Raw genomic sequence first — 72,089 nt, 5'->3', positions numbered from 1 at the left:
CACCCAGGGAAGAACAGACTGACCCCACTCTGTCAATGTAACAAACCCTGGGAGAACAGACTGACGCCACTCTGTCAATGGAACACACCTAGGGAAGGGCAGACTAACCTCACTCTGTCAATGTAACACACCCAGGGAAGAGCAGACTGACACCACTCTGTCAATGTATCACAGCCAGGGTAGAGCAGACTGACCCCACTCTGTCAATGTAACACATCCAGGGAAGAACAGACTGACCCCACTGTGTCAATGTAACGAACTTGGGGAAGGGCAGACTGACCCCAATCTGTCAATGTAACACACCCAGGGAAGAGAAGACTGACCCCACTCTGTCAATGTAACCCTCCAGGGAAGAGCAGACTTACCCCACTCTGTCAATGTTACACGCACAGAGAAGAGCAGACTGATCCCACTCTGTCAATGTAAAACACCCAGGGAAGAACAGACTGACCCCACTCTGTCAATGTAACACACCCAGGGAGGAGCAATCTGACCCCACTCTGTCAATGTAACCCTCCCAGGGAAGAGCAGACTGAACTCACTCTGTCAATGTGACACAACCAGGGAAGATCAGACTGACCACACTCTGTCAATGTAACACACGCAGGGAAGAGCAGACTGAATTCATTCTGTCAATGTAACCCACCCATAAAAGAGCAGACTGACCCCACTCTGTCAATATGACACGCCCTGAGAAGAGCAGACTGACCACACTCTGTCAATGTAACACACCCTGGGAAGAGCAGACTGACCCCCACTCTGTCAATGTAACACACACAGGGAAGTGCACACTGACCCCACTCTGTCATTGTAACATAGCAAGGGAAGAGCAGACTGACCCCACTCTTGCAATGTAACAAACCCTGGGAGAACAGACTGACCGCACTCTGTCAATTTAACACACCCAGGGAAGAGCAGACTGAACCCACTCTGTCAATGTAACACACCCAGGGAAGAACAGACTGACCCCACTCTGTCAATGTAATACACCCAGGGAAGAGCAGACTGACCCCCACTCTGTCAATGTAACACACACAGGGAAGTGCACACTGACCCCACTCTGTCATTGTAACATAGCAAGGGAAGAGCAGACTGACCCCACTCTTGCAATGTAACAAACCCTTGGAGAACAGACTGACCGCACTCTGTCAATGTAACACACCCAGGGAAGAGCAGACTGACCCCACTCTGTAAATGTAACACACCCAGGGAAGAACAGACTGACTCCACTCTATCAATGTAACCCCCTCAGGGAAGAGCAGACTGACACCACTCTGTCAATGTAACGCACCCAGGGAATAGCAGACTGACCCCACTCTGTCAATGTAACACAGCCATAAAAGAGCAGACTGGCCCCACTCTGTCAATGTGACACGCCCTGGGAAGAGCAGACTGACCACACTCTGTCAATTTAACACAACCAAGGAAGAACAGACTGACCCCACTCTGTCAATGTAACACACTCAGGGAAGAGCAGACTGACCCCAATCGGTCAATGTAACACACCCAGGGAAGAGAAGACTGACCCCACTGTGTCAATGTAACAAACTCAGGGAAGAGCAGACTGACCTCACTCTGTCAATGTAACACACCCAGGGAAGAGCAGACTGACCCCACTCTGTCAATGTAACACACCCAGGGAACAGCAGACTGACACCACTCTGTCAATGTAACACACACAGGGGAGAGCAAACTGACCCCACTCTGTCAATGAAACAAACCCAGGGAAGAGCAGACTGACCCCACTCTGTCAATGTAACACACCCAGGGAAGAGCAGATTGACCCCACTCTGTCAATGTAACACACCCAGGGAAGAGCAGACTGACCCCACTCTGTCAATGTAACACATCCAGGGAAGAGCAGACTGACCCCACTCTGTCAATGTAACATAGCCAGGGAAGAGCAGACTGACCCCACTCTGTCAATGTAACACACCCAGGGAAGAACAGACTGACCCCACTGTGTCAATGTAACAAACTTGGGGAAGAGCAGACTGACCCCAATCTGTCAATGTAACACACCCAGGGAAGAGAAGACCTAACCCACTCTTTCAATGTAACACACCCAGGGAAGAACAGACTGACCCCACTCTGTCAATGTAATACACTCAGGGAAGAACAGACTGACCCCACTCAGTCAATGTAACACACCCAGGGAAGAGCAGACTGACCCCACTCTGTCAATGTAACACACCCAGGGAAGAACAGACTGACTCCACTCTGTCAATGTAACCCCCCCAAGGGAAGAGCAGACTGACCCCACTCTGTCAATGTAACACACCCAGGGAATAGCAGATTTACCCCACTCTGTCAATGTAACCCACCCATAAAAGAGCAGACTGGCCCCACTCTTTCAATGTGACACGCCCTGGGAAGAGCAGACTGACCACACTCTGTCAATGTTACCCACCCAGGGAAGAGCAGATTGACCCCACTCTGTCAATGTGACACGCCCTGGGAAGAGCAGACTGACCTCACTCTGTCAATGTAGCACACCCAGGGAAGAACAGACTGACCCCACTCTGTCAATGTAACAAACACTGGGAGAACATACTGACCCCATTCTGTCAATGGAACACACCGAGGGAAGGGCAGACTGGCCCCACTCTGTCAATGTAACACACCCAGGGAAGAGCAGACTGACACCACTCTGTCAATGTAACGCACCCAGGGAAGAGCAAACTGACCCCACTCTGTCAATGAAACACACCCAGGGAAGAGCAGACTGACCCCACTCTGTCAATGTAACACACTCAGGGAAGAGCAGACTGACCCCACTCTGTCAATGTAACATAGCCAGGGAAGAGCAGACTGACCCCACTCTGTCAATGTAACACACCCAGGGAAGAGCAGACTGAACTCACTCTGTCAATGTAACACAACCAGGGAAGATCAGACTGACCCCACTCTGTCAATGTAACACACCCAGGGAAGAGCAGACTGACCCCACTCTGTCAATGTAACCCACCCATAAAAGAGCAGACTGTCCCCACTCTGTCAATGTGACACGCCCTGGGAAGAGCACACTGACCCAACTCTGTCAATGTAACACACCCAGGGAAGAGCAGACTGACCCCACTGTGTCAATGTAACACACCCAGGGAAGAGCAGACTGACCCCACTCTGTCAATGTAACACACCCAGGGAAGAGCAGACTGAACTCACTCTGTCAATGTAACACAACCAGGGAAGATCAGACTGACCACACTCTGTCAATGTAACACACGCAGGGAAGAGCAGACTGAATTCATTCTGTCAATGTAACCCACCCATAAAAGAGCAGACTGACCCCACTCTGTCAATGTGACACGCCCTGGGAAGAGCAGACTGACCACACTCTGTCAATGTAACACACCCTGGGAAGAGCAGACTGACCCCCACTCTGTCAATGTAACACACACAAGGAAGTGCACACTGACGCCACTCTGTCATTGTAACACAGCAAGGGAAGAGCAGACTGACCCCACTCTGTCAATGTAACAAACCCTGGGAGAACAGACCGACCCCACTCTGTCAATGTAACACACCCAGGGAAGAGCAGACTGAACCCACTCTGTCAATGTAACACACCCAGGGAAGAACAGACTGACCCCACTCTGTCAATGTAATACACCCAGGGAAGAACAGACTGTCCCCACTCAGTCAATGTAACACACCCAGGAAGAGCAGACTGACCCCACTCTGTCAATGTAACACACCCAGGGAAGAACAGACTGACTCCACTCTCTCAATGTAACCCCCCCCGGGAAGAGCAGACTGACCCCACTCTGTCAATGTAACACACCCAGGGAATAGCAGACTTACCCCACTCTGTCAATGTAACCCACCCATAAAAGAGCAGACTGGCCCCACTCTGTCAATGAGACACGCCCTGGGAAGAGCAGACTGACCACACTCTGTCAATGTTACCCATCCAGGGTAGAGCAGATTGACACCACTCTGTCAATGTGACACGCCCTGGGAAGAGCAGACTGACCTCACTCTGTCAATGTAACACACCCAGGGAAGAACAGACTGACCCCATTCTGTCAATGTAACAAACCCTGGGAGAACAGACTGACCCCACTCTGTCAATGGAACACACCTAGGGAAGGGCAGACTGACCCCACTCTGTCAATGTAACACACCCAGGGAACAGCAGACTGACACCACTCTGTCAATGTAACACACACAGGGGAGAGCAAACTGACCCCACTCTGTCAATGAAACAAACCCAGAGAAGAGCAGACTGACCCCACTCTGTCAATGTTACCCACCCAGGGAAGAGCAGATTGACCCCACTCTGTCAATGTAACACACCCAGGGAAGAGCAGACTGACCCCACTCTGTCAATGTAACACATCCAGGGAAGAGCAGACTGACCCCAGTCTGTCAATGTAACAGAGCCAGGGAAGAGCAGACTGACCCCACTCTGTCAATGTAACACACCCAGGGAAGAACAGACTGACCCCACTGTGTCAATGTAACAAACTTGGGGAAGAGCAGACTGACCCCAATCTGTCAATGTAACACACCCAGGGAAGAGAAGACAGACACCACTCTGTCAATGTAACCCTCCCAGGGAAGAGCAGACTGACCACACTCTGTCAATGTAACACACCCAGGGAAGAGCAGACTGAACTCACTCTGTCAATGTAACACAACCAGGGAAGATCAGACTGACCCCACTCTGTCAATGTAACACAACCAGGGAAGGTCAGACTGACCCCACTCTGTCAATGTAACACAACCAGGGAAGATCAGACTGACCCCACTCTGTCAATGTAACACACTCTGGGAGAACAGACTGACTCCACTCTGTCAATGTAACGCACCCAGGGAAGAGCAGACTGAACCCACTCTGTCAATGTAACACACCCAGGGAAGAACAGACTGACCCCACTCTGTCAATGTAATACACCCAGGGAAGAACAGACTGACCCCACTCAGTCAATGTAACACACCCAGGGAAGAGCAGACTGACCCCACTCTGTCAATGTAACACACCCAGGGAAGAACAGACTGACTCCACTCTGTCAATGTAACCCTCCCAAGGGAAGAGCAGACTGACCCCACTCTGTCAATGTAACAAACCCAGCGAATAGCAGATTTACCCCACTCTGTCAATGTAACCCACCCATAAAAGAGCAGACTGGCCCCACTCTGTCAATGTGACACGCCCTGGGAAGAGCAGACTGACCACACTCTGTCAATGTTACCCACCCAGGGAAGAGCAGATTGACCCCACTCTGTCAATGTGACACGCCCTGGGAAGAGCAGACTGACCTCACTCTGTCAATGTAGCACACCGAGGGAAGAGCAGACTGACCCCACTCTGTCAATGTAACAAACCCTGGGAGAACAGACTGACCCCATTCTGTCAATGGAACACACCCAGGGAAGAGCAGACTGACCCCACTCTGTCAATGTAACACACCCAGGGAACAGCAGACTGACACCACTCTGTCAATGTAACACACACAGGGGAGAGCAAACTGACCCCACTCTGTCAATGAAACAAACCCAGGGAAGAGCAGACTGACCCCACTCTGTCAATGTAACACACCCAGGGAAGAGCAGATTGACCCCACTCTGTCAATGTAACACACCCAGGGAAGAGCAGACTGACCCCACTCTGTCAATGTAACACATCCAGGGAAGAGCAGACTGACCCCACTCTGTCAATGTAACATAGCCAGGGAAAAGCAGACTGACCCCACTCTGTCAATGTAACACACCCAGGGAAGAACAGACTGACCCCACTGTGTCAATGTAACAAACTTGGGGAAGAGCAGACTGACCCCAATCTGTCAATGTAACACACCCAGGGAAGAGAAGACCTAACCCACTCTTTCAATGTAACACACCCAGGGAAGAACAGACTGACCCCACTCTGTCAATGTAATACACTCAGGGAAGAACAGACTGACCCCACTCAGTCAATGTAACACACCCAGGGAAGAGCAGACTGACCCCACTCTGTCAATGTAACACACCCAGGGAAGAACAGACTGACTCCACTCTGTCAATGTAACCCCCCCAAGGGAAGAGCAGACTGACCCCACTCTGTCAATGTAACACACCCAGGGAATAGCAGATTTACCCCACTCTGTCAATGTAACCCACCCATAAAAGAGCAGACTGGCCCCACTCTTTCAATGTGACACGCCCTGGGAAGAGCAGACTGACCACACTCTGTCAATGTTACCCACCCAGGGAAGAGCAGATTGACCCCACTCTGTCAATGTGACACGCCCTGGGAAGAGCAGACTGACCTCACTCTGTCAATGTAGCACACCCAGGGAAGAACAGACTGACCCCACTCTGTCAATGTAACAAACACTGGGAGAACATACTGACCCCATTCTGTCAATGGAACACACCGAGGGAAGGGCAGACTGGCCCCACTCTGTCAATGTAACACACCCAGGGAAGAGCAGACTGACACCACTCTGTCAATGTAACGCACCCAGGGAAGAGCAAACTGACCCCACTCTGTCAATGAAACACACCCAGGGAAGAGCAGACTGACCCCACTCTGTCAATGTAACACACTCAGGGAAGAGCAGACTGACCCCACTCTGTCAATGTAACATAGCCAGGGAAGAGCAGACTGACCCCACTCTGTCAATGTAACACACCCAGGGAAGAGCAGACTGAACTCACTCTGTCAATGTAACACAACCAGGGAAGATCAGACTGACCCCACTCTGTCAATGTAACACACCCAGGGAAGAGCAGACTGACCCCACTCTGTCAATGTAACCCACCCATAAAAGAGCAGACTGTCCCCACTCTGTCAATGTGACACGCCCTGGGAAGAGCACACTGACCCAACTCTGTCAATGTAACACACCCAGGGAAGAGCAGACTGACCCCACTGTGTCAATGTAACACACCCAGGGAAGAGCAGACTGACCCCACTCTGTCAATGTAACACACCCAGGGAAGAGCAGACTGAACTCACTCTGTCAATGTAACACAACCAGGGAAGATCAGACTGACCACACTCTGTCAATGTAACACACGCAGGGAAGAGCAGACTGAATTCAATCTGTCAATGTAACCCACCCATAAAAGAGCAGACTGACCCCACTCTGTCAATGTGACACGCCCTGGGAAGAGCAGACTGACCACACTCTGTCAATGTAACACACCCTGGGAAGAGCAGACTGACCCCCACTCTGTCAATGTAACACACACAAGGAAGTGCACACTGACGCCACTCTGTCATTGTAACACAGCAAGGGAAGAGCAGACTGACCCCACTCTGTCAATGTAACAAACCCTGGGAGAACAGACCGACCCCACTCTGTCAATGTAACACACCCAGGGAAGAGCAGACTGAACCCACTCTGTCAATGTAACACACCCAGGGAAGAACAGACTGACCCCACTCTGTCAATGTAATACACCCAGGGAAGAACAGACTGTCCCCACTCAGTCAATGTAACACACCCAGGAAGAGCAGACTGACCCCACTCTGTCAATGTAACACACCCAGGGAAGAACAGACTGACTCCACTCTCTCAATGTAACCCCCCCCGGGAAGAGCAGACTGACCCCACTCTGTCAATGTAACACACCCAGGGAATAGCAGACTTACCCCACTCTGTCAATGTAACCCACCCATAAAAGAGCAGACTGGCCCCACTCTGTCAATGAGACACGCCCTGGGAAGAGCAGACTGACCACACTCTGTCAATGTTACCCATCCAGGGTAGAGCAGATTGACACCACTCTGTCAATGTGACACGCCCTGGGAAGAGCAGACTGACCTCACTCTGTCAATGTAACACACCCAGGGAAGAACAGACTGACCCCATTCTGTCAATGTAACAAACCCTGGGAGAACAGACTGACCCCACTCTGTCAATGGAACACACCTAGGGAAGGGCAGACTGACCCCACTCTGTCAATGTAACACACCCAGGGAACAGCAGACTGACACCACTCTGTCAATGTAACACACACAGGGGAGAGCAAACTGACCCCACTCTGTCAATGAAACAAACCCAGAGAAGAGCAGACTGACCCCACTCTGTCAATGTTACCCACCCAGGGAAGAGCAGATTGACCCCACTCTGTCAATGTAACACACCCAGGGAAGAGCAGACTGACCCCACTCTGTCAATGTAACACATCCAGGGAAGAGCAGACTGACCCCACTCTGTCAATGTAACAGAGCCAGGGAAGAGCAGACTGACCCCACTCTGTCAATGTAACACACCCAGGGAAGAACAGACTGACCCCACTGTGTCAATGTAACAAACTTGGGGAAGAGCAGACTGACCCCAATCTGTCAATGTAACACACCCAGGGAAGAGAAGACAGACACCACTCTGTCAATGTAACCCTCCCAGGGAAGAGCAGACTGACCACACTCTGTCAATGTAACACACCCAGGGAAGAGCAGACTGAACTCACTCTGTCAATGTAACACAACCAGGGAAGATCAGACTGACCCCACTCTGTCAATGTAACACAACCAGGGAAGGTCAGACTGACCCCACTCTGTCAATGTAACACAACCAGGGAAGATCAGACTGACCCCACTCTGTCAATGTAACACACTCTGGGAGAACAGACTGACTCCACTCTGTCAATGTAACGCACCCAGGGAAGAGCAGACTGAACCCACTCTGTCAATGTAACACACCCAGGGAAGAACAGACTGACCCCACTCTGTCAATGTAATACACCCAGGGAAGAACAGACTGACCCCACTCAGTCAATGTAACACACCCAGGGAAGAGCAGACTGACCCCACTCTGTCAATGTAACACACACAAGGAAGTGCACACTGACGCCACTCTGTCATTGTAACACAGCAAGGGAAGAGCAGACTGACCCCACTCTGTCAATGTAACAAACCCTGGGAGAACAGACCGACCCCACTCTGTCAATGTAACACACCCAGGGAAGAGCAGACTGAACCCACTCTGTCAATGTAACACACCCAGGGAAGAACAGACTGACCCCACTCTGTCAATGTAATACACCCAGGGAAGAACAGACTGTCCCCACTCAGTCAATGTAACACACCCAGGAAGAGCAGACTGACCCCACTCTGTCAATGTAACACACCCAGGGAAGAACAGACTGACTCCACTCTCTCAATGTAACCCCCCCCGGGAAGAGCAGACTGACCCCACTCTGTCAATGTAACGCACCCAGGGAAGAGCAGACTGAACCCACTCTGTCAATGTAACACACCCAGGGAAGAACAGACTGACCCCACTCTGTCAATGTAATACACCCAGGGAAGAACAGACTGACCCCACTCAGTCAATGTAACACACCCAGGGAAGAGCAGACTGACCCCACTCTGTCAATGTAACACACCCAGGGAAGAACAGACTGACTCCACTCTGTCAATGTAACCCTCCCAAGGGAAGAGCAGACTGACCCCACTCTGTCAATGTAACAAACCCAGGGAATAGCAGATTTACCCCACTCTGTCAATGTAACCCACCCATAAAAGAGCAGACTGGCCCCACTCTGTCAATGTGACACGCCCTGGGAAGAGCAGACTGACCACACTCTGTCAATGTTACCCACACAGGGAAGAGCAGATTGACCCCACTCTGTCAATGTGACATGCCCTGGGAAGAGCAGACTGACCTCACTCTGTCAATGTAGCACACCGAGGGAAGAGCAGACTGACCCCACTCTGTCAATGTAACAAACCCTGGGAGAACAGACTGACCCCATTCTGTCAATGGCACACACCCAGGGAAGAGCAGACTGACCCCACTCTGTCAATGAAACACACCCAGGGAAGAGCAGACTGACCCCACTCTGTCAATGTAACACACCCAGGGAAGAGCAGACTGAACCCACTCTGACAATGTAACACACCCAGGGAAGAACAGAATGACCCCACTCTGTCAATGTAACACACCCAGGGAAGAGCAGACTGACCCCACTCTGTCAATGTAACACATCCAGGGAAGAGCAGAATGACCCCACTCTGTCAATGTAACACACCCAGGGAAGAGCAGACTGACACCACTCTGTCAATGTAACACACACAGGGGAGAGCAAACTGACCCCACTCTGTCAATGAAACAAACCCGGGGAAGAGCAGACTGACCCCACTCTGTCAATGTTACCCACCCAGGGAAGAGCAGACTGACTCCTCTCTGTCAATGTAACACACCCAGGGAAGAGCAGACTGACCCCACTATGTCAATGTAACACATCCAGGGAAGAGCAGACTGACCCCACTCTGTCAATGTAACATAGCCAGGGAAGAGCAGACTGACCCCACTCTGTCAATGTAACATAGCCAGGGAAGAGCAGACTGACCCCACTCTGTCAATGTAACACACCCAGGGAAGAGCAGACTGACCCCACTATGTCAATGTAACACACCCAGGGAAGAGCAGACTGACCGCACTCTGTCAATGTCACACACCCAGGGAAGAGCAGACGGACCTCACTCTGTCAATGTAACACACCCAGGGAAGAGCAAACTGACCCCACACTGTCAATGAAACACACCCAGGGAAGAGCAGATTGACCCCACTCTGTCAATGTAACACACCCAGGGAAGAGCAGACTGACCCCACTGTGTCAATGTAACAAACTTGGGGAAGAGCAGACTGACCCCAATCTGTCAATGAACTGCAGACTTACCGCACTCTGTCAATGTAACCCACCCAGTGATGTGCACACTGACACCACTCTGTCATTGTAACACACCCAGGGAAGAGCAGACTGACCGCACTCTGTCAATGTAACACACAATGGAAGAACAGACTGACCCCACTCTGTCAATGTAACACACCCAGGGAAGAGCAGACAGATACCACTCTGTCAATGTAACACACCAAGGGAAGAACAGACTGACCCCACTCTGTCAATTTAAAGCACCCAGGGAAGAGCAGACTGACCCCACTCTGTCAATGTAACACACCCAGGGAAGAACAGACTGACCCCACTGTGTCAATGTAACAAACATGGGGAAGACCAGACTGACCCCAATCTGTCAATGTAACACACCCAGGGAAGAGAAGACTGACCCCACTCTGTCAATGTCACCCTCCCAGGGAAGAGCAGACTGACCCCACTCTGTCAATGTAACACACACAGGGAAGAGCAGACTGAACTCACTCTGTAAATGTAACACAACCAGGGAAGATCAGATTGACCCCACTCTGTCAATGTAACACACCCAGGGAAGAACAGACTGACCCCACTCTGTCAATGTAACAAACCCTGGGAGAACAGACTGACGCCACTCTGTCAATGGAACACACCTAGGGAAGGGCAGACTAACCTCACTCTGTCAATGTAACACACCCAGGGAAGAGCAGACTGACACCACTCTGTCAATGTATCACAGCCAGGGTAGAGCAGACTGACCCCACTCTGTCAATGTAACACATCCAGGGAAGAACAGACTGACCCCACTGTGTCAATGTAACAAACTTGGGGAAGGGCAGACTGACCCCAATCTGTAAATGTAACACACCCAGGGAAGAGAAGACTGACCCCACTCTGTCAATGTAACCCTCCAGGGAAGAGCAGACTTACCCCACTCTGTCAATGTTACACGCACAGAGAAGAGCAGACTGATCCCACTCTGTCAATGTAAAACACCCAGGGAAGAACAGACTGACCCCACTCTGTCAATGTAACACACCCAGGGAGGAGCAATCTGACCCCACTCTGTCAATGTAACCCTCCCAGGGAAGAGCAGACTGAACTCACTCTGTCAATGTGACACAACCAGGGAAGATCAGACTGACCACACTCTGTCAATGTAACACACGCAGGGAAGAGCAGACTGAATTCATTCTGTCAATGTAACCCACCCATAAAAGAGCAGACTGACCCCACTCTGTCAATATGACACGCCCTGAGAAGAGCAGACTGACCACACTCTGTCAATGTAACACACCCTGGGAAGAGCAGACTGACCCCCACTCTGTCAATGTAACACACACAGGGAAGTGCACACTGACCCCACTCTGTCATTGTAACATAGCAAGGGAAGAGCAGACTGACCCCACTCTTGCAATGTAACAAACCCTGGGAGAACAGACTGACCGCACTCTGTCAATTTAACACACCCAGGGAAGAGCAGACTGAACCCACTCTGTCAATGTAACACACCCAGGGAAGAACAGACTGACCCCACTCTGTCAATGTAATACACCCAGGGAAGAACAGACTGACCCCACTCAGTCAATGTAACACACCCAGGGAAGAGCAGACTGACCCCACTCTGTAAATGTAACACACCCAGGGAAGAACAGACTGACTCCACTCTGTCAATGTAACCCCCTCAGGGAAGAGCAGACTGACCCCACTCTGTCAATGTAACGCACCCAGGGAATAGCAGACTGACCCCACTCTGTCAATGTAACACAGCCATAAAAGAGCAGACTGGCCCCACTCTGTCAATGTGACACGCCCTGGGAAGAGCAGACTGACCACACTCTGTCAATTTAACACAACCAAGGAAGAACAGACTGACCCCACTCTGTCAATGTAACACACTCAGGGAAGAGCAGACTGACCCCAATCGGTCAATGTAACACACCCAGGGAAGAGAAGACTGACCCCACTGTGTCAATGTAACAAACTCAGGGAAGAGCAGACTGACCTCACTCTGTCAATGTAACACACCCAGGGAAGAGCAGACTGACCGCACTCTGTCAATGTAACACACCCAGGGAACAGCAGACTGACACCACTCTGTCAATGTAACACACACAGGGGAGAGCAAACTGACCCCACTCTGTCAATGAAACAAACCCAGGGAAGAGCAGACTGACCCCACTCTGTCAATGTAACACACCCAGGGAAGAGCAGATTGACCCCACTCTGTCAATGTAACACACCCAGGGAAGAGCAGACTGACCCCACTCTGTCAATGTAACACATCCAGGGAAGAGCAGACTGACCCCACTCTGTCAATGTAACATAGCCAGGGAAGAGCAGACTGACCCCACTCTGTCAATGTAACACACCCAGGGAAGAACAGACTGACCCCACTGTGTCAATGTAACAAACTTGGGGAAGAGCAGACTGACCCCAATCTGTCAATGTAACACACCCAGGGAAGTGAAGACCTAACCCACTCTTTCAATGTAACACACCCAGGGAAGAACAGACTGACCCCACTCTGTCAATGTAATACACTCAGGGAAGAACAGACTGACCCCACCCAGTCAATGTAACACACTCAGGGAAGAGCAGACTGACCCCAATCGGTCAATGTAACACACCCAGGGAAGAGAAGACTGACACCACTCTGTCATTGTAACACACCCAGGGAAGAGGAGACTGACCGCACTCTGTCAATGTAACACACAATGGGAGAACAGACTGACCCCACTCTGTCAATGTAACACACCCAGGGAAGAGCAGACAGATACCACTCTGTCAATGTAACACACCAAGGGAAGAACAGACTGACCCCACTCTGTCAATTTAAAGCACCCAGGGAAGAGCAGACTGACCCCACTCTGTCAATGTAACACACCCAGGGAAGAACAGACTGACCCCACTGTGTCAATGTAACAAACATGGGGAAGACCAGACTGACCCCAATCTGTCAATGTAACACACCCAGGGAAGAGAAGACTGACCCCACTCTGTCAATGTCACCCTCCCAGGGAAGAGCAGACTGACCCCACTCTGTCAATGTAACACACACAGGGAAGAGCAGACTGAACTCACTCTGTAAATGTAACACAACCAGGGAAGATCAGATTGACCCCACTCTGTCAATGTAACACACCCAGGGAAGAACAGACTGACCCCACTCTGTCAATGTAACAAACCCTGGGAGAACAGACTGACGCCACTCTGTCAATGGAACACACCTAGGGAAGGGCAGACTAACCTCACTCTGTCAATGTAACACACCCAGGGAAGAGCAGACTGACACCAATCTGTCAATGTATCACAGCCAGGGTAGAGCAGACTGACCCCACTCTGTCAATGTAACACATCCAGGGAAGAACAGACTGACCCCACTGTGTCAATGTAACCCTCCAGGGAAGAGCAGACTTACCCCACTCTGTCAATGTAACACACACAGGGGAGAGCAAACTGACCCCACTCTGTCAATGAAACAAACCCAGGGAAGAGCAGACTGACCCCACTCTGTCAATGTAACACACCCAGGGAAGAGCAGATTGACCCCACTCTGTCAATGTAACACACCCAGGGAAGAGCAGACTGACCCCACTCTGTCAATGTAACACATCCAGGGAAGAGCAGACTGACCCCACTCTGTCAATGTAACATAGCCAGGGAAGAGCAGACTGACCCCACTCTGTCAATGTAACACACCCAGGGAAGAACAGACTGACCCCACTGTGTCAATGTAACAAACTTGGGGAAGAGCAGACTGACCCCAATCTGTCAATGTAACACACCCAGGGAAGAGAAGACCTAACCCACTCTTTCAATGTAACACACCCAGGGAAGAACAGACTGACCCCACTCTGTCAATGTAATACACTCAGGGAAGAACAGACTGACCCCACTCAGTCAATGTAACACAGCCAGGGAAGAGCAGACTGACCCCACTCTGTCAATGTAACACACCCAGGGAAGAACAGACTGACTCCACTCTGTCAATGTAACCCCCCCAAGGGAAGAGCAGACTGACCCCACTCTGTCAATGTAACACACCCAGGGAGTAGCAGATTTACCCCACTCTGTCAATGTAACCCACCCATAAAAGAGCAGACTGGCCCCACACTTTCAATGTGACACGCCCTGGGAAGAGCAGACTGACCACACTCTGTCAATGTTACCCACCCAGGGAAGAGCAGATTGACCCCACTCTGTCAATGTGACACGCCCTGGGAAGAGCAGACTGACCTCACTCTGTCAATGTAGCACACCCAGGGAAGAACAGACTGACCCCACTCTGTCAATGTAACAAACACTGGGAGAACATACTGACCCCATTCTGTCAATGGAACACACCGAGGGAAGGGCAGACTGGCCCCACTCTGTCAATGTAACACACCGAGGGAAGAGCAGACTGACACCACTCTGTCAATGTAACGCACCCAGGGAAGAGCAAACTGACCCCACTCTGTCAATGAAACACACCCAGGGAAGAGCAGACTGACCCCACTCTGTCAATGTAACACACTCAGGGAAGAGCAGACTGACCCCACTCTGTCAATGTAACATAGCCAGGGAAGAGCAGACTGACCCCACTCTGTCAATGTAACACACCCAGGGAAGAGCAGACTGAACTCACTCTGTCAATGTAACACAACCAGGGAAGATCAGACTGACCCCACTCTGTCAATGTAACACACCCAGGGAAGAGCAGACTGACCCCACTCTGTCAATGTAACCCACCCATAAAAGAGCAGACTGTCCCCACTCTGTCAATGTGACACGCCCTGGGAAGAGCACACTGACCCAACTCTGTCAATGTAACACACCCAGGGAAGAGCAGACTGACCCCACTGTGTCAATGTGACACACCCAGGGAAGAGCAGACTGACCCCACTCTGTCAATGTAACACACCCAGGGAAGAGCAGACTGAACTCACTCTGTCAATGTAACACAACCAGGGAAGATCAGACTGACCACACTCTGTCAATGTAACACACGCAGGGAAGAGCAGACTGAATTCATTCTGTCAATGTAACCCACCCATAAAAGAGCAGACTGACCCCACTCTGTCAATGTGACACGCCCTGGGAAGAGCAGACTGACCACACTCTGTCAATGTAACACACCCTGGGAAGAGCAGACTGACCCCCACTCTGTCAATGTAACACACACAAGGAAGTGCACACTGACGCCACTCTGTCATTGTAACACAGCAAGGGAAGAGCAGACTGACCCCACTCTGTCAATGTAACAAACCCTGGGAGAACAGACCGACCCCACTCTGTAAATGTAACACACCCAGGGAAGAGCAGACTGAACCCACTCTGTCAATGTAACACACCCAGGGAAGAACAGACTGACCCCACTCTGTCAATGTAATACACCCAGGGAAGAACAGACTGTCCCCACTCAGTCAATGTAACACACCCAGGAAGAGCAGACTGACCCCACTCTGTCAATGTAACACACCCAGGGAAGTACAGACTGACTCCACTCTCTCAATGTAACCCCCCCCGGGAAGAGCAGACTGACCCCACTCTGTCAATGTAACACACCCAGGGAATAGCAGACTTACCCCACTCTGTCAATGTAACCAACCCATAAAAGAGCAGACTGGCCCCACTCTGTCAATGAGACACGCCCTGGGAAGAGCAGACTGACCACACTCTGTCAATGTTACCCATCCAGGGTAGAGCAGATTGACACCACTCTGTCAATGTGACACGCCCTGGGAAGAGCAGACTGACCTCACTCTGTCAATGTAACACACCCAGGGAAGAACAGACTGACCCCATTCTGTCAATGTAACAAACCCTGGGAGAACAGACTGACCCCACTCTGTCAATGGAACACACCTAGAGAAGGGCAGACTGACCCCACTCTGTCAATGTAACACACCCAGGGAAGAGCAGACTGACACCACTCTGTCAATGTAACACACACAGGGGAGAGCAAACTGACCACACTCTGTCAATGAAACAAACCCAGAGAAGAGCAGACTGACCCCACTCTGTCAATGTTACCCACCCAGGGAAGAGCAGATTGACCCCACTCTGTCAATGTAACACACCCAGGGAAGAGCAGACTGACCCCACTCTGTCAATGTAACACATCCAGGGAAGAGCAGACTGACCCCACTCTGTCAATGTAACAGAGCCAGGGAAGAGCAGACTGACCCCACTCTGTCAATGTAACACACCCAGGGAAGAACAGACTGACCCCACTGTGTCAATGTAACAAACTTGGGGAAGAGCAGACTGACCCCAATCTGTCAATGTAACACACCCAGGGAAGAGAAGACAGACACCACTCTGTCAATGTAACCCTCCCAGGGAAGAGCAGACTGACCACACTCTGTCAATGTAAAACACCCAGGGAAGAGCAGACTGAACTCACTCTGTCAATGTAACACAACCAGGGAAGATCAGACTGACCCCACTCTGTCAATGTAACACAACCAGGGAAGGTCAGACTGACCCCACTCTGTCAATGTAACACAACCAGGGAAGATCAGACTGACCCCACTCTGTCAATGTAACACACTCTGGGAGAACAGACTGACTCCACTCTGTCAATGTAACGCACCCAGGGAAGAGCAGACTGAACCCACTCTGTCAATGTAACACACCCAGGGAAGAACAGACTGACCCCACTCTGTCAATGTAATACACCCAGGGAAGAACAGACTGACCCCACTCAGTGAATGTAACACACCCAGGGAAGAGCAGACTGACCCCACTCTGTCAATGTAACACACCCAGGGAAGAACAGACTGACTCCACTCTGTCAATGTAACCCTCCCAAGGGAAGAGCAGACTGACCCCACTCTGTCAATGTAACAAACCCAGGGAATAGCAGATTTACCCCACTCTGTCAATGTAACCCACCCATAAAAGAGCAGACTGGCCCCACTCTGTCAATGTGACACGCCCAGGGAAGAGCAGACTGACCACACTCTGTCAATGTTACCCACCCAGGGAAGAGCAGATTGACCCCACTCTGTCAATGTGACACGCCCTTGGAAGAGCAGACTGACCTCACTCTGTCAATGTAGCACACCGAGGGAAGAGCAGACTGACCCCACTCTGTCAATGTAACACACCCAGGGAAGAGCAGACTGACCCCACTCTGTCAATGAAACACACCCAGGGAAGAGCAGACTGACCCCACTCTGTCAATGTAACACACCCAGGGAAGAGCAGACTGAACCCACTCTGACAATGTAACACACCCAGGGAAGAACAGACTGACCCCACTCTGTCAATGTAACACACCCAGGGAAGAGCAGACTGACCCCACTCTGTCAATGTAACACATCCAGGGAAGAGCAGAATGACCCCCCTCTGTCAATGTAACACACCCAGGGAAGAGCAGACTGACACCACTCTGTCAATGTAACACACACAGGGGAGAGCAAACTGACCCCACTCTGTCAATGAAACAAACCCGGGGAAGAGCAGACTGACCCCACTCTGTCAATGTTACCCACCCAGGGAAGAGCAGACTGACCCCTCTCTGTCAATGTAACACACCCAGGGAAGAGCAGACTGACCCCACTATGTCAATTTAACACATCCAGGGAAGAGCAGACTGACCCCACTCTGTCAATGTAACATAGCCAGGGAAGAGCAGACTGACCCCACTCTGTCAATGTAACACACACAGGGAAGAACAGACTGACCCCACTGTGTCAATGTAACAAACTTGGGGAAGAGCAGACTGACCCCAATCTGTCAATGTAACACACCCAGGGAAGAGAAGACAGACCCCACTCTGTCAATGTAACCCTCCCAGGGAAGAGCAGACTGACCACACTCTGTCAATGTAACACACCCAGGGAAGAGCCGACTGAACTCACTCTGTCAATGTAACACAACCAGGGAAGATCAGACTGACCCCACTCTGTCAATGTAACACAACCAGGGAAGGTCAGACTGACCCCACTCTGTCAATGTTACACAACCAGGGAAGATCAGACTGACCCCACTCTGTCAATGTAACACACTCTGAGAGAACAGACTGATCCCACTCTGTCAATGTAACATAGCCAGGGAAGAGCAGACTGACCTCACTCTGTCAATGTAGCACACCCAGGGAAGAACAGACTGACACCACTCTGTCAATGTAACACACTCAGGGAATAGCAGACTGACCCCAATCAGTCAATGTAATACACCCAGGGAAGAGAAGACTGACCCCACTCTGTCAATGTAAAACACCCAGGGAAGAGCAGACTGACCTCACTCTGTCAATGTAACACACCCAGGGAAGAGCAGACTGACCCCACTCTGTCAATGTAACACACCCAGGGAAGAGCAGACTGAACTCACTCTGTCAATGTAACACAACCAGGGAAGATCAGACGGACCCCAATCTGTCAATGCAACGCCCGCAGGGAAGAGCAGACTGAATTCATTCTGTCAATGTAACCCACCCATAAAAGACTAGACTGACCCCACTCTGTCAATGTGACTCGCCCTGGGAAGAGCAGACTGACCACACTCTGTCAATGTAACACACCCTGGGAAGAGCAGACTGACCCCCACTCTGTCAATGTAACACACACAGGAAAGTGTACACTGACCCCACTCTGTCATTTTAACACAGCAAGGGAAGAGCAGACTGACCCCACTCTGTCAATGTAACAAACCCTGGGAGATAAGACTATCCCCACGCTGTCAATGTAACACACCCAGGGAAGAGCAGACTGAACCCACTCTGTCAATGTAACACACCCAGGGAAGAACAGACTGACCCCACTCTGTCAATGTAAAACACCCAGGGAAGAGCAGACTGACCCCACTCAGTCAATGTAACCCACCCATAAAAGAGCAGACTGACCCCACTCTGTCAATGTGACACGCCCTGGGAAGAGCAGACTGACCACACTCTGTCAATGCAACACACCCTGGGAAGAGCAGACTGACCCCCACTCTGTCAATGTAACACACCCAGGGAAGTGCGCACTGACCCCACTCTGTCATTGTAACACACCAAGGGAAGAGCAGACTGACCCCAATCAGTCAACGTAACACACCCAGGGAAGAGAAGACTGACCCCACTCTGTCAATGTAACCCTCCCAGGGAAGAGCAGACTGACCCCACTCTGTCAATGTAACACACCCAGGGAAGAGCAGACTGACCCCACTCTGTCAATGTAAGACACCCAGGGAAGAGTAGACTGACCCCAATCTGTCAATGTATTACACTCAGGGGATAGCAGACTGACCTCACTCTGTCAATGTAACCCTCCCAGGGAAGAGCAGACTGACCCCACTGTGTCAATGTAACACACCCAGGGAAGAGCAGACTGACCACACTCAGTCAATGTAACCCACCCATAAACGAGCAGACTGAGCCCTCTCTGTCAATGTAACACAGCCAGGAAAGAGCAGACTGACCCCAATCTGTCAATGTAACACACCCAGGGAAGAGCAGACTGACCCCACTCTGTCAATGTAAAACACCGAGGGAAGAGCAGACTTACCCCACTCTGTCAATGTCACGCACCCAGGGAAGAGCAGACTGACCACGCTCTGTCAACGAAACACACCCAGTGAAGAGCAGACTGACCCCACTCTGTCAATGTCACGCACCCAGGGAAGAGCACACTGACCGCACTCTGTCAATGTAACACACCCAGGGAAGAGCAGACTGACCCCACTCTGTCAATGTAACACACCCTGGGAAGAGCAGACTGACCCCACTCTGTCAATGTAACACACCCTGGGAAGAGCAGACTGACCCCACTCTGTCACTGTAACACACCCAGGGAAGAGCAGACTGACCCCACTCTGTCAATGTAACAAACCCAGGGAAGAGCAGACTGACCCCACTCTGTCAATGTAATACACCCAGGGAAGAGGAGACTGACCCCACTCTGTCAATGTAAAACACCCAGGGAAGAGCAGACTGACCCCATTCTGTCAACGTTTCACACCCAGGGAAGATCAGACTGACCCAACTCTGTCAATGTAACACATTCTGGGAAGAGCAGACTGACCCAACTCTGTCATTGAAACACACCCAGGGAAGAGCAGACTGACCCCTCTCTGTCATTGTAACGCACCCAGGGAAGAGCAGACTGACCTCACTCTGTCAATGTAACACACCCAGGGAAGAGCAGACTGAGCCCCCTCTGTCAATGTAACACACCCAGGGAACAGAAGATTGACCTGGCTAGGTCAATGTAACATACCCAGGGAAGAGCAGACTGACCCCACTCTGTCAATGTAACACACCCAGGGAAGAGCAGACTGACCCCACTCTGTCAAAGTAACACACTCAGGGAAGAGCAGACTGTCCCCACTCTGTCAAAGTAACACACTCAGGGAAGAGCAGACTGACCTCACTCTGTCAATGTAACATACCCAGGGAACAGCAGACTGTCCCCACTCTGTCAAAGTAACACACTCGGGGAAGTGCAGACTGACCCCACTCTGTCAATGTAACACACCCAGGGAAGAGCAGACTGACCCCACTCTGTCAATGTCACGCACCCAGGGAAGAGCAGACTGACCCCACTATGTCAATATAACATACACAGGGAAGAGCAGACTGACCACACTCTGCCATTGCAACACACCCAGGGAAGAGCAGACTGAGTTCTCTCTGTCAATGTAACACAACCAGGGAAGAGCAGACTGACCCCTGTCTCTCAACGTTATACACCCAGGGAACATCAGACTGACCCAACTCTGTCAATGTAACACACCCTGGGAAGAGCAGACTGACCCCACTCTGTCAATGTAACACACCCAGGGAAGAGCAGACTGTCCCCACTCTGTCATTGTAACACACCCAGGGAAGAGCAGACTGACCTCACTCTGTCAATGTAACACACCCAGGGAAGAGCAGACTAACCCCACTCTGTCAATGTAACACACCCAGGGAAAGGCAGACGGACCCTGTTCTGTCAATGCAACACACACACAGGGAAGAGCATAATGACCCCACTCTGTCAGTATAACACACCCAGGGAAGAGCAGACTGACCCCACTCTGTCAAAGTAACACACTCAGGGAAGAGCAGACTGACCCCACTCTGTCATTGTAACACACCCAGGGAAAGGCAGACGGACCCTGTTCTGTCAATGTAACGCAGCCAGGGAAGAGCAGACTGACCCCACTCTGTCAGGATAACACACCCAGGGAAGAGCAGACTGACCCCACTCTGTCAATGGAACACACCCAGGGAAGAGCAGACTGACCCCACTCTGTCAATGTAAGACACACAGGGAAGAGTAGACTGACCCCACTCTGTCAATGTAACACACGCAGGGAAGAGCAGACTCATCCCACTCTGTCAATGTAAAACACCCAGGGAAGAGCAGACTGACCCCTTTCTGTCAACGTTACACACCCAGGGAAGATCAGACTGACCCAACTCTGTCAATGTAACACATTCTGGGAAGATCAGACTGACCCCACTCTGTCAATGCAACACACCCAGGGAAGAGCAGACTGACCCCACTCTATCATCGTAACACACCCAGGGAAGAGCAGACTGACCTCACTCTGTCAATGTAACACACCCAGGGGAGACCAGACTGACACCTCTATCTCAATGTAACTCACCTAGGGAAGAGCAGACTGACCCCACTCTGTCAAAGTAACACACTCAGGGAAGAGCAGACTGTCCCCACTCTGTCAAAGTAACACACTCAGGGAAGAGCAGACTGACCTCACTCTGTCAATGTAACACACCCAGGGAACAGCAGACTGTCCCCACTCTGTCAAAGTAACACACTCGGGGAAGTGCAGACTGACCCCACTCTGTCAATGTAACACACCCAGGGAAGAGCAGACTGACCCCACCCTGTCAATGTAACACAACCAGGGAAGGGCAGACTGACCCCACTCTGTCAATGTAACACGCCCAGGGAAGAGCAGACTGAACCCACCCTGTCAATGTAACACACCGAGGGAAGAGCAGACTGACACCACCCTGTCAATGTACAACACCCTGGGAAGAGCAGACACACCCCACTCTGTCAATGTAACATACTCAGGGAATAGCAGTCTGACCCCACTCTGTCAATGTATCACACCCAGGGGAGAGCAGACTGAACCAACCCTGTCAATGTAACTCACCCAGGGAAGAGCAGACTGACCTCACTCTGTCAATGTAACACACCCTGGGAAGAGCAGACTGACCCCCACTCTGTCAATGTAACACACCCAGGGAAGAGCAGACTGACCCCACTCTGTCAATGTAATACACCCAGGGAAGAGCAGACTCACCCCACTCTGTCAATGTAACCCACCCATAAAAGAGCAGACTGTCCCCACTCTGTCAATGTAACACACCCAGGGAAGAGCAGACTGACCCCCACTCTGTCAATGTAACACACACAGGGAAGTGCACACTGACCCCACTCTGTCATTGTAACACAGCAAGGGAAGAGCAGACTGACCCCACTCTGTCAATGTAACACACCCAGGGAAGAGCAGACTGAACCCACTCAATCAATGTAACACGCCCTGGGAAGAGCACACTGACCCAACTCTGTCAATGTAACACACCCAGGGAAGAGCAGACTGACCAAACTCTGTCAATGTAACAAACCCAGGGTAGAGCAGACTGACCTCACTCTTTCAATGTAACCCACCCAGAGAAGAGCAGAATGTCCTCTTCTGCAAAATTACTCACACAGTGAACTGCAGATTTACCGCACTCTGTCAATGTAACCCACCCAGTGATGTGCACACTGACACCACTCTGTCATTGTAACACACCCAGGGAAGAGCAGACTGACCGCACTCTGTCAATGTAACACACAATGGGAGAACAGACTGACCCCACTCTGTCAATGTAACACACCCAGGGAAGAGCAGACAGATACCACTCTGTCAATGTAACACACCAAGGGAAGAACAGACTGACCCCACTCTGTCAATTTAAAACACCCAGGGAAGAGCAGACTGACCCCACTCTGTCAATGTAACACAGCCAGGGAAGAGCAGACTGACCCCACTCTGTCAATGTAACACACCCAGGGAAGAACAGACTGACCCCACTGTGTCAATGTAACAAACATGGGGAAGAGCAGACTGACCCCAATCTGTCAATGTAACACACCCAGGGAAGAGAAGACTGACCCCACTCTGTCAATGTCACCCTCCCAGGGAAGAGCAGACTGACCCCACTCTGTCAATGTAACACACACAGGGAAGAGCAGACTGAACTCACTCTGTCAATGTAACACAACCAGGGAAGATCAGATTGACCCCACTCTGTCAATGTAACACACCCAGGGAAGAACAGACTGACCCCACTCTGTCAATGTAACAAACCCTGGGAGAACAGACTGACGCCACTCTGTCAATGGAACACACCTAGGGAAGGGCAGACTAACCTCACTCTGTCAATGTAACACACCCAGGGAAGAGCAGACTGACACCACTCTGTCAATGTATCACAGCCAGGGTAGAGCAGACTGACCCCACTCTGTCAATGTCACACATCCAGGGAAGAACAGACTGACCCCACTGTGTCAATGTAACAAACTTGGGAAAGGGCAGACTGACCCCAATCTGTCAATGTAACACACCCAGGGAAGAGAAGACTGACCCCACTCTGTCAATGTAACCCTCCAGGGAAGAGCAGACTGACCCCACTCTGTCAATGTTACACGCACAGAGAAGAGCAGACTGATCCCACTCTGTCAATGTAAAACACCCAGGGAAGAACAGACTGACCCCACTCTGTCAATGTAACACACCCAGGGAGGAGCAATCTGACCCCACTCTGTCAATGTAACCCTCCCAGGGAAGAGCAGGCTGAACTCACTCTGTCAATGTGACACAACCAGGGAAGATCAGACTGACCACACTCTGTCAATGTAACACACGCAGGGAAGAGCAGACTGAATTCATTCTGTCAATGTAACCCACCCATAAAAGAGCAGACTGACCCCACTCTGTCAATATGACACGCCCTGAGAAGAGCAGACTGACCACACTCTGTCAATGTAACACACCCTGGGAAGAGCAGACTGACCCCCACTCTGTCAATGTAACACACACAGGGAAGTGCACACTGACCCCACTCTGTCATTGTAACATAGCAAGGGAAGAGCAGACTGACCCCACTCTTGCAATGTAACAAACCCTGGGAGAACAGACTGACCCCACTCTGTCAATGTAACACATCCAGGGAAGAGCAGACTGAACCCACTCTGTCAATGTAACACACCCAGGGAAGAACAGACTGACCCCACTCTGTCAATGTAATACACCCAGGGAAGAACAGACTGACCCCACTCAGTCAATGTAACACACCCAGGGAAGAGCAGACTGACCCCAATCTGTAAATGTAACACACCCAGGGAAGAACAGACTGACTCCACTCTGTCAATGTAACCCCCCCAGGGAAGAGCAGACTGACCCCACTCTGTCAATGTAACGCACCCAGGGAATAGCAGACTGACCCCACTCTGTCAATGTAACACAGCCATAAAAGAGCAGACTGGCCCCACTCTGTCAATGTGACACGCCCTGGGAAGAGCAGACTGACCACACTCTGTCAATGTTACCCACCCAGGGAAGAGCAGATTGACCTCACTCTGTCAATGTGACACGCCCTGGGAAGAGCAGACTGACCTCACTCTGTCAATGTAACACACCCAGGGAAGAACAGACTGACCCCACTCTGTCAATGTAACAAACCCTGGGAGAACAGACTGACCCCACTCAGTCAATGGAACACACCTAGGGAAGGGCAGACTGACCCCACTCTGTCAATGTAACAAACGCTGGGAGAACAGACTGACGCCACTCTGACAATGGAACACAGCTAGGGAAGGGCAGACTAACCTCACTCTGTCAATGTAACACACCCAGGGAAGAGCAGACTGACACCACTCTGTCAATGTAACACACCCAGGGAAGAGCAAACTGACCCCACACTGTCAATGAAACACACCCAGGGAAGAGCAGATTGACCCCACTCTGTCAATGTAACACACCCAGGGAAGAGCAGACTGACCCCACTGTGTCAATGTAACAAACTTGGGGAAGAGCAGACTGACCCCAATCTGTCAAAGTAACACACCCAGGGAAGAGAAGACTGACCCCACTCTGTCAATGTAACAAACCCAGGGAAGAGCAGACTGACCCCACTCTGTCAATGTGACACGCCCTGGCAAGAGCACACTGACCCAACTCTGTCAATGTAACACACCCAGGGAAGAGCAGACTGACCAAACTCTGTCAATGTAACAAACCCAGGGTAGAGCAGACTGACCTCACTCTTTCAATGTAACCCACCCAGAGAAGAGCAGAATGTCCTCTTCTGCAAAATTACTCACACAGTGAACTGCAGACTTACCGCACTCTGTCAATGTAACCCACCCAGTGATGTGCACACTGACACCACTCTGTCATTGTAACACACCCAGGGAAGAGCAGACTGACCGCACTCTGTCAATGTAACACACAATGGTAGAACAGACTGACCCCACTCTGTCAATGTAACACACACTGGGAAAAGCAGACTGACCCCCACTCTGTCAATGTAACACACCAAGGGAAGAACAGACTGACCCCACTCTGTCAATTTAAAACACCCAGGGAAGAGCAGACTGACCCCACTCTGTCAATGTAACACAGCCAGGGAAGAGCAGACTGACCCCACTCTGTCAATGTAACACACCCAGGGAAGAACAGACTGACCCCACTGTGTCAATGTAACAAACATGGGGAAGAGCAGACTGACCCCAATCTGTCAATGTAACACACCCAGGGAAGAGAAGACTGACCCCACTCTGTCAATGTCACCCTCCCAGGGAAGAGCAGACTGACCCCACTCTGTCAATGTAACACACACAGGGAAGAGCAGACTGAACTCACTCTGTCAATGTAACACAACCAGGGAAGATCAGATTGACCCCACTCTGTCAATGTAACACACCCAGGGAAGAACAGACTGACCCCACTCTGTCAATGTAACAAACCCTGGGAGAACAGACTGACGCCACTCTGTCAATGGAACACACCTAGGGAAGGGCAGACTAACCTCACTCTGTCAATGTAACACACCCAGGGAAGAGCAGACTGACACCACTCTGTCAATGTATCACAGCCAGGGTAGAGCAGACTGACCCCACTCTGTCAATGTCACACATCCAGGGAAGAACAGACTGACCCCACTGTGTCAATGTAACAAACTTGGGGAAGGGCAGACTGACCCCAATCTGTCAATGTAACACACCCAGGGAAGAGAAGACTGACCCCACTCTGTCAATGTAGCCCTCCAGGGAAGAGCAGACTGACCCCACTCTGTCAATGTTACACGCACAGAGAAGAGCAGACTGATCCCACTCTGTCAATGTAAAACACCCAGGGAAGAACAGACTGACCCCACTCTGTCAATGTAACACACCCAGGGAGGAGCAATCTGACCCCACTCTGTCAATGTAACCCTCCCAGGGAAGAGCAGACTGAACTCACTCTGTCAATGTAACACAACCAGGGAAGATCAGACTGACCACACTCTGTCAATGTAACACACGCAGGGAAGAGCAGACTGAATTCATTCTGTCAATGTAACCCACCCATAAAAGAGCAGACTGACCCCACTCTGTCAATATGACACGCCCTGAGAAGAGCAGACTGACCACACTCTGTCAATGTAACACACCCTGGGAAGAGCAGACTGACCCCCACTCTGTCATTGTAACATAGCAAGGGAAGAGCAGACTGACCCCACTCTTGCAATGTAACAAACCCTGGGAGAACAGACTGACCCCACTCTGTCAATGTAACACACCCAAGGAAGAGCAGACTGAACCCACTCTGTCAATGTAACACACCCAGGGAAGAACAGACTGACCCCACTCTGTCAATGTAATACACCCAGGGAAGAACAGACTGACCCCACTCAGTCAATGTAACACACCCAGGGAAGAGCAGACTGACCCCACTCTGTAAATGTAACACACCCAGGGAAGAACAGACTGACTCCACTCTGTCAATGTTACCCACCCAGGGAAGAGCAGATTGACCTCACTCTGTCAATGTGACACGCCCTGGGAAGAGCAGACTGACCTCACTCTGTCAATGTAACACACCCAGGGAAGAACAGACTGACCCCACTCTGTCAATGTAACAAACCCTGGGAGAACAGACTGACCCCACTCTGTCAATGGAACACACCGAGGGAAGGGCAGACTGACCCCACTCTGTCAATGTAACACACCCAGGGAAGAGTAGACTGACACCACTCTGTCAATGTAACACACCCAGGGAAGAGCAAACTGACCCCACTCTGTCAATGAAACACACCCAGGGAAGAGCAGACTGACCCCACTCTGTCAATGTTACCCACCCAGGGAAGAGCAAACTGACCCCACTCTGTCAATGAAACACACCCAGGGAAGAGCAGATTGACCCCACTCTGTCAATGTAACACACCCAGGGAAGAGCAATCTGACCCGACTCTGTCAATGTAACACACCCAGGGAAGAGCAGACTGACCCAACACTGTCAATTTAACACAACCAAGGAAGAACAGACTGACCCCACTCTGTCAATGTAACACACTCAGGGAAGAGCAGACTGACCCCAATCGGTCAATGTAACACACCCAGGGAAGAGAAGACTGACCCCACTGTGTCAATGTAACAAACTCAGGGAAGAGCAGACTGACCTCACTCTGTCAATGTAACACACCCAGGGAAGAGCAGACTGACCCCACTCTGTCAATGTAACACACCCAGGGAAGAGCAGACTGAACTCACTCTGTCAATGTAACACAACCAGGGAAGATCAGACTGACCACACTCTGTCAATGTAACACACGCAGGGAAGAGCAGACTGAATTCATTCTGTCAATGTAACCCACCCATAAAAGAGCAGACTGACCCCACTCTGTCAATGTGACACGCCCTGGGAAGAGCAGACTGACCACACTCTGTCAATGTAACACACCCTGGGAAGAGCAGACTGACCCCCACTCTGTCAATGTAACACACACAAGGAAGTGCACACTGACGCCACTCTGTCATTGTAACACAGCAAGGGAAGAGCAGACTGACCCCACTCTGTCAATGTAACAAACCCTGGGAGAACAGACCGACACTACTCTATCAATGTAACACACCCAGGGAAGAGCAGACTGAACCCACTCTGTCAATGTAACACACCCAGGGAAGAACAGACTGACCCCACTCTGTCAATGTAATACACCCAAGGAAGAACAGACTGTCCCCACTCAGTCAATGTAACACACCCAGGGAAGAGCAGACTGACCCCACTCTGTCAATGTAACACACCCAGGGAAGAACAGACTGACTCCACTCTCTCAATGTAACCCCCCCAGGGAAGAGCAGACTGACCCGACTCTGTCAATGTAACACACCCAGGGAATAGCAGACTTACCCCACTCTGTCAATGAGACACGCCCTGGGAAGAGCAGACTGACCACACTCTGTCAATGAGACACGCCCTGGGAAGAGCAGACTGACCACACTCTGTCAATGTTACCCATCCAGGGTAGAGCAGATTGACACCACTCTGTCAATGTGACACGCCCTGGGAAGAGCAGACTGACCTCACTCTGTCAATGTAACACACCCAGGGAAGAACAGACTGACCCCATTCTGTCAATGTAACAAACCCTGGGAGAACAGACTGACCCCACTCTGTCAATGGAACACACCTAGGGAAGGGCAGACTGACCACACTCTGTCAATGTAACACACCCAGGGAAGAGCAGACTGACACCACTCTGTCAATGTAACACACACAGGGGAGAGCAAACTGACCCCACTCTGTCAATGAAACAAACCCAGGGAAGAGCAGACTGACCCCACTGTGTCAATGTAACACACAATGGGAGAACAGACTGACCCCACTCTGTCAATGTAACACACCCAGGGAAGAGCAGACAGATACCACTCAGTCAATGTAACACACCCACGGAAGAGCAGACTGACCCCACTCTGTCAATGTAACACACCCAGGGAAGAACAGACTGACTCCACTCTCTCAATGTAACCCCCCCAGGGAAGAGCAGACTGACCCCACTCTGTCAATGTAACACACCCAGGGAATAGCAGACTTACCCCACTCTGTCAATGAGACACGCCCTGGGAAGAGCAGACTGACCACACTCTGTCAATGAGACACGCCCTGGGAAGAGCAGACTGACCACACTCTGTCAATGTTACCCATCCAGGGTAGAGCAGATTGACACCACTCTGTCAATGTGACACGCCCTGGGAAGAGCAGACTGACCTCACTCTGTCAATGTAACACACCCAGGGAAGAACAGACTGACCCCATTCTGTCAATGTAACAAACCCTGGGAGAACAGACTGACCCCACTCTGTCAATGGAACACACCTAGGGAAGGGCAGACTGACCACACTCTGTCAATGTAACACACCCAGGGAAGAGCAGACTGACACCACTCTGTCAATGTAACACACACAGGGGAGAGCAAACTGACCCCACTCTGTCAATGAAACAAACCCAGGGAAGAGCAGACTGACCCCACTGTGTCAATGTAACACACAATGGGAGAACAGACTGACCCCACTCTGTCAATGTAACACACCCAGGGAAGAGCAGACAGATACCACTCTGTCAATGTAACACACCAAGGGAAGAACAGACTGACCCCACTCTGTCAATTTAATACACCCAGGGAAGAGCAGACTGACCCCACTCTGTCAATGTAACACAGCCAGGGAAGAGCAGACTGACCCCACTCTGTCAATGTAACACACCCAGGGAAGAACAGACTGACCCCACTGTGTCAATGTAACAAACATGGGGAAGAGCAGACTGACCCCAATCTGTCAATGTAACACACCCAGGGAAGAGAAGACTGACCCCACTCTGTCAATGTCACCCTCCCAGGGAAGAGCAGACTGACCCCACTCTGTCAATGTAACACACACAGGGAAGAGCAGACTGAACTCACTCTGTCAATGTAACACAACCAGGGAAGATCAGATTGACCCCACTCTGTCAATGTAACACACCCAGGGAAGAACAGACTGACCCCACTCTGTCAATGTAACAAACCCTGGGAGAACAGACTGACGCCACTCTGTCAATGGAACACACCTAGGGAAGGGCAGACTAACCTCACTCTGTCAATGTAACACACCCAGGGAAGAGCAGACTGACACCACTCTGTCAATGTATCACAGCCAGGGTAGAGCAGACTGACCCCACTCTGTCAATGAAACACATCCAGGGAAGAACAGACTGACCCCACTGTGTCAATGTAACAAACTTGGGGAAGGGCAGACTGACCCCAATCTGTCAATGTAACCCACCCATAAAAGAGCAGACTGACCCCACTCTGTCAATGTGACACGTCCTGGGAAGAGCAGACTGACCACACTCTGTCAATGTAACACACACTGGGAAAAGCAGACTGACCCCCACTCTGTCAATGTAACACACCCAGGGGAGAGCAGACTGACACCACCCTGTCACTGTAACACTAGCAGGGCAGAACAGACTGACGCCACTCTGTCAATGTAACACACCCAGGGAAGAGCAGACTGACCCAAAACTGTAAATTTAACACACCCAATGAAGAACTGACTGACCCTACTCTGTCAATGTAACATACTCAGGGAAGAGCAGACTGACCCCAATCTGTCAATGTAACAAACCCAGGGAAGAGCAGAATAACCAAACTCTGTCAATGTAACAAACCCAGGGAAGAGCAGACTGACCTCACTCTGTCAATGTAACACACCCAGGGAAGAGCAGACTGACCCCACTCTGTCAATGTAACACACCCAGGGGAGAGCAGACTGACACCACCCTGTTACTGTAAAACACCCAGGGAAGAACAGACTGACGCCACTCTGTCAATGTAACACACCCAGGGAAGAGCAGATTGACCAAACACTGTTAATTTAACGCACCCAAGGAAAAACAGACTGACCCCACTCTGTCAATGTAACACACTCAGGGAAGAGCAGACTGACCCCAATCTGTCAATGTAACACACCCAGGGAAGAGCAGACTGACCTCACTCTGTGAATGTAACACACCCAGGGAAGAGCAGTCTGACCCCACTCTGTCAATGTAACACACCCAGCGAAGAGCAGACTGACCCCACTCTGTCAATGTAACACACCCAGGGAAGAGCAGACTGAACACACCCTGTCACTGTAACACACCCAGGGAAGAGCAGACTGACCTCACTCTGTCAATGTAACCCACCCAGAGAAGAGCAGAATGACCGCTTCTGCAAAATTACTCACACAGTCAACTGCAGTCTTACCCCACTCTGTCAATGTAACACACCCAGGGAAAAGCAGACTGACCCAACTCTGTAAATGTAACAAACCCAGGGAAGAGCAGACTGACCTCACTCTGTCAATGTAACAAACTTGGGGAAGAGCAGACTGACCCCAATCTCTCAATGTAACACACCCAGGGAAGAGCAGACTGACCCCACTGTGTCAATGTAACAAACCCAGGGAAGAGCAGACTGACCTCACTCTGCCAATGTTACACAACCAGGGAAGAGCAGACTGACCCCACTCTGTCAATGTAACCCACCCATAAAAGAGCAGATGACCCCACTCTGTCAATGTGACACGCCCTGGGAAGAGCACACTTACCAAACTCTGTCAATGTAACACACCCAGGAAAGAGCAGACTGACCAAACTCTGTCAATGTAACAAACTCAGGGAAGAGCAGACTGACCTCACTCTGTCAATGTAACCCACCCAGAGAAGAGCAGAATGTCCTCTTCTGCAAAATTACTCACACAGTGAACTGCAGACTTACCCCACTCTGTCAATGTAACCCACCCAGTGATGTGCACACTGACCCCACTCTGTCATTGTAACACACCCAGGGAAGAGCAGACTGACCCCACTCTGTCAATGTAACACACAATGGGAGAACAGAATGACCCCACTCTGTCAATGTAACACACCCAGGGAAGAGCAGACAGATACCACTCTGTCAATGTAACACACCAAGGGAAGAACAGACTGAACCCACTCTGTCAATTTAACACACCCAGGGAAGAGCAGACAGACCCCACCCTGTCAATGGAACACACCCAGGGGAGAGCAGACTGACACCACCCTGTCACTGTAACACTCCCAGGGAAGAACAGACTGACGCCTCTCTGTCAATGTGACACGCCCTGGGAAGAGCAGACTGACCACACTCTGTCAATGCAACACACCCTGGGAAGAGCAGACTGACCCCCACTCTGTCAATGTAACACACCCAGGGAAGTGCGCACTGACCCCACTCTGTCAATGTGACACGCCCTGGGAAGAGCAGACTGACCACACTCTGTCAATGCAACACACCCTGGGAAGAGCAGACTGACCCCCACTCTGTCAATGTAACACACCCAGGGAAGTGCGCACTGACCCCACTCTGTCATTGTAACAAACCAAGGGAAGAGCAGAATGACTCCACAGTGTCAATGTAACACACTTGGGGAAGAGCAGACTGACCCCACTCTGTCAATGTAACCCTCCCAGGGAAGAGCAGACTGACCCCACTCTGACAATGTAACACACCCAGGGAAGAGCAGACTGACCCCACTCTGTCAATGTCACACAGCCAGGGAAGAGCAGACTGACCCCAATCTGTCAATGTAACACACCCAGGGAAAAACAGACTGACCCCACTCTGTCAATGTAACCAACTTGGGGAAGAGCAGACTGACCCCAATCTGTCAATGTAACACACCCAGGGAAGAACAGACTGACCCCACTTTGTCAATGTAACAAACGCTGGGAGAACAGACTGACGCCACTCTGACAATGGAACACAGCTAGGGAAGGGCAGACTAACCTCACTCTGTCAATATAACACACCCAGGGAAGAGCAGACTGACACCACTCTGTCAATGTAACACACCCAGGGAAGAGCAAACTGACCCCACACTGTCAATGAAACACACCCAGGGAAGAGCAGATTGACCCCACTCTGTCAATGTAACACACCCAGGGAAGAGCAGACTGACCCCACTGTGTCAATGTAACAAACTTGGGGAAGAGCAGACTGACCCCAATCTGTCAATGTAACACACCCAGGGAAGAGAAGACTGACCCCACTCTGTCAATGTAACAAACCCAGGGAAGAGCAGACTTACCCCACTCTGTCAATGTGACACGCCCTGGCAAGAGCACACTGACCCAACTCTGTCAATGTAACACACCCAGGGAAGAGCAGACTGACCAAACTCTGTCAATGTAACAAACCCAGGATAGAGCAGACTGACCTCACTCTTTCAATGTAACCCACCCAGAGAAGAGCAGAATGTCCTCTTCTGCAAAATTACTCACACAGTGAACTGCAGACTTACCGCACTCTGTCAATGTAACCCACCCAGTGATGTGCACACTGACACCACTCTGTCATTGTAACACACCCAGGGAAGAGCAGACTGACCGCACTCTGTCAATGTAACACACAATGGGAGAGCAGACTGAACTCACTCTGTCAATGTAACACAACCAGGGAAGATCAGATTGACCCCACTCTGTCAATGTAACACACCCAGGGAAGAACAGACTGACCCCACTCTGTCAATGTAACAAACCCTGGGAGAACAGACTGACGCCACTCTGTCAATGGAACAAACCTAGGGAAGGGCAAACTAACCTCACTCTGTCAATGTATCACACCCAGGGAAGAGCAGACTGACACCACTCTGTCAATGTATCACAGCCAGGGTAGAGCAGACTGACCCCACTCTGTCAATGTCACACATCCAGGGAAGAACAGACTGACCCCACTGTGTCAATGTAACAAACTTGGGGAAGGGCAGACTGACCCCAATCTGTCAATGTAACACACCCAGGGAAGAGCAGACTGACCCCACTCTGTCAATGTGACACGTCCTGGGAAGAGCAGACTGACCACACTCTGTCAATGTTACACACACTGGGAAAAGCAGACTGACCCCCACTCTGTCAATGTAACACACCCAGGGGAGAGCAGACTGACACCACCCTGTCACTGTAACACTAGCAGGGCAGAACAGACTGACGCCACTCTGTCAATGTAACACACCCAGGGAAGAGCAGACTGACCCAAAACTGTAAATTTAACACACCCAATGAAGAACTGACTGACCCTACTCTGTCAATGTAACACACTCAGGGAAGAGCAGACTGACCCCAATCTGTCAATGTAACACACCCAGGAAAGAGAAGACTGACCCCAATCTGTCAATGTAACAAACCCAGGGAAGAGCAGACTGACCAAACTCTGTCAATGTAACAAACCCAGGGAAGAGCAGACTGACCTCACTCTGTCAATGTAACACACCCAGGGAAGAGCAGACTGACCCCACTCTGTCAATGTAACACACCCAGGGGAGAGCAGACTGACACCACCCTGTTACTGTAAAACACCCAGGGAAGAACAGACTGACGCCACTCTGTCAATGTAACACACCCAGGGAAGAGCAGATTGACCAAACACTGTTAATTTAACACACCCAAGGAAAAACAGACTGACCCCACTCTGTCAATGTAACACACTCAGGGAAGAGCAGACTGACCCCAATCTGTCAATGTAACACACCCAGGGAAGAGCAGACTGACCTCACTCTGTCAATGTAACACACCCAGGGAAGAGCAGACTGACCCCACTCAGTCAATGTAACACACCCAGGGAAGAGCAGACTGACCCCACTCTGTCAATGTAACACACCCAGGGAAGAGCAGACTGAACCCACCCTGTCACTGTAACACACCCAGGGAAGAGCAGACTGACCTCACTCTGTCAATGTAACCCACCCAGAGAAGAGCAGAATGACCGCATCTGCAAAATTACTCACACAGTCAACTGCAGTCTTACCCCACTCTGTCAATGTAACACACCCAGGGAAAAGCAGACTGACCCAACTCTGTAAATGTAACAAACCCAGGGAAGAGCAGACTGACCTCACTCTGTCAATGTAACAAACTTGGGGAAGAGCAGACTGACCCCAATCTCTCAATGTAACACACCCAGGGAAGAGCAGACTGACCCCACCCTGTCAATGGAACACACCCAGGGGAGAGCAGACTGACACCACCCTGTCACTGTAACACTCCCAGGGAAGAACAGACTGACGCCTCTCTGTCAATGTGACACGCCCTGGGAAGAGCAGACTGACCACACTCTGTCAATGCAACACACCCTGGGAAGAGCAGACTGACCCCCACTCTGTCAATGTAACACACCCAGGGAAGTGCGCACTGACCCCACTCTGTCAATGTGACACGCCCTGGGAAGAGCAGACTGACCACACTCTGTCAATGCAACACACCCTGGGAAGAGCAGACTGACCCCCACTCTGTCAATGTAACACACCCAGGGAAGTGCGCACTGACCCCACTCTGTCATTGTAACAAACCAAGGGAAGAGCAGAATGACTCCACAGTGTCAATGTAACACACTTGGGGAAGAGCAGACTGACCCCACTCTGTCAATGTAACCCTCCCAGGGAAGAGCAGACTGACCCCACTCTGACAATGTAACACACCCAGGGAAGAGCAGACTGACCCCACTCTGTCAATGTCACACAGCCAGGGAAGAGCAGACTGACCCCAATCTGTCAATGTAACACACCCAGGGAAAAACAGACTGACCCCACTCTGTCAATGTAACCAACTTGGGGAAGAGCAGACTGACCCCAATCTGTCAATGTAACACACCCAGGGAAGAACAGACTGACCCCACTTTGTCAATGTAACAAACGCTGGGAGAACAGACTGACGCCACTCTGACAATGGAACACAGCTAGGGAAGGGCAGACTAACCTCACTCTGTCAATATAACACACCCAGGGAAGAGCAGACTGACACCACTCTGTCAATGTAACACACCCAGGGAAGAGCAAACTGACCCCACACTGTCAATGAAACACACCCAGGGAAGAGCAGATTGACCCCACTCTGTCAATGTAACACACCCAGGGAAGAGCAGACTGACCCCACTGTGTCAATGTAACAAACTTGGGGAAGAGCAGACTGACCCCAATCTGTCAATGTAACACACCCAGGGAAGAGAAGACTGACCCCACTCTGTCAATGTAACAAACCCAGGGAAGAGCAGACTTACCCCACTCTGTCAATGTGACACGCCCTGGCAAGAGCACACTGACCCAACTCTGTCAATGTAACACACCCAGGGAAGAGCAGACTGACCAAACTCTGTCAATGTAACAAACCCAGGGTAGAGCAGACTGACCTCACTCTTTCAATGTAACCCACCCAGAGAAGAGCAGAATGTCCTCTTCTGCAAAATTACTCACACAGTGAACTGCAGACTTACCGCACTCTGTCAATGTAACCCACCCAGTGATGTGCACACTGACACCACTCTGTCATTGTAACACACCCAGGGAAGAGCAGACTGACCGCACTCTGTCAATGTAACACACAATGGGAGAGCAGACTGAACTCACTCTGTCAATGTAACACAACCAGGGAAGATCAGATTGACCCCACTCTGTCAATGTAACACACCCAGGGAAGAACAGACTGACCCCACTCTGTCAATGTAACAAACCCTGGGAGAACAGACTGACGCCACTCTGTCAATGGAACACACCTAGGGAAGGGCAAACTAACCTCACTCTGTCAATGTAACACACCCAGGGAAGAGCAGACTGACACCACTCTGTCAATGTATCACAGCCAGGGTAGAGCAGACTGACCCCACTCTGTCAATGTCACACATCCAGGGAAGAACAGACTGACCCCACTGTGTCAATGTAACAAACTTGGGGAAGGGCAGACTGACCCCAATCTGTCAATGTAACACACCCAGGGAAGAGCAGACTGACCCCACTCTGTCAATGTGACACGTCCTGGGAAGAGCAGACTGACCACACTCTGTCAATGTTACACACACTGGGAAAAGCAGACTGACCCCCACTCTGTCAATGTAACACACCCAGGGGAGAGCAGACTGACACCACCCTGTCACTGTAACACTAGCAGGGCAGAACAGACTGACGCCACTCTGTCAATGTAACACACCCAGGGAAGAGCAGACTGACCCAAAACTGTAAATTTAACACACCCAATGAAGAACTGACTGACCCTACTCTGTCAATGTAACACACTCAGGGAAGAGCAGACTGACCCCAATCTGTCAATGTAACACACCCATCAAAGAGAAGACTGACCCCAATCTGTCAATGTAACAAACCCAGGGAAGAGCAGACTGACCAAACTCTGTCAATGTAACAAACCCAGGGAAGAGCAGACTGACCTCACTCTGTCAATGTAACACACCCAGGGAAGAGCAGACTGACCCCACTCTGTCAATGTAACACACCCAGGGGAGAGCAGACTGACACCACCCTGTTACTGTAAAACACCCAGGGAAGAACAGACTGACGCCACTCTGTCAATGTAACACACCCAGGGAAGAGCAGATTGACCAAACACTGTTAATTTAACACACCCAAGGAAAAACAGACTGACCCCACTCTGTCAATGTAACACACTCAGGGAAGAGCAGACTGACCCCAATCTGTCAATGTAACACACCCAGGGAAGAGCAGACTGACCTCACTCTGTCAATGTAACACACCCAGGGAAGAGCAGACTGCCCGCACTCAGTCAATGTAACACACCCAGGGAAGAGCAGACTGACCCCACTCTGTCAATGTAACACACCCAGGGAAGAGCAGACTGAACCCACCCTGTCACTGTAACACACCCAGGGAAGAGCAGACTGACCTCACTCTGTCAATGTAACCCACCCAGAGAAGAGCAGAATGACCGCATCTGCAAAATTACTCACACAGTCAACTGCAGTCTTACCCCACTCTGTCAATGTAACACACCCAGGGAAAAGCAGACTGACCCAACTCTGTAAATGTAACAAACCCAGGGAAGAGCAGACTGACCTCACTCTGTCAATGTAACAAACTTGGGGAAGAGCAGACTGACCCCAATCTCTCAATGTAACACACCCAGGGAAGAGCAGACTGACCCCACTGTGTCAATGTAACAAACACAGGGAAGAGCAGACTGACCTCACTCTTTCAATGTAACACACCCAGGGAAGTGCAGACTGACCCCACTCTGTCAATGTAACAAACTTGGAGAAGAGCAGACTGACCTCAATCTCTCAATGTAACACACCCAGGGAAGAGCAGACTGACCCCACTGTGTCAATGTAACAAACCCAGGGAAGAGCAGACTGACCTCACTCTGCCAATGTTACACACCCAGGGAAGAGCAGACTGACCCCACTCTGTCAATGTAACCCACCCATAAAAGAGCAGATGACCCCACTCTGTCAATGTGACACGCCCTGGGAAGAGCAGACTAACCTCACTCTGTCAATGTAACTCACCCATAAAAGAGCAGACTGACCCCACTCTGTCAATGTGACACGCCCTGGGAAGAGCACACTTACCAAACTCTGTCAATGTAACACACCCAGGCAAGAGCAGACTGACCAAACTCTGTCAATGTAACAAACCCAGGGAAGAGCAGACTGACCTCACTCTGTCAATGTAACCCACCCAGAGAAGAGCAGAATGTCCTCTTCTGCAAAATTACTCACACAGTGAACTGCAGACTTACCCCACTCTGTCAATGTAACCCACCCAGTGATGTGCACACTGACCCCACTCTGTCATTGTAACACACCCAGGGAAGAGCAGACTGACCCCACTCTGTCAATGTAGCACACAATGGGAGAACACACTGACCCCACTCTGTCAATGTAACACAACCCAGGGAAGAGCAGACAGATACCACTCTGTCAATGTAACACACCAAGGGAAGAACAGACTGACCCTACTCTGTCAATTTAACACACCCAGGGAAGAGCAGACAGACCCCACTCTGTCAATGGAACACACCCAGGGGAGAGCAGACTGACACCACCCTGTCACTGTAACACTCCCAGGGAAGTACAGACTGACGCCTCTCTGTCAATGTGACACGCCCTGGGAAGAGCAGACTGACCAAACTCTGTCAATGCAACACACCCTGGGAAGAGCAGACTGACCCCCACTCTGTCAATGTAACACACCCAGGGAAGTGCGCACTGACCCCACTCTGTCAATGTGACACGCCCTGGGAAGAGCAGACTGACCACACTCTGTCAATGCAACACACCCTGGGAAGAGCAGACTGACCCCCACTCTGTCAATGTAACACACCCAGGGAAGAGCAGACTGACCCCACTCTGTCAATGTAACCCACCCATAAAAGAGCAGACTGACCCCACTCTGTCAATGTCACAAAGCCAGGGAAGAGCAGACTGATCCCAATCTGTCAATGTAACACACCCAGGGAAAAACAGACTGACCCCACTGTGTCAATGTAACAAACTTGGGGAAGAGCAGACTGATCCCAATCTGTCAATGAACTGCAGACTTACCGCACTCTGTCAATGTAACCCACCCAGTGATGTGCACACTGACACCACTCTGTCATTGTAACACACCCAGGGAAGAGCAGACTGACCGCACTCTGTCAATGTAACACACAATGGGAGAACAGACTGACCCCACTCTGTCAATGTAACACACCCAGGGAAGAGCAGACAGATACCACTCTGTCAATGTAACACACCAAGGGAAGAACAGACTGACCCCACTCTGTCAATTTAAAGCACCCAGGGAAGAGCAGACTGACCCCACTCTGTCAATGTAACACACCCAGGGAAGAACAGACTGACCCCACTGTGTCAATGTAACAAACATGGGGAAGACCAGACTGACCCCAATCTGTCAATGTAACACACCCAGGGAAGAGAAGACTGACCCCACTCTGTCAATGTCACCCTCCCAGGGAAGAGCAGACTGACCCCACTCTGTCAATGTAACACACCCAGGGAAAAGCAGACTGACCCAACTCTGTAAATGTAACAAACCCAGGGAAGAGCAGACTGACCTCACTCTGTCAATGTAACAAACTTGGGGAAGAGCAGACTGACCCCAATCTCTCAATGTAACACACCCAGGGAAGAGCAGACTGACCCCACTGTGTCAATGTAACAAACACAGGGAAGAGCAGACTGACCTCACTCTTTCAATGTAACACACCCAGGGAAGTGCAGACTGACCCCACTCTGTCAATGTAACAAACTTGGGGAAGAGCAGACTGACCCCAATCTCTCAATATAACACACCCAGGGAAGAGCAGACTGACCCCACTGTGTCAATGTAACAAACCCAGGGAAGAGCAGACTGACCTCACTCTGCCAATGTTACACACCCAGGGAAGAGCAGACTGACCCCACTCTGTCAATGTAACCCACCCATAAAAGAGCAGATGACCCCACTCTGTCAATGTGACACGCCCTGGGAAGAGCAGACTAACCTCACTCTGTCAATGTAACTCACCCATAAAAGAGCAGACTGACCCCACTCTGTCAATGTGACACGCCCTGGGAAGAGCACACTTACCAAACTCTGTCAATGTAACACACCCAGGGAAGAGCAGACTGACCAAACTCTGTCAATGTAACAAACCCAGGGAAGAGCAGACTGACCTCACTCTGTCAATTTAACCCACCCAGAGAAGAGCAGAATGTCCTCTTCTGCAAAATTACTCACACAGTGAACTGCAGACTTACCCCACTCTGTCAATGTAACCCACCCAGTGATGTGCACACTGACCCCACTCTGTCATTGTAACACACCCAGGGAAGAGCAGACTGACCCCACTCTGTCAATGTAGCACACAATGGGAGAACACACTGACCCCACTCTGTCAATGTAACACAACCCAGGGAAGAGCAGACAGATACCACTCTGTCAATGTAACACACCAAGGGAAGAACAGACTGACCCTACTCTGTCAATTTAACACACCCAGGGAAGAGCAGACAGACCCCACTCTGTCAATGGAACACACCCAGGGGAGAGCAGACTGACACCACCCTGTCACTGTAACACTCCCAGGGAAGAACAGACTGACGCCTCTCTGTCAATGTGACACGCCCTGGGAAGAGCAGACTGACCAAACTCTGTCAATGCAACACACCCTGGGAAGAGCAGACTGACCCCCACTCTGTCAATGTAACACACCCAGGGAAGTGCGCACTGACCCCACTCTGTCAATGTGACACGCCCTGGGAAGAGCAGACTGACCACACTCTGTCAATGCAACACACCCTGGGAAGAGCAGACTGACCCCCACTCTGTCAATGTAACACACCCAGGGAAGAGCAGACTGACCCCACTCTGTCAATGTAACCCACCCATAAAAGAGCAGACTGACCCCACTCTGTCAATGTCACACAGACAGGGAAGAGCAGACTGATCCCAATCTGTCAATGTAACACACCCAGGGAAAAACAGACTGACCCCACTGTGTCAATGTAACCAACTTGGGGAAGAGCAGACTGACCCCAATCTGTCAATGTAACACACCCAGGGAAGAACAGACTGACCCCACTCTGTCAATGTAACAAACCCTGGGAGAACAGACTGACGCCACTCTGACAATGGAACACAGCTAGGGAAGGGCAGACTAACCTCACTCTGTCAATATAACACACCCAGGGAAGAGCAGACTGACACCACTCTGTCAATGTAACACACCCAGGGAAGAGCAAACTGACCCCACACTGTCAATGAAACACACGCAGGGAAGAGCAGATTGACCCCACTCTGTCAATGTAACACACCCAGGGAAGAGCAGACTGACCCCACTGTGTCAATGTAACAAACTTGGGGAAGAGCAGACTGACCCCAATCTGACAATGAACTGCAGACTTACCGCACTCTGTCAATGTAACCCACCCAGTGATGTGCACACTGACACCACTCTGTCATTGTAACACACACAGGGAAGAGCAGACTGACCGCACTCTGTCAATGTAACACACAATGGGAGAACAGACTGACCCCACTCTGTCAATGTAACACACCCAGGGAAGAGCAGACAGATACCACTCTGTCAATGTAACACACCAAGGGAAGAACAGACTGACCCCACTCTGTCAATTTAAAGCACCCAGGGAAGAGCAGACTGACCCCACTCTGTCAATGTAACACACCCAGGGAAGAACAGACTGACCCCACTGTGTCAATGTAACAAACATGGGGAAGACCAGACTGACCCCAATCTGTCAATGTAACACACCCAGGGAAGAGAAGACTGACCCCACTCTGTCAATGTCACCCTCCCAGGGAAGAGCAGACTGACCCCACTCTGTCAATGTAACACACACAGGGAAGAGCAGACTGAACTCACTCTGTCAATGTAACACAACCAGGGAAGATCAGATTGACCCCACTCTGTCAATGTAACACACCCAGGGAAGAACAGACTGACCCCACTCTGTCAATGTAACAAACCCTGGGAGAACAGACTGACGCCACTCTGTCAATGGAACACACCTAGGGAAGGGCAGACTAACCTCACTCTGTCAATGTAACACACCCAGGGAAGAGCAGACTGACACCACTCTGTCAATGTATCACAGCCAGGGTAGAGCAGACTGACCCCACTCTGTTAATGTAACACATCCAGGGAAGAGAAGACTGACCCCACTCTGTCAATGTAACAAACTTGGGGAAGGGCAGACTGACCCCAATCTGTCAATGTAACACACCCAGGGAAGAGAAGACTGACCCCACTCTGTCAATGTAACCCTCCAGGGAAGAGCAGACTTACCCCACTCTGTCAATGTTACACGCACAGAGAAGAGCAGACTGATCCCACTCTGTCAATGTAAAACACCCAGGGAAGAACAGACTGACCCCACTCTGTCAATGTAACACACCCAGGGAGGAGCAATCTGACCCCACTCTGTCAATGTAACCCTCCCAGGGAAGAGCAGACTGAACTCACTCTGTCAATGTGACACAACCAGGGAAGATCAGACTGACCACACTCTGTCAATGTAACACACGCAGGGAAGAGCAGACTGAATTCATTCTGTCAATGTAACCCACCCATAAAAGAGCAGACTGACCCCACTCTGTCAATATGACACGCCGTGAGAAGAGCAGACTGACCACACTCTGTCAATGTAACACACCCTGGGAAGAGCAGACTGACCCCCACTCTGTCAATGTAACACACACAGGGAAGTGCACACTGACCCCACTCTGTCATTGTAACATAGCAAGGGAAGAGCAGACTGACCCCACTCTTGCAATGTAACAAACCCTGGGAGAACAGACTGACCGCACTCTGTCAATTTAACACACCCAGGGAAGAGCAGACTGAACCCACTCTGTCAATGTAACACACCCAGGGAAGAACAGACTGACCCCACTCTGTCAATGTAATACACCCAGGGAAGAACAGACTGACCCCACTCAGTCAATGTAACACACCCAGGGAAGAGCAGACTGACCCCACTCTGTAAATGTAACACACCCAGGGAAGAACAGACTGACTCCACTCTGTCAATGTAACCCCCTCAGGGAAGAGCAGACTGACCCCACTCTGTCAATGTAACGCACCCAGGGAATAGCAGACTGACCCCACTCTGTCAATGTAACACAGCCATAAAAGAACAGACTGGCCCCACTCTGTCAATGTGACACGCCCTGGGAAGAGCAGACTGACCACACTCTGTCAATTTAACACAACCAAGGAAGAACAGACTGACCCCACTCTGTCAATGTAACACACTCAGGGAAGAGCAGACTGACCCCAATCGGTCAATGTAACACACCCAGGGAAGAGAAGACTGACCCCACTCTGTCAATGTAACACACAATGGGAGAACAGACTGACCCCACTCTATCAATGTAACACACCCAGGGAAGAGCAGACAGATACCACTCTGTCAATGTAACACACAATGGGAGAACAGACTGACCCCACTCTGTCAATGTAACACACCCAGGGAAGAACAGACTGACCCCACTCTGTCAATGTAACACACCCAGGGAAGAGCAGACAGATACCACTCTGTCAATGTAACACACTCAGGGAAGAGCAGACTGACCCCAATCTGTCAATGTAACACACCCAGGGAAGAACAGACTGACCCCACTCTGTCAATGTAACACACCCAGGGAAGAGCAGACAGATACCACTCTGTCAATGTAACACACTCAGGGAAGAGCAGACTGACCCCAATCTGTCAATGTAACACACCCAGGGAAGAGCAGACTGACCTCACTCTGTCAATGTAACACACCCAGGGAAGAGCTGACTGACCCCAATCTGTCACTGTAACACACCCAGGGAAGAGCAGACTGACCTCACTCTGTCAATGTAACACACCCAGGGAAGAGCAGACTGACCCCAATCTGTCACTGTAACACACCCAGGGAAGAGCAGACTGACCTCACTCTGTCAATGTAACCCAACCAGAGAAGAGCAGAATTACCGCTTCTGCAAAATTACTCACACAGTCAACTGCAGTCTTACCCAACTCTGTCAATGTAACACACCCAGGGAAGAGTAGACTGACCACACTCTGTAAATGTAACAAACCCAGGGAAGAGCAGACTGACCTCACTCTGTCAATGTAACACACCCAGGGAGGTGCAGACTGACCCCACTGTGTCAATGTAACAAACCCAGGGAAGAGCAGACTGACCTCACTCTGTCAATGTAACCCACCCAGAGAAGAGCAGAATGTCTTCTTCTGCAAAATTACTCACACAGTGAACTGCAGACTTACCCCACTCTGTCAATGTAACCCACCCAGTGATGTGCACACTGACCCCACTCTGTCATTGTAACACACCCAGGGAAGAGCAGACTGACCCCACTCTGTCAATGTAACACACCCAGGGAAGAGCAGACAGATACCACTCTGTCAATGTAACACACCCAGGGAAGTGCAGACTGACCCCAATCTGTCAATGTAACACACCCGGGGAAGAGCAGACTGACCCCACTCTGTCAATGTCAGACACCCAGGGGAAAGCAGACTTACCCCACTCTGTCAATGGAACACACCCAGGGAAGAGCAGATTGACCCCAATCTGTCAATGTAACACACCCAGGGAAGAGCAGACTGACCCCACTCTGTCAATGTAACACACCCAGGGAAGAGCAGACAGACCCCACTCTGTCAATGTAACACACCCAGGGAAGAACAGACTGACACCACTCTGTCAATGTAACACACCCAGGGAATAGCAGACTGACCCCACTCTGTCAATGCAACACACCCAGGGAAGAGCAGACTGACCCCACTCTGTCAATGTAACACACCCAGGGAAGAGCAGATTGACCCCACTCTGTCAATGTAACACACCCAGGGAAGAGCAGACTGACCCCACTCTGTCAGTGTAACACAGCCAGGGATGAGCAGACTGACCCCACTCTGTCAAAGTAACAAACCCAGAGAAGCGCAGACTGACCCCACTCTGTCAATGTAACACACCCAGAGAAGAGCGGACTGACCCCACTCTGTCAATGTAACCCACCCAGTGAAGAGCAGACTGACCCCTCTCCATCCATGTAACTCACCCAGGGAAGAGCAGACTGACCGCACTCTGTCAATGTCACACACCCAGGGAAGAGCAGACTGACCCCAATCTGTCAATGTGACACTCTCAGTGAAGAGCAGACTGACCCCACACTGTCAATGTGACACTCTCAGCGAAGAGCAGATTGACCGCACTCTGTCAATGTGAGACTCTCAGGGAAGAGCAGACTGACCCCACTCTGTCAAAGTAACACACCCAGGGAAGAACAGACTGACCCCACTCTGTCAATGTAACCCACCCAGGGAAGAGCAGACTGACCCCACTCTGTCAATGCAACATACCCAGGGAAGATCAGACTGACCTCACTCTGTCAATGCAACACACCCAGGGAAGAGCAGACTGACCCCACTCTGTCAATGTAACACACCCAGGGAAGAGCAGACTGACCCCACCCTGTCAATGTAACACACCCAGGGAAGAGCAGACACACCCCACTCTGTCAATGTAACATACTCAGGGAATAGCAGTCTGACCCCACTCTGTCAATGTATCACACCCAGGGGATAGCAGAGTGAACCAACCCTGTCAATGTAACTCACCCATGGAAGAGCATACTGACCTCACTCTGTCAATGTTACACACCGCGGGAAGAGCAGACTGACCCCACTCTGTCAATGTAACACACCCAAGGAAGAGCAGTCTGACCCCACTCTGTCATTGTAACACAGCCAGGGAAGAGCAGACTGACCCCTCTCTGTCAATGTAACACACTCAGCGAAGAGCAGACTGACCTCACTCTGTCAATGTAACACACTCAGGGAAGAGCAGACTGTCCCCACTCTGTCAATGTAACACACCCAGGGAAGAGCAGACTGAGCCCACTCTGTCAATGTAACACACCCAGGGAAGACCAGACTGACCCCTCTCCCTCCGTGTAACTCACCCAGGGAATAGCAGACTGACCCCACTCTTTCAATGTAACCCACCCAGGGAAGACCAGACTGACCCCACTCTGTCAATGCAACACACCCAGGGGAGAGCAGACTGACCCCTCTCTCTCCATGTAACTCACCCAGGGAAGATAGACTGACCCCACCCTGTCAATGTAACACACCCAGTGAAGAGCAGACTGACCCCACTCTGTCAATGTCACGCACCCAGGGAAGAGCAGACTGACCCCACACTTTCAATGTAACACATCCAGAGAAGAGCAGACTGACCGCACTCGGTCAATGAAAACCACCCAGGGAAGAGCAGACTGACCCCTCTCTGTCAATGTAACACACCCAGGGAAGAGCAGACTGACCCCATTCTGTCAATGTAACACACCCAGGGAAGAACAGACTGACCCCACTCTGTCAATGTCAGACACCCAGGGGAGAGCAGACTTACCCCACTCTGTCAATGTAACAGACCCAGGGAAGAGCGGACTGACCCCACTCTGTCAATGTAACCCACCCAGTGAAGAGCAGACTGACCCCTCTCCCTCCATGTAACTCACCCAGGGAAGAGCAGACTGACCGCAATCTGTCAATGTAACACACCCAGGGAAGAGCAGACTGACCCCAATCTGTCAATGTGACACTCTCAGTGAAGAGCAGACTGACCCCACTCTGTCAATGTGACACTCTCAGGGAAGAGCAGACTGACCGCACTCAGTCAATGTGAGACTCTCAGGGAAGAGCAGACTGAACCAACTCTGTCAAAGTAACACACCCAGGGAAGAACAGACTGACCCCACTCTGTCAATGTAACCCACCCAGGGACGAGCAAACTGACCCCACTCTGTCAATGTATCACACCCAGGGGAGAGCAGACTGAACCAAACCTGTCAATGTAACTCACCCAGGGAAGAGCAGACTGTCCCCACTCTGTCAATGTAACACACCCACGGAAGTGCAGACTGACCCCACTCTGTCAATGTAACACACCCAGGGAAGACCAGACTGACCCCTCTCCCTCCGTGTAAGTCACCCAGGGAAGAGCAGACTGACCCCACTCTTTCAATGTAACACACCCAGGGAAGAGCAGACTGACCCCACTCCATCAATGTAACACACCCAGGGAAAAGCAGACTGTCCACACCCTGTCAATGTAATGCACCCAGGGAAGAGGAGACAGACCCCACTCTGTCAATGTAACACACCCAGGGAAGAGCAGACTGACCCCACTCTGTCAATGTAACACAACCAGGCAAGGGCAGACTGAACCCACTCTGTCAATGTAACATACTCAGGGAATAGCAGTCTGACCCCACTCTGTCAATGTATCACACCCAGGGGAGAGCAGACTGACCCCACCCTGTCAATGTAACTCACCCAGGGAAGAGCAGACTGACCTCACTCTGTCATTGTAACACAGCCAGGGAAGAGCAGACTGACCCCTCTCTGTCAATGTAACACACTCAGCGAAGAGCAGACTGACCTCACTCTGTCAATGTAACACACTCAGGGAAGAGCAGACTGTCCCCACTCTGTCAATGTAACACACCCAGGGAAGAGCAGACTGAGCCCACTCTGTCAATGTAACACACCCAGGGAAGACCAGACTGACCCCTCTCCCTCCGTGTAACTCACCCAGGGAATAGCAGACTGACCCCACTCTTTCAATGTAACCCACCCAGGGAAGACCAGACTGACCCCACTCTGTCAATGCAACACACCCAGGGGAGAGCAGACTGACCCCTCTCTCTCCATGTAACTCACCCAGGGAAGATAGACTGACCCCACCCTGTCAATGTAACACACCCAGTGAAGAGCAGACTGACCCCACTCTGTCAATGTCACGCACCCAGGGAAGAGCAGACTGACCCCACACTTTCAATGTAACACATCCAGAGAAGAGCAGACTGACCGCACTCGGTCAATGAAAACCACCCAGGGAAGAGCAGACTGACCCCTCTCTGTCAATGTAACACACCCAGGGAAGAGCAGACTGACCCCATTCTGTCAATGTAACACACCCAGGGAAGAACAGACTGACCCCACTCTGTCAATGTCAGACACCCAGGGGAGAGCAGACTTACCCCACTCTGTCAATGTAACAGACCCAGGGAAGAGCGGACTGACCCCACTCTGTCAATGTAACCCACCCAGTGAAGAGCAGACTGACCCCTCTCCCTCCATGTAACTCACCCAGGGAAGAGCAGACTGACCGCAATCTGTCAATGTAACACACCCAGGGAAGAGCAGACTGACCCCAATCTGTCAATGTGACACTCTCAGTGAAGAGCAGACTGACCCCACTCTGTCAATGTGACACTCTCAGGGAAGAGCAGACTGACCGCACTCAGTCAATGTGAGACTCTCAGGGAAGAGCAGACTGAACCAACTCTGTCAAAGTAACACACCCAGGGAAGAACAGACTGACCCCACTCTGTCAATGTAACCCACCCAGGGACGAGCAAACTGACCCCACTCTGTCAATGTATCACACCCAGGGGAGAGCAGACTGAACCAAACCTGTCAATGTAACTCACCCAGGGAAGAGCAGACTGTCCCCACTCTGTCAATGTAACACACCCACGCAAGTGCAGACTGACCCCACTCTGTCAATGTAACACACCCAGGGAAGACCAGACTGACCCCTCTCCCTCCGTGTAAGTCACCCAGGGAAGAGCAGACTGACCCCACTCTTTCAATGTAACACACCCAGGGAAGAGCAGACTGACCCCACTCCATCAATGTAACACACCCAGGGAAAAGCAGACTGTCCACACCCTGTCAATGTAATGCACCCAGGGAAGAGGAGACAGACCCCACTCTGTCAATGTAACACACCCAGGGAAGAGCAGACTGACCCCACTCTGTCAATGTAACACAACCAGGCAAGGGCAGACTGAACCCACTCTGTCAATGTAACATACTCAGGGAATAGCAGTCTGACCCCACTCTGTCAATGTATCACACCCAGGGGAGAGCAGACTGACCCCACCCTGTCAATGTAACTCACCCAGGGAAGAGCAGACTGACCTCACTCTGTCAATGTAACACACCGCGGGAAGAGCAGACTGACCCCACTCTTTCAATGTAACACACCCAGGGAAGAGCAGTCGGACCCCACACTTTCAATGTAACACAGCCAGGGAAGAGCAGACTGACCCCTCTCTGTCAATGTAACTCACCCAGGGAACAGAAGATTGACCTCACACGGTCAATGTAACATACCCAGGGAAGAGCAGACTAACCCCACTCTGTCAATGTAACACACCCAGGGAAGAGCAGACTGACCCCACTCTGTCAATGTAACACACCCAGGGAACAGCAGACTGACCCCACTCTGTCAATGTCACGCACCCAGGGAAGAGCAGACTGACACCACTCTGTCAAAGTAACACACTCAGGGAAGAGCAGACTCTTCCCACTCTGTCAAAGTAACACACTCAGGGAAGAGCAGACTGACCTCACTCTGTCAATGTAACACACCCAGGGAAGTGCAGACTGACCTCACTCTGTCAATGTAACACACCCAGGGAAGACCAGACTGACCCCTCTCCCTCCGTGTAACTCACCCAGGGAAGAGCAGACTGACCCCACTCTTTCAATGTAACACACCCAGGGAAGAGCAGTCGGACCCCACACTTTCAATGTAACACAGCCAGGGAAGAGCAGACTGACCCCACTCTGTCAATATAACACACCCAGGGAAGATCAGACTGAACTCACTCTGTCAATGTAACACAACCAGGGAAGATCAGACTGACCCCACTCTGTCAATGTAACACACCCAGCGAAGAGCAGACTGACCCCACTCTGTCAATGTAACCCACCCATAAAAGAGCAGACTGTCCCCACTGTGTCAATGTGACACGCCCTGGGAAGAGCACACTGACCCAACTCTGTCAATGTAACACCCTCAGGGAAGAGCAGACTGACCAAACTCTGTCAATGTAACAAACCCAGGGAAGATTAGACTGACCTCACTCTGTCAATGTAACACACCCAGAGAAGAGCAGAATGACCTATTCTGCAAAGTTACTCACACAGTGAACTGCAGACTTACCCCACTCTGTCAATGTAACCCACCCAGTGAAGTGCACATTGACCCCACTCTGTCATTGTAACACACCCAGGGAAGAGAAGACTGACCCCACTCTGTCAATGTAACACACAATGGGAGAACAGACTGACCCCAAACTGTCAATGTAACACACCCAGGGAAGAGCAGACTGACGCCACTCTGTCAATGCAACACACGCAGGGAAGAGCAGACTGAATTCATTCTGTCAATGTAACCCACCCATAAAAGAGCAGACTGACCCCACTCTGTCAATGTGACACGCCCTGGGAAGAGCAGACTGACCACACTCTGTCAATGTAACACACCCTGGGAAAAGCAGACTGACCCCCACTCTGTCAATGTAACACACCCAGGGGAGAGCAGACTGACACCACCCTGTCACTGTAACACTCGCAGGGAAGAACAGACTGACGCCACTCTGTCAATGTAACACACCAAGGGAAGAGCAGACTGACCCAACGCTGTCAAATTAACACACCCAATGAAGAACAGACTGACCCCACTCTGTCAATGTAACACACTCAGGGAAGAGCAGACTGACCCCAATCTGTCAATGTAACACACCCAGGAAAGAGAAGACTGACCCCAATCTGTCAATGTAACAAACCCAGGGAAGAGCAGACTGACCAAACTCTGTCAATGTAACAAACCCATGGAAGAGCAGACTGACCTCACTCTGTCAATGTAACCCACCCAGAGAAGAGCAGAATGACCTCTTCTGCAAAGTTACTCACACAGTGAACTGCAGACTTCCCCACTCTGTCAATGTAACCCACCCAGTGAAGTGCACATTGACCCCACTCTGTCATTGTAACACACCCAGGGAAGAGCAGACTGACCCCACTCTGTCAATGTAACACACAATGGGAGAACAGACTGACCCCACTCTGTCAATGTAACACACCCAGGGAAGAGAAGACAGATACCACTCTGTCAATGTAACACACCAAGGGAAGAACAGACTGACCCCACTCTGTCAATGTAACACACCCAGGGAAGAGCAGACTGACCCCACTCTCTGTCAATGTAACACACCCAGGGGAGAGCAGACTGACACCACCCTGTCACTGTAAAACTCCGAGGGAAGAACAGACTGACCCCCCTCTGTCAATGTAACACACCCAGTGAAGAGCAGACAGATACCACTCTGTCAATGTAACACACTCAGGGAAGAGCAGACTGACCCCAATCTGTCAATGTAACACACCCAGGGAAGAGCAGACTGACCTCACTCTGTCAATGTAACACACCCAGGGAAGAGCAGACTGACCCCACTCTGTCAATGTAACACACCCAGGGAAGAGAAGACTGAACTCACTCTGTCAATGTAACACACCCAGGGAAGAGCAGACTGACCCCAATCTGTCAATGTAACACACCCAGGTAAGAGCAGACTGACCTCACTCTGTCAATGTAACACACCCAGGGAAGAGCAGACTGACCTCACTCTGTCAATGTAACACACCCAGGGAAGAGCAGACTGACCCCAATCTGTCACTGTAACACACCCAGGGAAGAGCAGACTGACCTCACTCTGTCAATGTAACCCAACCAGAGAAGAGCAGAATGACCGCTTCTGCAAAATTACTCACACAGTCAACTGCAGTCTTACCCCACTCTGTCAATGTAACACACCCAGGGAAAAGCAGACTGACCCAACTCTGTCAATGTAACACACCCAGGGAGGAGCAGACTGAACCCACCCTGTCACTGTAACACACCCAGGGAAGAGCAGACTGTCCCCACTCTGTCAATTTAACAAACCCAGGGAAGAGCAGACTGACCTCACTCTGACAATGTAACCCACCCAGAGAAGAGCAGAATGACCGCTTCTGCAAAATTACTCACACAGTCAACTGCAGTCTTACCCAACTCTGTCAATGTAACACACCCAGGGAAGAGTAGACTGACCACACTCTGTAAATGTAACAAACCCAGGGAAGAGCAGACTGACCTCACTCTGTCAATGTAACCCACCCAGTGATGTGCACACTGACCCCACTCTGTCATTGTAACACACCCAGGGAAGAGCAGACTGACCCCACTCTGTCAATGTAACACACAATGGGAGAACAGACTGACCCCACTCTGTCAATGTAACACACCCAGGGAAGAGCAGACAGATACCACTCTGTCAATGTAACACACCCAGGGAAGTGCAGACTGACCCCAATCTGTCAATGTAACACACCCAGGGAAGAGCAGACTGACCCCACTCTGTCAATGTCAGACACCCAGGGGAGAGCAGACTTACCCCACTCTGTCAATCGAACACACCCAGGGAAGAGCAGATTGACCCCAATCTGTCAATGTAACACACCCAGGGAAGAGCAGACTGACCCCACTCTGTCAATGTAACACACCCAGGGAAGAGCAGACAGACCCCACTCTGTCAATGTAACACACCCAGGGAAGAACAGACTGACACCACTCTGTCAATGTAACACACCCAGGGAAGAGCAGACTGACCCCACTCTGTCAATGCAACACACCCAGGGAAGAGCAGACTGACCCCACTCTGTCAATGTAACACACCCAGGGAAGAGCAGATTGACCCCACTCTGTCAATGTAACACACCCAGGGAAGAGCAGACTGACCCCACTCTGTCAGTGTAACACAGCCAGGGAAGAGCAGACTGACCCCACTCTGTCAAAGTAACAAACCCAGAGAAGCGCAGACTGACCCCACTCTGTCAATGTAACACACCCAGAGAAGAGCGGACTGACCCCACTCTGTCAATGTAACCCACCCAGTGAAGAGCAGACTGACCCCTCTCCATCCATGTAACTCACCCAGGGAAGAGCAGACTGACCGCACTCTGTCAATGTCACACACCCAGGGAAGAGCAGACTGACCCCAATCTGTCAATGTGACACTCTCAGTGAAGAGCAGACTGATACCACACTGTCAATGTGACACTCTCAGCGAAGAGCAGATTGACCGCACTCTGTCAATGTGAGACTCTCAGGGAAGAGCAGACTGACCCCACTCTGTCAAAGTAACACACCCAGGGAAGAACAGACTGACCCCACTCTGTCAATGTAACCCACCAAGGGAAGAGCAGACTGACCCCACTCTGTCAATGCAACATACCCAGGGAAGATCAGACTGACCTCACTCTGTCAATGCAACACACCCAGGGAAGAGGAGACTGACCCCACTCTGTCAATGTAACACACCCAGGGAAGAGCAGACTGACCCCACCCTGTCAATGTAACACACCCAGGGAAGAGCAGACACACCCCACTCTGTCAATGTAACATACTCAGGGAATAGCAGTCTGACCCCACTCTGTCAATGTATCACACCCAGGGGATAGCAGACTGAACCAACCCTGTCAATGTAACACCCAGGGAAGAGCAGACTGACCTCACTCTGTCAATGTTACACACCGCGGGAAGAGCAGACTGACCCCACTCTGTCAATGTAACACACCCAAGGAAGAGCAGTCTGACCCCACTCTGTCATTGTAACACAGCCAGGGAAGAGCAGACTGACCCCTCTCTGTCAATGTAACACACTCAGCGAAGAGCAGACTGACCTCACTCTGTCAATGTAACACACTCAGGGAAGAGCAGACTGTCCCCACTCTGTCAATGTAACACACCCAGGGAAGACCAGACTGACCCCTCTCCCTCCGTGTAACTCACCCAGGGAATAGCAGACTGACCCCACTCTTTCAATGTAACACACCCAGGGAAGACCAGACTGACCCCACTCTGTCAATGCAACACACCCAGGGGAGAGCAGACTGACCCCTCTCTCTCCATGTAACTCACGCAGGGAAGATAGACTGACCCCACCCTGTCAATGTAACACACCCAGTGAAGAGCAGACTGACCCCACTCTGTCAATGTCACGCACCCAGGGAAGAGCAGACTGACCCCACACTTTCAATGTAACACATCCAGAGAAGAGCAGACTGACCGCACTCGGTCAATGAAAACCACCCAGGGAAGAGCAGACTGACCCCTCTCTGTCAATGTAACACACCCAGGGAAGAGCAGATTTACCCCACTCTGTCAATGTAACAGACCCAGGGAAGAGCAGACTGACCCCACTCTGTCAATGTAACACACCCAGGGAAGAGCAGACTGACCCCATTCTGTCAATGTAACACACCCAGGGAAGAACAGACTGACCCCACTCTGTCAATGTCAGACACCCAGGGGAGAGCAGACTTACCCCACTCTGTCAATGTAACAGACCCAGGGAAGAGCGGACTGACCCCACTCTGTCAATGTAACCCACCCAGTGAAGAGCAGACTGACCCCTCTCCCTCCATGTAACTCACCCAGGGAAGAGCAGACTGACCGCAATCTGTCAATGTAACACACCCAGGGAAGAGCAGACTGACCCCAATCTGTCAAGGTGACACTCTCAGTGAAGAGCAGACTGACCGCACTCAGTCAATGTGAGACTCTCAGGGAAGAGCAGACTGACCCCACTCTGTCAAAGTAACACACCCAGGGAAGAACAGACTGACACCACTCTGTCAATGTAACCCACCCAGGGACGAGCAAACTGACCCCACTCTGTCAATGTATCACACCCAGGGGAGAGCAGACTGAACCAACCCTGTCAATGTAACTCACCCAGGGAAGAGCAGACTGTCCCCACTCTGTCAATGTAACACACCCACGGAAGTGCAGACTGACACCACTCTGTGAATGTAACACACCCAGGGAAGACCAGACTGACCCCTCTCCCTCCGTGTAACTCACCCAGGGAAGAGCAGACTGACCCCACTCTTTCAATGTAACACACCCAGGGAAGAGCAGACTGACCCCACTCCATCAATGTAACACACCCAGGGAAGAGCAGACTGACCACACCCTGTCAATGTAATGCACCCAGGGAAGAGCAGACAGACCCCACTCTGTCAATGTAACACACCCAGGGAAGAGCAGACTGACCCCACTCTGTCAATGTAACACAACCAGGGAAGGGCAGACTGAACCCACTCTGTCAATGTAACATACTCAGGGAATAGCAGTCTGACCCCACTCTGTCAATGTATCACACCCAGGGGAGAGCAGACTGACCCCACCCTGTCAATGTAACTCACCCAGGGAAGAGCAGACTGACCTCACTCTGTCAATGTAACACACCGCGGGAAGAGCAGACTGACCCCACTCTTTCAATGTAACACACCCAGGGAAGAGCAGTCTGACCCCACACTTTCAATGTAACACAGCCAGGGAAGAGCAGACTGACCCCTCTCTGTCAATGTAACTCACCCAGGGAACAGAAGATTGACCTCACACGGTCAATGTAACATACCCAGGGAAGAGCAGACTAACCCCACTCTGTCAATGTAACACACCCAGGGAAGAGCAGACTGACCCCACTCTGTCAATGTAACACACCCAGGGAACAGCAGACTGACCCCACTCTGTCAATGTCACGCACCCAGGGAAGAGCAGACTGACACCACTCTGTCAAAGTAACACACTCAGGGAAGAGCAGACTCTTCCCACTCTGTCAAAGTAACACACTCAGGGAAGAGCAGACTGACCTCACTCTGTCAATGTAACACACCCAGGGAAGTGCAGACTGACCTCACTCTGTCAATGTAACACACCCAGGGAAGACCAGACTGACCCCTCTCCCTCCGTGTAACTCACCCAGGGAAGAGCAGACTGACCCCACTCTTTCAATGTAACACACCCAGGGAAGAGCTGACTGACCCCACTCTGTCAATGTAACACACCCAGGGAAGATCAGACTGAACTCACTCTGTCAATGTAACACAACCAGGGAAGATCAGACTGACCCCACTCTGTCAATGTAACACACCCAGGGAAAAGCAGACTGACCCCACTCTGACAATGTAACACACCCAGGGAAGAGCAGACTGACCCCACTCTGTCAATATCACAGACACTGGGAAGAGCAGACTGACCACCCTCTGTCAATGTAATACACCCAGGGAAGAGCAGACTGACCCTACACTGTCAATGCAACACACCCAGGTAGGAGCAGACTGACCCCACTCTGACAATGTAACCCACCCAGGGAAGAGCAGACTGACCCCACTCTGTCAATGTAACACACCCAGGGAAGAGCAGACTGACCCCACTCTGTCAATGTAACACACCCAGGGAAGAGCAGACTGACCCCACTCTGTCAATGTAACACACCCAGGGAAGAGCGGACTGACCCCACTCTGTCAATGTAACCCACCCAGTGAAGAGCAGACTGACCCCTCTCCCTCCATGTAACTCACCCAGGTAAGAGCAGACTGACCCCATTCTGTCAATGTAACCCACCCAGGGAAGAGCAGACTGACCCCACTCTGTCATTATCACAGACCCAGGGAAGAGCAGACTCACCCAACTCTGTCAATGTAACACACCCAGGGGAGACCAGAGTGACCCCTCTATATCAATGTAACTCACCTAGGGAAGAGCAGACTGACCCCACTCTGTCAAAGTAACACACTCAGGGAAGAGCAGACTCTTCCCACTCTGTCAAAGTAACACACTCAGGGAAGAGCAGACTGACCTCACTCTGTCAATGTAACACACCCAGGGAAGAGCAGATTGTCCCCACTCTGTCAATGTAACACACCCAGGGGAGAGCAGACTGACCCCACTCTGTCAATGTAACACACCCAGGGAAGACCAGACTGACCCCTCTCCCTCCGTGTAACTCACCCAGAGAAGAGCAGACTGACCCCACTCTTTCAATGTAACACACCCAGGGAAGAGCAGTCTGACCCCACTCTGTCATTGTAACACAGCCTGGGAACAACAGACTGACCCATCTCTGTCAATGTAACTCACCCAGGGAACAGAAGATTGACCTCACTCGGTCAATGTAACATACCCAGGGAAGAGCAGACTAACCCCACTCTGTCAATGTAACACACCCAGGGAAGAGCAGACTGACCCCACTCTGTCAATGTAACACACCCAGGGAAGAGCAGACTGACCCCACTCTGTCAATGTCACGCACCCAGGGAAGAGCAGACTGAACGCACTCTGTCAATGTAACACACCCAGGGAAGAGCAGATTGATCCCACTGTGTCAATGTAACACACCCACTGAAGAGCAGACTGACCCCACCCTGTCAATGTAACACATCCAGGGAAGAGCAGACTGACCGCCCTCGGTCAATGTAACACACCCAGGGAAGAGCAGATTTACCCCACTCTGTCAATGTAACAGACCCAGGGAAGAGCAGACTGACCCCACTCTGTCAATGTAACCCACCCAGGGAAGAGCAGACTGACCCAATTCTGTCAATGTAACACACCCAGGGAAGAGCAGACTGACCCCACTCTGTCAATATCACAGACCTTGGGAAGAGCAGACTGACCCCCCTCTGTCAATATAACACACCCAGGGAAGAGCAGACTGACCCCACTCTGTCAATGCAACACACCCAGGGAAGAGCAGACTGACCCCACTCTGACAATGTAACACACCCAGGGAAGTGCAGACTGACCCCACTCTGTCAATGTAACACACCCAGGGAAGAGCAGACTGACCCCACTCTGTCAATGTAACACATCCCGGAAAGAGCGGAGTGACCCCACTCTGTCAATGTAACCCACCCAGTGAAGAGCAGACTGACCCCTCTCCCTCCATGTAACTCACCCAGGGAAGAGCAGACTGACCGCACTCTGTCAATGTCACACACCCAGTGAAGAGCAGACTGACCCCAATCTGTCAATGTGACACTTTCTGTGAAGAGCAGACTGACCCAACTCTGTCAATGTGACACTCTCAGCGAAGAGCAGATTGACCGCACTCTGTCAATGTGAGACTCTCAGGGAAGAGCAGACTGACCCCACTCTGTCAAAGTAACACACCCAGGGAAGAACAGACTGACCCCACTCTGTCAATGTAACCCACCCAGGGAAGAGCAGACTGACCCCACTCTGTCAATGCAACATACCCAGGTAAGATCAGACTGACCCCACTCTGTCAATGCAACACACTCAGGGAAGAGCAGACTGACCTCACTCTGTCAATGTAACACACTCAGGGAAGAGCAGACTGACCTCACTCTGTCAATGTAACACACCCACGGAAGAGCAGACTGACCCCACTCTGTCAATGTAACACACCCAGGGAAGAGCAGACTGACCCCTCTCCCTCCGTGTAACTCACCCAGGGAAGAGCAGACTGACCCCACTCTTTCAATGTAACACACCCAGGGAAGAGCAGACAGACCCCACTCCATCAATGTAACACACCCGGTGAAGAGCAGACTGACCCCACCCTGTCAATATAACGCACCCCGGGAAGAGCAGACAGACCCCGCTCTGTGAATGTAACACAACCAGGGAAGGGCAGACTGACCCCACTCTGTCAATGTAACATACTCAGGGAATAGCAGTCTGACCCCACTCTGTCAATGTATCACACCCAGGGGAGAGCAGACTGACCCCACCCTGTCAATGTAACTCACCCAGGGAAGAGCAGACTGACCTCACTCTGTCAATGTAACACACCCAAGGAAGAGCAGTCTGACCCCACTCTGTCATTGTAACACAGCCAGGGAAGAGCAGACTGACCCCTCTCTGTCAATGTAACTCACCCAGGGAACAGAAGATTGACCTCACTCGGTCAATGTAACATACCCAGGGAAGAGCAGACTAACCCCACTCTGTCAAAGTAACACACCCAGGGAAGAGCACACTGACCCCACTCTGTCAATGTAACACACCCAGGGAAGAGCAGACTGACCCTTCTCTGTCAATGTGACGCACCCAGGGAAGAGCAGACTGACCCCACACTTTCAATGTAACACATCCAGAGAAGAGCAGACTGACCGCACTCGGTCAATGTAAAACACCCAGGGAAGAGCAGACTGACCCCTCTCTGTCAATGTAACACACCCAGGGAAGAGCAGATTTACCCCACTCTGTCAATGTAACAGACCCAGGGAAGAGCAGACTGACCCCACTCTGTCAATGTAACACACCCAGGGAAGAGCAGACTGACCCCATTCTGTCAATGTAACACACCCAGGGAAGAACAGACTGACCCCACTCTGTCAATGTCAGACACCCAGGGGAGAGCAGACTTACCCCACTCTGTCAATGTAACGCACCCAGGGAAGAGCGGACTGACCCCACTCTGTCAATGTAACCCACCCAGTGAAGAGCAGACTGAATCCTCTCCCTCCATGTAACTCACCCAGGGAAGAGCAGACTGACCGCACTCTGTCAATGTAACACACCCAGGGAAGAGCAGACTGACCCCAATCTGTCAATGTGACACACTCAGTGAAGAGCAGACTGACCCCACTCTGTCAATGTGACACTCTCAGGGAAGAGCAGACTGACCGCACTCTGTCAATGTGAGACTCTCAGGGAAGAGCAGACTGACCGCACTCTATCAATGTAACACACCCAGGGAAGACAAGACTGACCCCACTCTGTCAATGTAACCCACCCAGGGAAGAGCAGACTGACCCCACTCTGTCAATGTATCACACCCAGGGGAGAGCAGACTGAACCAACCCTGTCATTGTAACTCACCCAGGGAAGAGCAGACTGACCTCACTCTGTCAATGTTACACACCGCGGGAAGAGCAGACTGACCCCACTCTGTCAATGTAACACACCCAAGGAAGAGCAGTCTGACCCCACTCTGTCATTGTAACACAGCCAGGGAAGAGCAGATTGACCCCTCTCTGTCAATGTAACTCACCCAGGGAACAGAAGATTAACCTCACTCGGTCAATGTAACAAACCCAGGGAAAAGCAGACTAACCCCATTCTTTCAATGTAACACACCCAGGGAAGAGCAGACTGACCCCACTCTGTCAATGTCACGCACCCAGGGAAGAGCAGACTGACCTCACTCTGTCAATGTAACACACCCAGAGAAGAGCAGACTGACCCCATTCTGTCAATGAAACACACCCAGGGAAGAGCAGACTGACCCCACTCTGTCAATATCACAGACCTTGGGAAGAGCAGACTGACCCCCCTCTGTCAATGTAACACACCCAGGGAAGAGCAGACTGACCCTACACTTTTAATGCAACACACCCAGGGAAGAGCAGACTGACCCCACTCTGACAATGTAACACACCCAGGGAAGAGCAGAGTGACCCCTCTCCCTCCATGTAACTCACCCAGGGAAAAGCAAACTGACCCCACTCTTTCAATGTAACACACCCAGGGAAGAGCAGACTGACCCCACTCTGTCAATGGAACACACCCAGGGGAGAGCAGACTGACCCCTCTCTCTCCATGTAACTCACCCAGGGAAGATAGACTGACCCCACGCAGTCAATGTAACACACCCAGGGAAAAGCAGACTGACCCCACTCTGTCAATGTAACACACCCAGGGAAGAGCAGACTGACCGAACTCTGACAATATCACAGACCTTGGGAAGAGCAGACTGACCCCCCTCTGTCAATGTAACACACCCAGGGAAGAGCAGACTGACCCTACACTGTCAATGCAACACACCCAGGGAAGAGCAGACTGACCCCACTCTGACAATGTAACACACCCAGGGAAGAGCAGACTGACCCCACTCTGTCAATGTAACACACCCAGGGAAGAGCAGACTGACCCCACTCTGTCAGTGTAACACACCCAGGGAAGAGCAGACTGACCCCACTGTGTCAATGTAACACACCCAGGGAAGAGCGGACTGACCCCACTCTGTCAATGTAACCCACCCAGGGAAGAGCAGATTTACCCCACTCTGTCAATGTAACAGACCCAGGGAAGAGCAGACTGACCCCACTCTGTCAATGTAACACACCCAGGGAAGAGCAGACTGACCCCATTCTGTCAATGTAACACACCCAGGGAAGAACAGACTGACCCCACTCTGTCAATGTCAGACACCCAGGGGAGAGCAGACTTACCCCACTCTGTCAATGTAACACACCCAGGGAAGAGCGGACTGACCCCACTCTGTCAATGTAACCCACCCAGTGAAGAGCAGACTGAATCCTCTCCCTCCATGTAACTCACCCTGGGAAGAGCAGACTGACCGCACTCTGTCAATGTAACACACCCAGGGAAGAGCAGACTGACCCCAATCTGTCAATGTGACACACTCAGTGAAGAGCAGACTGACCCCACTCTGTCAATGTGACACTCTCAGGGAAGAGCAGACTGACCGCACTCTGTCAATGTGAGACTCTCAGGGAAGAGCAGACTGACCGCACTCTATCAATGTAACACACCCAGGGAAGACAAGACTGACCCCACTCTGTCAATGTAACCCACCCAGGGAAGAGCAGACTGACCCCACTCTGTCAATGTATCACACCCAGGGGAGAGCAGACTGAACCAACCCTGTCATTGTAACTCACCCAGGGAAGAGCAGACTGACCTCACTCTGTCAATGTTACACACCGCGGGAAGAGCAGACTGACCCCACTCTGTCAATGTAACACACCCAAGGAAGAGCAGTCTGACCCCACTCTGTCATTGTAACACAGCCAGGGAAGAGCAGATTGACCCCTCTCTGTCAATGTAACTCACCCAGGGAACAGAAGATTAACCTCACTCGGTCAATGTAACAAACCCAGGGAAAAGCAGACTAACCCCATTCTTTCAATGTAACACACCCAGGGAAGAGCAGACTGACCCCACTCTGTCAATGTCACGCACCCAGGGAAGAGCAGACTGACCTCACTCTGTCAATGTAACACACCCAGAGAAGAGCAGACTGACCCCACTCTGTCAATGAAACACACCCAGGGAAGAGCAGACTGACCCCACTCTGTCAATATCACAGACCTTGGGAAGAGCAGACTGACCCCTCTCCCTCCGTGTAACTCACCCAGGGAAGAGCAGACTGACCCCACTCTTTCAATGTAACACACCCAGGGAAGAGCAGACAGACCCCACTCCATCAATGTAACACACCCGGTGAAGAGCAGACTGACCCCACCCTGTCAATATAACGCACCCCGGGAAGAGCAGACAGACCCCGCTCTGTGAATGTAACACAACCAGGGAAGGGCAGACTGACCCCACTCTGTCAATGTAACATACTCAGGGAATAGCAGTCTGACCCCACTCTGTCAATGTATCACACCCAGGGGAGAGCAGACTGACCCCACCCTGTCAATGTAACTCACCCAGGGAAGAGCAGACTGACCTCACTCTGTCAATGTAACACACCGCGGGAAGAGCAGACTGACCCCACTCTGTCAATGTAACACACCCAAGGAAGAGCAGTCTGACCCCACTCTGTCATTCTAACACAGCCAGGGAAGAGCAGACTGACCCCTCTCTGTCAATGTAACTCACCCAGGGAACAGAAGATTGACCTCACTCGGTCAATGTAACATACCCAGGGAAGAGCAGACTAACCCCACTCTGTCAAAGTAACACACCCAGGGAAGAGCACACTGACCCCACTCTGTCAATGTAACACACCCAGGGAAGAGCAGACTGACCCCACTCTGTCAATGTCACGCACCCAGGGAAGAGCAGACTGACCCCACACTTTCAATGTAACACATCCAGAGAAGAGCAGACTGACCGCACTCGGTCAATGTAAAACACCCAGGGAAGAGCAGACTGACCCCTCTCTGTCAATGTAACACACCCAGGGAAGAGCAGATTTACCCCACTCTGTCAATGTAACAGACCCAGGGAAGAGCAGACTGACCCCACTCTGTCAATGTAACACACCCAGGGAAGAGCAGACTGACCCCATTCTGTCAATGTAACACACCCAGGGAAGAACAGACTGACCCCACTCTGTCAATGTCAGACACCCAGGGGAGAGCAGACTTACCCCACTCTGTCAATGTAACGCACCCAGGGAAGAGCGGACTGACCCCACTCTGTCAATGTAACCCACCCAGTGAAGAGCAGACTGAATCCTCTCCCTCCATGTAACTCACCCAGGGAAGAGCAGACTGACCGCACTCTGTCAATGTAACACACCCAGGGAAGAGCAGACTGACCCCAATCTGTCAATGTGACACACTCAGTGAAGAGCAGACTGACCCCACTCTGTCAATGTGACACTCTCAGGGAAGAGCAGACTGACCGCACTCTGTCAATGTGAGACTCTCAGGGAAGAGCAGACTGACCGCACTCTATCAATGTAACACACCCAGGGAAGACAAGACTGACCCCACTCTGTCAATGTAACCCACCCAGGGAAGAGCAGACTGACCCCACTCTGTCAATGTATCACACCCAGGGGAGAGCAGACTGAACCAACCCTGTCATTGTAACTCACCCAGGGAAGAGCAGACTGACCTCACTCTGTCAATGTTACACACCGCGGGAAGAGCAGACTGACCCCACTCTGTCAATGTAACACACCCAAGGAAGAGCAGTCTGACCCCACTCTGTCATTGTAACACAGCCAGGGAAGAGCAGATTGACCCCTCTCTGTCAATGTAACTCACCCAGGGAACAGAAGATTAACCTCACTCGGTCAATGTAACAAACCCAGGGAAAAGCAGACTAACCCCATTCTTTCAATGTAACACACCCAGGGAAGAGCAGACTGACCCCACTCTGTCAATGTCACGCACCCAGGGAAGAGCAGACTGACCTCACTCTGTCAATGTAACACACCCAGAGAAGAGCAGACTGACCCCATTCTGTCAATGAAACACACCCAGGGAAGAGCAGACTGACCCCACTCTGTCAATATCACAGACCTTGGGAAGAGCAGACTGACCCCCCTCTGTCAATGTAACACACCCAGGGAAGAGCAGACTGACCCTACACTTTTAATGCAACACACCCAGGGAAGAGCAGACTGACCCCACTCTGACAATGTAACACACCCAGGGAAGAGCAGAGTGACCACACTCTGTCAATGTAACACACCCAGGGAAGAGCAGACTGACCCCAATCTGTCAGTGTAACACACCCAGTGAAGAGCAGACTGACCCCACTCTGTCAATGTAACACACCCAGGGAAGAGCGGACTGACCCCACTCTGTCAATGTAACCCACCCAGTGAAGAGCAGACTGACCCCTCTCCCTCCATGTAACTCACCCAGGGAAAAGCAAACTGACCCCACTCTTTCAATGTAACACACCCAGGGAAGAGCAGACTGACCCCACTCTGTCAATGGAACACACCCAGGGGAGAGCAGACTGACCCCTCTCTCTCCATGTAACTCACCCAGGGAAGATAGACTGACCCCACGCAGTCAATGTAACACACCCAGGGAAAAGCAGACTGACCCCACTCTGTCAATGTAACACACCCAGGGAAGAGCAGACTGACCGAACTCTGACAATATCACAGACCTTGGGAAGAGCAGACTGACCCCCCTCTGTCAATGTAACACACCCAGGGAAGAGCAGACTGACCCTACACTGTCAATGCAACACACCCAGGGAAGAGCAGACTGACCCCACTCTGACAATGTAACACACCCAGGGAAGAGCAGACTGACCCCACTCTGTCAATGTAACACACCCAGGGAAGAGCAGACTGACCCCACTCTGTCAGTGTAACACACCCAGGGAAGAGCAGACTGACCCCACTCTGTCAATGTAACACACCCAGGGAAGAGCGGACTGACCCCACTCTGTCAATGTAACCCACCCAGGGAAGAGCAGATTTACCCCACTCTGTCAATGTAACAGACCCAGGGAAGAGCAGACTGACCCCACTCTGTCAATGTAACACACCCAGGGAAGAGCAGACTGACCCCATTCTGTCAATGTAACACACACAGGGAAGAACAGACTGACCCCACTCTGTCAATGTCAGACACCCAGGGGAGAGCAGACTTACCCCACTCTGTCAATGTAACACACCCAGGGAAGAGCGGACTGACCCCACTCTGTCAATGTAACCCACCCAGTGAAGAGCAGACTGAATCCTCTCCCTCCATGTAACTCACCCTGGGAAGAGCAGACTGACCGCACTCTGTCAATGTAACACACCCAGGGAAGAGCAGACTGACCCCAATCTGTCAATGTGACACACTCAGTGAAGAGCAGACTGACCCCACTCTGTCAATGTGACACTCTCAGGGAAGAGCAGACTGACCGCACTCTGTCAATGTGAGACTCTGAGGGAAGAGCAGACTGACCGCACTCTATCAATGTAACACACCCAGGGAAGACAAGACTGACCCCACTCTGTCAATGTAACCCACCCAGGGAAGAGCAGACTGACCCCACTCTGTCAATGTATCACACCCAGGGGAGAGCAGACTGAACCAACCCTGTCATTGTAACTCACCCAGGGAAGAGCAGACTGACCTCACTCTGTCAATGTTACACACCGCGGGAAGAGCAGACTGACCCCACTCTGTCAATGTAACACACCCAAGGAAGAGCAGTCTGACCCCACTCTGTCATTGTAACACAGCCAGGGAAGAGCAGATTGACCCCTCTCTGTCAATGTAACTCACCCAGGGAACAGAAGATTAACCTCACTCGGTCAATGTAACAAACCCAGGGAAAAGCAGACTAACCCCATTCTTTCAATGTAACACACCCAGGGAAGAGCAGACTGACCCCACTCTGTCAATGTCACGCACCCAGGGAAGAGCAGACTGACCTCACTCTGTCAATGTAACACACCCAGAGAAGAGCAGACTGACCCCACTCTGTCAATGAAACACACCCAGGGAAGAGCAGACTGACCCCACTCTGTCAATATCACAGACCTTGGGAAGAGCAGACTGACCCCCCTCTGTCAATGTAACACACCCAGGGAAGAGCAGACTGACCCTACACTTTCAATGCAACACACCCAGGGAAGAGCAGACTGACCCCACTCTGACAATGTAACACACCCAGGGAAGAGCAGAGTGACCACACTCTGTCAATGTAACACACCCAGGGAAGAGCAGACTGACCCCAATCTGTCAGTGTAACACACCCAGTGAAGAGCAGACTGACCCCACTCTGTCAATGTAACACACCCAGGGAAGAGCGGACTGACCCCACTCTGTCAATGTAACCCACCCAGTGAAGAGCAGACTGACCCCTCTCCCTCCATGTAACTCACCCAGGGAAAAGCAAACTGACCCCACTCTTTCAATGTAACACACCCAGGGAAGAGCAGACTGACCCCACTCTGTCAATGGAACACACCCAGGGGAGAGCAGACTGACCCCTCTCTCTCCATGTAACTCACCCAGGGAAGATAGACTGACCCCACGCAGTCAATGTAACACACCCAGGGAAAAGCAGACTGACCCCACTCTGTCAATGTAACACACCCAGGGAAGAGCAGACTGACCGAACACTGACAATATCACAGACCTTGGGAAGAGCAGACTGACCCCCCTCTGTCAATGTAACACACCCAGGGAAGAGCAGACTGACCCTACACTGTCAATGCAACACACCCAGGGAAGAGCAGACTGACCCCACTCTGACAATGTAACACACCCAGGGAAGAGCAGACTGACCCCACTCTGTCAATGTAACACACCCAGGGAAGAGCAGACTGACCCCACTCTGTCAGTGTAACACACCCAGGGAAGAGCAGACTGACCCCACTCTGTCAATGTAACACACCCAGGGAAGAGCGGACTGACCCCACTCTGTCAATGTAACCCACCCAGTGAAGAGCAGACTGACCCCTCTCCCTCCATGTATCTCACCCAGGGAAAAGCAGACTGACCCCATTCTTTCAATGTAACCCACCCAGGGAAGAGCAGACTGACCGCACTCAGTCAATGTAACCCACCCAGGGTAGAGCAGACTGACCCCACTCTGTCATTATCACATACCCAGGGAAGAGCAGACTCACCCAATTCTGTCAATGTAACACACCCAGGGGAGACCAGAGTGACCCCTCTCTCTCAATGTAACTCACCTAGGGAAGAACAGACTGACCCCACTCTGTCAAAGTAACACACTCAGGGAAGAGCAGACTCTTCCCACTCTGTCAAAGTAACACACTCAGGGAAGAGCAGACTGACCTCACTCTGTCAATGTAACACACCCAGGGAAGAGCAGACTGTCCCCACTCTGTCAATGAAACACACCCAGGGAAGAGCAGACTGACCCCACTCTGTCAATATCACAGACCTTGGGAAGAGCAGACTGACCCCCCTCTGTCAATGTAACACACCCAGGGAAGAGCAGACTGACCCTACACTTTCAATGCAACACACCCAGGGAAGAGCAGACTGACCCCACTCTGACAATGTAACACACCCAGGGGAGAGCAGACTGACCACACTCTGTCAATGTAACACACCCAGGGAAGAGCAGACTGACCTCACTCTGTCAATGTAACACACCGCGGGAAGAGCAGACTGACCCCACTCTGTCAATGTAACACACCCAAGGAAGAGCAGTCTGACCCCACTCTGTCATTGTAACACAGCCAGGGAAGAGCAGACTGACCCCTCTCTGTCAATGTAACTCACCCAGGGAACAGAAGATTGACGTCACTCGGTCAATGTAACATACCCAGGGAAGAGCAGACTAACCCCACTCTGTCAATGTAACACACCCAGGGAAGAGCACACAGACCCCACTCTGTCAATGTAACACACCCAGGGAAGAGCAGACTGACCCCACTCTGTCAATGTCACGCACCCAGGGAAGAGCAGACTGACCCCACACTTTCAATGTAACACATCCAGAGAAGAGCAGACTGACCGCACTCGGTCAATGTAAACCACCCAGGGAAGAGCAGACTGACCCCTCTCTGTCAATGTAACACACCCAGGGAAGAGCAGATTTACCCCACTCCCTCCGTGTAACTCACCCAGGGAAGAGCAGACTGACCCCACTCTTTAAATGTAACACACCCAGGGAAGAGCAGACTGACCCCACTCCATCAATGTAACACACCCAGGGAAGAGCAGACTGACCACACCCTGTCAATGTAATGCACCCAGGGAAGAGCAGACAGACCCCACTCTGTCAATGTAACACACCCAGGGAAGAGCAGACTGACCCCACTCTGTCAATGTAACACAACCAGGGAAGGGCAGACTGAACCCACTCTGTCAATGTAACATACTCAGGGAATAGCAGTCTGACCCCACTCTGTCAATGTATCACACCCAGGGGAGAGCAGACTGACCCCACCCTGTCAATGTAACTCACCCAGGGAAGAGCAGACTGACATCACTCTGTCAATGTAACACACCGCGGGAAGAGCAGACTGACCCCACTCTTTCAATGTAACACACCCAGGGAAGAGCAGTCTGACCCCACACTTTCGATGTAACACAGCCAGGGAAGAGCAGACTGACCCCTCTCTGTCAATGTAACTCACCCAGGGAACAGAAGATTGACCTCACACGGTCAATGTAACATACCCAGGGAAGAGCAGACTAACCCCACTCTGTCAATGTAACACACCCAGGGAAGAGCAGACTGACCCCACTCTGTCAATGTAACACACCCAGGGAACAGCAGACTGACCCCACTCTGTCAATGTCACACACCCAGGGAAGAGCAGACTGACACCACTCTGTCAAAGTAACACACTCAGGGAAGAGCAGACTCTTCCCACTCTGTCAAAGTAACACACTCAGGGAAGAGCAGACTGACCTCACTCTGTCAATGTAACACACCCAGGGAAGTGCAGACTGACCTCACTCTGTCAATGTAACACACCCAGGGAAGACCAGACTGACCCCTCTCCCTCCGTGTAACTCACCCAGGGAAGAGCAGACTGACCCCACTCTTTCAATGTAACACACCCAGGGAAGAGCTGACTGACCCCACTCTGTCAATGTAACACACCCAGGGGAGAGCAGACTGACCCCTCTCTCTCCATGTAACTCACCCAGGGAAGATAGACTGACCCCACTCTGTCAATGTAACACACCCAGGGAAAAGCAGACTGACCCCACTCTGACAATGTAACACACCCAGGGAAGAGCAGACTGACCCCACTCTGTCAATATCACAGACACTGGGAAGAGCAGACTGACCACCCTCTGTCAATGTAATACACCCAGGGAAGAGCAGACTGACCCTACACTGTCAATGCAAACCACCCAGGTAGGAGCAGACTGACCCCACTCTGACAATGTAACCCACCCAGGGAAGAGCAGACTGACCCCACTCTGTCAATGTAACACACCCAGGGAAGAGCAGACTGACCCCAGTCTGTCAATGTAACACACCCAGGGAAGAGCAGACTGACCCCACTCTGTCAATGTAACACACCCAGGGAAGAGCGGACTGACCCCACTCTGTCAATGTAACCCACCCAGTGAAGAGCAGACTGACCCCTCTCCCTCCATGTAACTCACCCAGGGAAGAGCAGACTGACCCCATTCTGTCAATGTAACCCACCCAGTGAAGAGCAGACTGACCCCACTCTGTCATTATCACAGACCCAGGGAAGAGCAGAATCACCCAACTCTGTCAATGTAACACACCCAGGGGAGACCAGAGTGACCCCTCTATCTCAATGTAACTCACCTAGGGAAGAGCAGACTGACCCCACTCTGTCAAAGTAACACACTCAGGGAAGAGCAGACTCTTCCCACTCTGTCAAAGTAACACACCCAGGGAAGAGCAGACTGACCTCACTCTGTCAATGTAACACACCCAGGGAAGAGCAGATTGTCCCCACTCTGTCAATGTAACACACCCAGGGGAGAGCAGACTGACCCCACTCTGTCAATGTAACACACCCAGGGAAGACCAGACTGACCCCTCTCCCTCCGTGTAACTCACCCAGAGAAGAGCAGACTGACCCCACTCTTTCAATGTAACACACCCAGGGAAGACCAGTCTGACCCCACTCTGTCATTGTAACACAGCCTGGGAACAACAGACTGACCCATCTCTGTCAATGTAACTCACCCAGGGAACAGAAGATTGACCTCACTCGGTCAATGTAACATACCCAGGGAAGAGCAGACTAACCCCACTCTGTCAATGTAACACACCCAGGGAAGAGCAGACTGACCCCACTCTCTCAATGTAACACACCCAGGGAAGAGCAGACTGACCCCACTCTGTCAATGTCACGCACCCAGGGAAGAGCAGACTGACCGCACTCTGTCAATGTAACACACCCAGGGAAGAGCAGATTGATCCCACTGTGTCAATGTAACATACCCACTGAAGAGCAGACTGACCCCACCCTGTCAATGTAACACATCCAGGGAAGAGCAGACTGACCGCCCTCGGTCAATGTAACACACCCAGGGAAGAGCAGATTTACCCCACTCTGTCAATGTAACAGACCCAGGGAAGAGCAGACTGACCCCACTCTGTCAATGTAACCCACCCAGGGAAGAGCAGACTGACCCAATTCTGTCAATGTAACACACCCAGGCAAGAGCAGACTGACCCCACTCTGTCAATATCACAGACCTTGGGAAGAGCAGACTGACCCCCCTCTGTCAATGTAACACACCCAGGGAAGAGCAGACTGACCCCACTCTGTCAATGCAACACACCCAGGGAAGAGCAGACTGACCCCACTCTGACAATGTAACACACCCAGGGAAGTGCAGACTGACCCCACTCTGTCAATGTAACACACCCAGGGAAGAGCAGACTGACCCCACTCTGTCAATGTAACACATCCCGGAAAGAGCGGAGTGACCCCACTCTGTCAATGTAACCCACCCAGTGAAGAGCAGACTGACCCCTCTCCCTCCATGTAACTCACCCAGGGAAGAGCAGACTGACCCCACTCTGTCAAAGTAACACACCCAGGGAAGAACAGACTGACCCCACTCTGTCAATGTAACCCACCCAGGGAAGAGCAGACTGACCCCACTCTGTCAATGCAACATACCCAGGTAAGATCAGACTGACCCCACTCTGTCAATGCAACACACTCAGGGAAGAGCAGACTGACCTCACTCTGTCAATGTAACACACTCAGGGAAGAGCAGACTGACCTCACTCTGTCAATGTAACACACCCACGGAAGAGCAGACTGACCCCACTCTGTCAATGTAACACACCCAGGGAAGAGCAGACTGACCCCTCTCCCTCCGTGTAACTCACCCAGGGAAGAGCAGACTGACCCCACTCTTTCAATGTAACACACCCAGGGAAGAGCAGACAGACCCCACTCCATCAATGTAACACACCCGGTGAAGAGCAGACTGACCCCACCCTGTCAATATAACGCACCCCGGGAAGAGCAGACAGACGGCGCACTGTGAATGTAACACAACCAGGGAAGGGCAGACTGACCCCACTCTGTCAATGTAACATACTCAGGGAATAGCAGTCTGACCCCACTCTGTCAATGTATCACACCCAGGG

This window comes from Chiloscyllium punctatum, chromosome 50, assembly GCF_047496795.1.
Source record: "Chiloscyllium punctatum isolate Juve2018m chromosome 50, sChiPun1.3, whole genome shotgun sequence".
Taxonomy (NCBI): domain Eukaryota; kingdom Metazoa; phylum Chordata; class Chondrichthyes; order Orectolobiformes; family Hemiscylliidae; genus Chiloscyllium; species Chiloscyllium punctatum.
The sequence above is the reverse complement of the archived record's forward strand: the minus strand, read 5'-3'. Positions refer to the sequence as shown.